At 40.5% G+C, this 72089-nt stretch overlaps 2 gene segments (V, D, J or C); both read left to right on the top strand.

Annotated features, from left to right (window-relative positions):
* Positions 1–2277: 2277 nt before the first annotated feature.
* On the top strand, positions 2278–14823 carry LOC125104245 (immunoglobulin heavy variable 3-23-like; the record flags this gene model as incomplete). The annotated part of the segment is given in 4 exon segments: positions 2278–2381; positions 2485–2781; positions 6168–6176; positions 14819–14823. Coding segments are annotated over 4 exon segments (357 nt in total), but the record flags the coding sequence as incomplete, so codon positions are not given.
* A 32664-nt stretch (positions 14824–47487) lies between these two features.
* LOC125104555 (immunoglobulin heavy variable 3-74-like) lies at positions 47488–67642 on the top strand. The segment is given in 4 exon segments: positions 47488–47622; positions 54286–54596; positions 64572–64578; positions 67635–67642. Coding segments are annotated over 4 exon segments (372 nt in total).
* The last annotated feature ends 4447 nt before the right edge of the window (positions 67643–72089 follow it).

The raw sequence follows: 72089 nt of genomic DNA, 5'->3' as shown, positions 1-72089 counted from the left end.
GGTAGGTGGGTATTATGGAGGCATGTATTCCACGGGACACTTGGTGTGGTACATAAAAAATGAATTTGGGTATACTTAAAAGAAATTTTAAGAATTAAAAAATTAAATAGAATTATTTAAAAAATGAACACTAGATGAGAACATAGGCAGTAACCTCCTCAATATTGGCCAGAGCAACTTCTTTCAAGATATGTCTCCAAAAGCAAAGGAAACTAGAGCAAAAATGAATTTTTGGAACTTCATCAAGATCAAAAGCTTCTGCACAGCAAAGGGAACAGTCAACAAAACAAAAAGGCAACACACAGAATGCGAGAAGATATTCACAAACGACAATACAGACAAAAGGCTGATATCCAAGATCTATAAAGAACTCCTCAACATACACAAGAGAGATAATCATGTCAAAAAATGGGCAGAAGACATGAACACAGACACCTCTCCAATGAAGACATACAAATGGCTAGTAGACACATGAAAAAATGTACATCATCACTAGCCAACAGGGATATTCAAATCAAAGCCACATTGAGAAACCACCTTACACAACTTAGAATGGCCAAAAATAACAGGACGGTAAACAATATGTGTTAGAGAAAATGTGCAGAAAGGGGAACCCTCTTACACTATTGGTGGGAATGCAAGTTGGTGCAGCCATTTTGGAGAACAGTGTGGAGATTCCTTAAGAAATTTAAAATAGCTTCACAGACCTGTACCCCTGGGGCTAATAACACATTTTATGATAATAAGAAACAAATTAAAAATAGAGCTTCCCTAGGACCCTGCAATTACACTACTGGGTATTTACCCCAAATATATATATCTAGTGAAGAGAAGGGCCATCTGTACCCGAATGTTCATAGCAGCAATGGCCACAGTCGCCAAACTGTGGAAAGAACCCAGATGCCCTTCAACAGAGGAACTGATAAGGTAGACGTGGTCCATATACACTATGGAGAATTATGGCTCCATCAGAAAGGATGAATACCCAACTTTTGTAGCAACATGGACGGGACTGTTGGAGATTATGCTGAGTGAAATAAGTCAAGCAGAGAGAGTCAGGTATCATATGATTTCACTTATTTGTGGTTCAAAGAAATAACACAGAGGGGGTGCCTGGTTGGCTCATTCATTAAGCATCTGCCTTCAGCTCAGGTCATGATCCCAGGGTCGTGGGATCGAGCCCCGCATTGGGGTCCCTGCTCAGCCAGAAGCCTCCTTCTCCCTCTCCCACTCCCTCTGCTTCTGTTCCCTCTCTCGTTGTGTCTCTCTCTGCCAAATAAATAAATTAAAATCTTTTAAAAAAAGGGGAAAAAAGGAGGAAATGGGGAGCTGGAGAGGAGAAAGGAGTTGGGAGAAATTGTAGGGGAGACAAACCATGAGAGACTGTGGACTCGGAGGAACTAACTGAGGGTTTTGGAGGGGAGACAGATGGAAGGTTGTTGAGCCTGGTGGTGGGTATTGTAGAGGGCACATATTGCATGGACCACTGGGTGTGGTGCAGAAAAAATGAATTCTGAACACTGAAAAGACATTTAAAAAATAAATAAAAATTTTAAGAAAAGAAAGAAAAAAAGCAAAAAGGCAACGAAGCCACCCGGAGTCACCACACTCCAATTTCAAGGTAGATTACAAAGCTGTTGTCATCAAAACAGTATGGTGCTGGCATCAAAACAGACACACAGGACAATGGAACACAACAGAAAGCTTGGAAACTGATAGTCCTAGTACTTTTGCAATGTGTATTCATTCATGTATTAAAGGTATATTTAAACTTGGCTCTGATAGAATTATTAACTCTGAATGGGAATTTATATTATTGATTCCCTGTTCCAACGTTTCCTACCAATAAATACATTTTTTAAAGATTTTATTTATTTATTTGACAGACAGAGATCACAAGGAGTCAGAGAGGCAGGCAGAGAGAGGGCGGTGGTGAAGCAGGCTCCAGGTCCAACAGAAAGTCCGATGGGGGGCTCGATCCCAGGAATCCGGGTTCATGACCTGAGCCAAAGGCAGAGGCTTTAACACACTGAGACTCCCAGGCACCCAATAAATGCATTTTTTAAATGAACAACAACAAAAAAAGAATACTGCATATTTTCAAAGTGCTGTCTAAACGAAGTGATCCACAAACAATATAATCTTTGTTTTTAACTTGTAAAGAATTAAAACTACATCTGGAGCTAACTATATACTCAGAGGACATGCAAATAGGGTCTGACCTCCACTGAATAAAACAGCCCAGCCAAGACCATGCAGCTGGGAGAGGAGCCCCAGCCCTGGGATTTCCAGGGGTAAACATTCACTGATCAGGACAGAACACGGAGAACTCACTATGGAGTTTGTGCTTGGCTGGATTTTCCTTGTTGCTCTTTTAAAAGGTAATTTCTGGATGACAAGACACATTGAGGATGGGAGTGAATATGAGTGAGAGAAACAATGAGTGTGTAACAGTTTCCTGACCATGATATCTTGTGTCTGCAGGTGTCCAGTGTGAGGTGCAGCTGGTCGAGTCTGGGGGAGATCTGGTGAAGCATGGGGGGTCCCTGAGACTCTCCTGTGCAGCCTCTGGATTCACCTTCAGTAGCTATGGCATGAGCTGGGTCCGCCAGGCTCCAGGGAAGGGGCTGCAGTGGGTCGCAGTTATTAGCAGTGATGGAAGTAGCACAAGCTACGCAGACTCTGTGAAGGGCCGATTCACCATCTCCAGAGACAACAGCAAGAACACGCTGTATCTGCAGATGAACAGCCTGAGAGCACAGGACACAGCCATGTATTACTGTACAACAGACACAGTGAGGGGACATCAGTGAGAGCCCCGACACAAACCTCAAACTACGATGGTATCAGACCAGCAGAGGGTGCACACTACTCACCAATTCTGTCCTTAAGCCCCAGGAGCCACTGCAGATGGAAGCTCTGGGAGGTTTCCTGTCAAGGTCTGGGGTTTCCTCTACATAGAGCAGTTTGCCCCAGGGATCCTCCTTCACATTATTCTGTGCTTACCTATTCACTCTCTGACTTAGAAACTTAGTTGTAATAGGAAGACAAATATACTAATATGCAAAAAAAAAAAAAAAAGAGTCAGTTACATTAGTTTCCTCTTGTGGTTAAATACCAATAAAATACAAATATCCTGATGCAGGTCAACAAAACCTTCATAAGAATCTCAGGGGCAGTCAACTCACTGTGGATAACAAGAAACTCCAGCAGGGCCAGAAGATCAAACACACACACACACACACACACACACACACACACACACACAGGAGTATAAAACCTCCACTGAAAAAAATAAAATTAAATTTAAGAAAAGAGTAGAAAACCATTATCACCATCCTGTAACTTCTCTGCAGCAAAGTGGTCCTAAGACAGAAATACACAGCATGCAGGAAGACCTCAAGAAAGAAGAAAAATCTCAAATAAACAACCTAACATTCCACCTAAAGGTGCTAGAAAAAGAGCAACTGATCCTAAATAAAGCAGAAGGAAGGAAATAGCAAGAGTAGAGCAGAAAGAGATTATATAGAAACTAAGAAACACAGAACAGATCAAAGAAACCAGGATCTGCATATTTTTTTTTCTAATTTAATTATTCAATTATCATTGACTTTTGATGTAATATTCAGCGCTCCTTCTGTTCAGTATAAAACTCTGTGCTCATCATGTCAGGTGATTTTTTGGGGAAAAAACCTCAATACACCTGAGAATCCTCTACCTAAATTTACCAAAATGAAAGAGAAAGGGCCAAATAAATAACAAAAAATCTATCTTGTCCAGTGTGTCATTCAAAGCCCTTATTTCCTTGGTGCATGAATAATGAGTTCTGTACTACTGAGAAGAAATTTAAAAAAAAAAAAAGTGAAAAAGTGTCTGTATTCTTTTTTGATGTTCACTTAGCCAGCATATAGTACATCATCAGTTTTTGATGTAGTGTTCAAAGACTCGTTACTTGTGTACAATACCAGTGCTCATCACATCACCTGCCCTCCTTAATACCCATCACCTGGCTACCCCATCCCCCACCACCCTCAGTTCTGTAATCCTTGATTGTTACCCAGAATCCAGAGTCTCTCATGGTTTGTCTCCCTCCCTGATTGTTTTTTTTTTTATTTTTCAGTGTTCCAAGATACACTGTTTATGCACCCCATCCAGTGCTCCATGCAGTACGTGTCCTCCTTAATACCCACCACCAGACTCACCCATCCCTCCACCCCCTCCGCTCCCAAACCCTCAGTTTGTTTCTCAGAGTCCACAGTTTCTCATGCTTCATATCCCCCTCCAATTTACCGCAATTCAGTTTTCCTTTAATCTCCTAATGTCCTCTGTGATACTCCTTATGTTCCACAAGTAAGTATAACTGTATGATAATTTACTTTCTCTGTGGTCCTCCTCACTATTCATTATGTTCCACATAGAGGTGAAGCCATAGGATAATTATCTTTCTCTGCTTGACTTATTCTACTTGACAAAACACCCTCCGGTTCCATCCAAGCCAATGAAATGGTAGGTATTTATCCTTTCTGATGGCTGAGTCATATTCCATTGTATGTTTGGACCACATCTTCATTATCCATTCATATGTGGAAGGACATCTCAGCTCCTTCCACAGTTTCACTATAGTTGATATTAATCCTATGAATATTGGGGTTCATGTATCCCTTTTTTAACTACATCTGTATGTTTGGGGTAAATACCCAGTCATGCAATTGCTGAGTCAGAGGGTAGTTCTATTTTTAACATTTTGAGGAATCTAGAAACTGTTTTCCCATGCGGCTGTATCAACTTGCATTCCCACCAACAGCGAAAGAGGGTTCTCCTTTCTCCACATCCTCTCCAACATTTGTTGTTCCCTGTCTTGTTAATTTTAGTCTTTCTAACTCATGAAAGGTAATAAATTATTGTGGTTTTCATTTATATTTCCATGGTGACAAGAGATGTGGAACATTTATTCATGTGTCTGTTGGCCACCTGTATGTCTCTCTGGAGAAGTGTCTATTCATTCCATCTGCCCATTTTTTTTAAAGATTTTATTTATTTATTTTGACAGAGAGAGATCACAAGTAGACAGAGAGGCAGGCAGAGAGAGAGAGAGAGGGAAGCAGGCTCCCTGCTGAGCAGAGAGCCCGATGTGGAACTCGATCCCAGGACCCTGAGATCATGACCTGAGCCGAAGGCAGTGGCTTAACCCACTGAGCCACCCAGGCGCCCCCCATCTGCCCATTTTTTTGTCTGAATTATTTGTTTTTAATGTGTTCAGTCTGGGAAGTTCTTTATAGATCTTGGATATCAAACCTTTGTCTGTAGGGTCATTTGCAAATATCCTCTCCCATTCCATAGGTTGCCTTTTAGTTTTGATGACTGTTTCCTTTGCATTGCAGAAGATTTTTATCTTGATGAAATCCCAAAATTCCTTTCTCTTCATGTTTTCCTTGCTTTTAGACACCCATCTTGCAAGAAGTTGCTGCAGTTGATGATCTCATAGTTACTGCCTGTGTTCTCCTCTCAGAGGTTGATGCAAAACTTTGCTTAATGGGTCTCTGAATTAACCAGGGAACACACCCTAGTATCCAGCCAAAGTTGTCATTGACAATGTCCACATCACAAACACCTGTTATCCCCACATGCCAGTTGTTTTGTTCCTGGGGATGAGAACACCATAGCAACCCACCTGCACTCCACATAAATATAAACACTTCTGTTTATTTCCTTCCCTCTGAGCAGTGATGTAAGTTGCTCTCTATCCAGGTCCACACACACCCTAGAGCCAAGGTGGACACTCACCTCTGTCTGTGCAGATAAAGGACCCAGAGAACAAATTGTGAGTTTGAGACACACCTGGACCCGGATGCTTTGGATGTCTCTTCCAGTCTACAGTCCCCGAGCTGGTCAGCCCACTCTTCCAGGCCCTAACATAGGGTCCAGATGTGTCCTCATAACTGGATCTGCCAACTTCTCATGGTCTTCAATCCCTCTATCAGGCAGGTAATGTATTTATTATTTAATTCACATTAACAACCTATGGGGAGCCAGGGGACAAGATCCTGCATCCATAGCTCTGTTCATTAAGATACCAAGAGAAGTGCCTTCACAGGGCACTGATCTAAATCATTGAGTGCAGTGATGAGGACACAATTTAAAGTGGGTGACCTGCCCCTGTCAAACAGGTGTGAAGAGTCATTGCAGGTCCAGAGAAGGCGTTACTTGTGTAAATGTGTCACTGAGAGGTGAGGGTTCACCCAGGAAGTTCCCAGGGAGGTGACACTGATTGGAGCGATGGAAAACCTGACAGCTCTGCCATCCTATTATGCCCTTTACACATGAACATTCCTGGTAGCGAAGGTGTTTCAGGGAAGTTAAATCCACTCATGATGAGTGGAGCAGCTCTGAATTGCCAAATACAATGGAGTGACGCAGGTTTGACAAATTTCCATGTGATTTGTACATGAAGCTGCTGTCGCCAAACTTGCACACCCAGGACTTGAACCACAAGATAATAGAGGGGCAGGTGGAACAGAGGGGTTCGCCAATAGTATGGAGTCCCTGGAATTACAGTGGGGATTCATGAATGTCTACCATGCACAGGGCACTTGGTATTATATTGTTATGTTTTATGCTTCCTGTAGATGATCACACCCTCTCTTTCTAAGGCCTATTCTGTGGAGTGTATGACTGTCTTCCTGGCTCCACTGGAAAGCTGGGATTTTCTGGGTAGCAGCAGTGAAATGTGTCTCTGCTGTAGCCACACAAGAGTTCAGATTCCTCCAGAGATCTCCTGTATCTGCTCCTGGATCAGCGCTGCAATCTCCTTGAGCTCCCCCATGTAGAATTTACTTCCACTCTCCAGTATACTCCACTGCTCTACTCAGATGACAGTCGTTAATGTGGTGTAAATTTTGAGACTACAAGGACTCTGACTTGAAGACATAGCCTTAGCCTTAGGTGCTACTAGGAACCTGGGTCGGGGGAGGCCTGCACGTGTCGCTGCCCCTCCACCAGCAGTGGTCCAAGACCATGTGTTTTTGCCTGTCTCTGGATACACAGTCATCCTGTTCTTCCTGGTTGTCCCATCCCACAGCTCCAGTGGTCCCTGGGTGTCCTCAGCTTCCTGTTTCCTTACCTTTCCCTGAAGTCTAAGGTTTTCATTACATGTGAAAAGTGTGCATGGTCTTCAACAGAATTGAGATGGTAACGTCTGTTCCTCTCCCAAATCCTATGGGACTCCACTGACACCAGGACACTTCTTCTGAGGGCTTCCCCTGCAGATAAGTTCTTTATTTCTGTGGTCGCCACAGGATGGATGCGTGGATCTTCAAGGATTCCTGCTCTGAGTCATCTTCCTAAAATCGTGCCAAGACCATTGGGGTGTGGGGAGGCTTTTCATGATTTGTCCCCATCCTACATGATAGGAATGCATGAGGACAGGATTGATTTAATGATATGGTCCTGAAGAACCTCACACTATAACAACTTTAGCTCTCATGATGACAAGAAATCCATTAAATATACATTATTTTATAATTAAAATGTAACTTTATATTTTTTAATTTTATTATCTCCTTTCAGTGTAGTCATGACCCTTTATCTTCTTTTATTTTTAATTTTTTTTACTTTTTCAGTGTAACAGTATTCATTATTTTTACACCACACCCAGTGCTCCATGCAATCTGTACCCTCTCCAATACCCACCATCTGGATCCCCAAACCTCCCACCCCTCGCCCTTTCAAATCCCTCAGATGGTTTTTCAGAGTCCATAGGATCTCATGGTTCACCTCCGCTACCAATTTCTGTCAACTCCCTTCTCTTCTCCATCTCCACTTGTCCTCCGTGCTATTTGTTATGCTCCACAAATAAGTGAAACCGTATGATAATTGACTCTCTCTGCTTGACTTATTTCACTCAGCATTATCCCTTCCAGTCCTGTCATGTTGCTACAAAAGTTGGGTATTCATCCTTTCTGATGGAGGCATAATACTCCATAGTGTATATGGACCACATCTCCCTTATCCGTTCGCCCGTTGAAGGGCATCTTGGTTCTTTCCACAGTTTGGCGACCGTGGCCATTGCTGCTATAAATATTGGAGTATGGATGGCCCTTCTTTTCACTACATTTGTATCTTTGGGGTAAATACCCAGTAGTGCAATGGCAGGATCATAGGGAAGCTCTATTTTTAATTTCTTGAGGAATCTCCACACTGTTCTCCAAAGTGGCTGCACCAAATTGCATTCCCACCAACAGCGTAAGAGGTTTCCCCTTTCTCCACATCCTCTCCAACACATGTTGTTTCCTGTCTTGCTAATTTTGGCCATTCTAAGTGGTGTAAGGTGGTATCTCAATGTGGTTTTAACTTGAATCTCTCTGATGGCTAGTGATGATGAACATTTTTTTCATGTGTCTGATAGCCATTTGTATGTCTTCATTGGAGAATTGTCTGTTCATATCTTCTGCCCATTTTTTGATATAATTGTCTGTTTTGTGTGTGTTGAGTTTGAGGAGTTCTTTATAGATCCTGGATATCAACCTTTTGTCTGCACTGTCATTTGCAAATATCTTCTCCCATTCCGTGGGTTGCCTCTTTGTTTTCTTGACTGTTTCCTTTGCTGTGCAGAAGCTTTTGATTTTGATGAAGTCCCAAAAGTTCATCTTCACTTTTGTTTCCTTTGCCTTTGGAGACATATCTTGAAAGAAGTTGCTGTGGCTGATATCAAAGAGGTTACAGCCTATGCTCTCCTCTAGGATTCGGATGGATTCCTGTCTCACGTTGAGGTCTTTTATCCATTTTGAGTTTATCTTTGTGTACAGTGTAAGAGAATGGTCATGTTTCATTTTCTACATATAGCTGTCCAGTTTTCCCAGCACCATTTATTGAAGAGACTGTCTGTTTTCCACTGGATATTTTTTTCCTGTTTTGTTGAGGATTATTTGACCATAGAGTTGAGGGTCCATATCTGGGCTCTCTACTCTATTCCACTGGTCTATGTGTCTGTTTTTATGCCAGTACCATGCTGTCTTGGTGATAACGGCTTTGTAGTAAAGCTTGAAATCAGGGAACGTGATGCCCCCAGTTTTATTTTTGTTTTTTAACATTTCCTTAGCGATTCGGGGTCTCTTCTGATTCCAAACAAATTTTAGGATTATTTGCTCCAGCTCTTTGAAAAATACCGGTGGCATTTTGATCGGAATGGCATTAAAAGTATAGATGCCTCTAGGCAGTATAGACATTTTAACAATGTTCATTCTTCCGATCCAAAAGCATGGAATGGTCTTACATCTTTTTGTGTCTTCTTTAATTTCTTTCATGAGTGTTCTGTAGTTCCTCGAGTACAGATCCTTTATCTCTTTGATTAGGTTTATTCCCAGGTATCTTATGGTTCTTGGTGATATAGTAAATGGAATTGATTCTCTAATTTCCCTTTCTGTATTTTCATTGTTAGTGTATAAGAAAGCCACTGATTTCTGTACGTTGATATTGTATCCTTCCACGTTACTGAATTGCTGTATGAGTTCTGGTAGTTTGGGGGTGGAGTCTTTTGGGCTTTCCATATAAAGAATCATGTCATCTGAGAAGAGAGAGAGTTTCACTTCTTCGTTGCCAATTTGGATGCCTTTTATTTCTCTTTGTTGTCTGATTGCTGTTGCTAGGACTTCTAATACTATGTTGAACAAGAGTGGTGAGAGTGGGCATCCTTGTCGTGTTCCTTATCTCAATGGGAAGGCTGCAAACTTTTTCCCATTGAGGATGATATTTGCTGTGGGTCTTTCATAGATAGATTTGATGAAGTTCAGGAATTTTCCCTCTATCCCTATACTTTGAAGCATTTTAATCAGGACCGGATGCTGGATTTTGTCAAATGCATTTTCTGCATCAATTGAGAGGACCATGTGGGTCTTCTCCCTTCTCTTATTGATTTGTTCTATCACATTGATTGATTTGCGAGTGTTGACCATCCTTGTAGCCCAGGAATGAATCCCTCCTGGTCATGGTGGATAGTCTTTTTAATGTGCTGTTGGATCCTGTTTGCTAGGATCTTGTTGAGAATCTTAGCATCCATATTCATCAGTGATAGTGGTCTGAAATTCTCCATTTTGGTAGTGGATCAGGGTAATGCTGGCTTCATAGAAAGAGTCTGGAAGTTTTCCTTCTGCTTCAATTGTTTTAAACATCTTCAGGAGATAGGTGTTATTTCTTCTTTGAAAGTTTGTCCGAATTCCCAAGGGAATCCATCAGGTCCTGGGCTCTTTTTTTTTTTTTTTTTTTTTTTTTTTTTTTTTTTGGAGGTTTTTGATCACTGCTTCAATCTCGTTTCTAGATATAGGTCTACTCAGATTGTCAATTTCGTCCTGGTTCAATTATGGGAGTTTATAGTTTTCCAGGAATGCATCCATTTCCAGGAATACAACCATAAGGTTGCTTGGCTTATTGGCATATAACTGTTGATAATAACTTCTGATTGTTTCTACTTCTTTGGTGTTAGTTGTGATCTCTCTCTTTTCATTCATAATTTTGTTAATATGGGCTTTCTACCTTTTCTTTTGGATTATCGATCTTATTGATTATTTCAAAAAACCAGCTTTTATTTTCATTGATACGTTCTACTGTATCTCTGGTTTCTACCTCATTGATCTCTGCTCTAACCTTGATGATTCCCCTTCTTATGTGTGGATTTGGTTTGATTTGTTGATGATTCTCCAGTTCGTTAAGGTGGAGAGACAGCTGGGGTATTCTGGATTTTTCAATTTTTTTTGAGGGAGGCTTGGATGGCTATGTATTTCCCCCTTAGGACCACCCTTGCTGTATCCCATAGGTTTTGGACCGATGTGTCTTCATTCTCATTGGTTTCCATGATTTGTTTAAGCTCTTCTTTGATCTCCTGGTTGATCCAAGCATTCTTCAGCAAGGTGGACTTTAGCTTCCAGGTGTTTGTGTTCCTTCAGAAGTTTTCCTTGTGATTGAGCTCCTGTTTCAAAGCATTGCGATCTGAGAATATGCAGGGAATAATCTGTCTTTTGGTATTGGTTGAGTCCTGATTTGTGACCCAGTACATGGTCTATTCTGGAGAAGGTTCCATGTGTGCTTGAGAAGAATGAGTATTCTGTTGTTTTAGGGTAGAATGTTCTGTATATATCTATGAGGTCCATCTGGTCCAGTGTGTCATTCAATGCTCTTGTTTCTTTATCGATTTTCTGTTTAGATGATCTATTTCTGAGAGAGGCATGTTAAGATCTCTTACTATTAATGTATTTATATCAATATGACTCTTTATCTTGATTAACAATTTTCTTATGTAATTGGCGGCTCCCATATTTGGGGGCATAGATATTTACAATTGTTAGGTCTTTTTGGTGGATAGTCCCTTAAAGAATGATGTAGTGTCCTTCTGTATCTCTGACAACAGTCTTTAGTTTAAAATCTAATTTGTCTGATATGAGTATTGCTACCCCATTGGCATGAAAGATGCTACTCCATCCCTTCACTTTCAGTCCAGGTGTATCTTTAGGTTCAAAATGGGTCTCTTGTAGACAACATATGGATGGGTCATGTCGTTTTATCCAATCTGCAGCCCCGTGTTGTTTTATGGGCATATTTAGGCTATTCACATTGAGAGTGATTATTGATAGATACGTTTTTATTGACATCGTGTTACCTTTGAAGTCTTTCTTTCTGTAGATTTTCTCTATATTTCTGTTCAATGCTATTCTTAAGATTTTTCCTCTTTTATAGGACCCCCTCTTAATATTTCCTACAGTGTCAGCTTGGTGGTTGCATAGTCTTTTAAGTCTTGCCGGTTTTGGACACTCATTATCTCTCCATCCATTCTGAAGGTCAGTCTTGCTGGATAAAGTATTCTTGGCTGCATGTTCTTCTCATTTAGTGCCCTGAATATATCTTGCCACCCCTTTCTGGCTTGCCAGTTCTCTGTGGACAGGTCTGACGTTATTCTGATGGGCTTTCCTCTGTAAGTAAGGAACCTCTTTGTCCTAATGGCTTTCAAGAGATTATATCTACAATTATGATTCCTCAATTTTACTATCAGGTGCCTTGATGTTTTTCTGGAATCTATAATCTTAAGTGGAGACCGTTCGGCCTCTAGTACATTTACGCTGGTTCCATCACCAGATTGGGAAAATTTTTCTTGAAGAATTTGTTCCACCATGTCTTCTAGACTTCTTTCTTTCTCCTTCCCTTCAGGGATTCCAAAAATTCTGACGTTGGAAGGTTTCATGGTGTCATTTATTTCCCTGATTCTGTTTTCGTGGCTTCTAAGGTCTTTGTTCCAGGCTCCCTCCTGATCCTTTTTTCTCTATTTGTTTGTCCCCCAGATCATTAATTCTATCTTCTGTCTCAGTTACCCTAGCTTTGAGAGAATTTAGATTAGATTGGAACTCATTGAGAGCTTTGTGAACCTCTTCCCTGGTAGCTTTCAGCTCAGCCCTAACATTCTGAACATCTTCCCTTCTTGCTTTCAGTCAGCTCTAATCAATTCCATTTGGTCATCCATGGCTTTCTCCAACCTACCTAATGCCTGGATAATTGTTAGCCTGAATTCTCTTTCTGACATATTGTCTATGTTGATAGCCGTTAGCTCTGTTGCAGAAGGCCCATCCTCTGTATTTTTCTTCTGTTGGGCATTCCTCCTCATAGTCATTTTGGTGAGCGATGACTGAACGGATGTAGCTGGATGTACTGACCGTGTTGCAGTCAAGTAGCACCCTGGAATGCTTCTTAGCAATCAGGATTCCCCACCAAAACGAGAGAAAAAAGAAAAGAAAAAGAAAAAAAAGAGAGAGAGAGAGGGAGAAACAGGAAAAAAGAGAAGATAAAAGAGAAGGTTCAGCCCAAATGGGCCCCAATGTAAGATTTAGGAAGTATATAAATAAAAACAGACAAACAAAAAGACTGATAAAAGTATATGACAGGAGAGAAAAAAAATATATGCAAATAAAGGAAGAGCCTCATCAAAAAGACCCCCAAGTATAACATTTATATACTATCAGGACAAACACAAAAACACAGAAACACTGGCAAAAGAAAAAAAGTTGGGAGAGTGGTAATAAATTCTCAGTGTGGGCGAGGTAAGTTGTTTTGATTCTTCCTGGATGTATCTTGATATCTTTGTTAAAGGCCTCAACTTTCCTAAGATAAAGGGGGACTAAAAATTGGTTTACCTATAGGGGTAGCATTGATTGGTGAAAGGGGATTACCTTGAAGTTTAACTCTATATGAATATTAGAAAATAAAAATAAAAAAGGAATAAACTAGACCAAACTAAACTAAAATTTAAAAAAATAATAGAAATGCAAAAGAAAAACACAGGTGTATGAATCAAAAAGTTCAGGTTAGAAGGTTATGGAATTTGATGTACTGGACATCTCTCTGTGATGGTAAATAGGTTAAAAATTATCTATCTATATATATATAAAAAATGAACCAGAGTAGTGGGAACGAGTTAAAAATAAAACTTGTCCTATGAAGTAGTGGTGATTGTTCTCTTGTCTTTTTTTTTTTTTTCTTTCCTGGTTGGTTTTCTGGGGGAGGGGACTGCCACATGGGTTTTCAGTCAATGATGTTCCCTGAGTTAAGTCCTCCAGTCCCCCTCAAGGGGGTGGGCTCTGAGGAAACCGATTTTTTCAGGCTTTTGTTCTCTGGAGGTTTTTATGTTTGTTCACTGTTTTTTTTTTTCTTGTCTTGACCACTTTTGATGGTTTTTGTAGGTTTAGAGGAAAACAAACTGCACCCTGACCTCCCTTGAGAGAGAAGCCTCAGTCTGGCTGCAGATCCCAAATAAATTCCCCCTTGGCTGCTGGCAGAGCAGGGTCTGAATCATGGTCCCTGGGGACGCAGGATCTTCTGTTTGTACCCAAAACCATGGCAGCAGCAGCTGTCTAGGCAGCTCCAGACTGCCAGAGAGTTTCCAAGCAGAGATCACATGCTGAGATTTTCCCGCTGGCCCTGGCTGGGAGTGCCTGGTCTTTCTGGGTCTAAGAGTGCCTGCTTGCACGCACCTCTCTCAGGGGAGTGTGTGGGGCATGCGAGCTTGTCTCAGGCTCTGGGGAATGGCGCCAGTCTAAGAGCGTGGCGGTGTGGCCTTCTCAAGCTCTGTAGCACCTGCCTTCTGGCTCTGGAGCCTCTGCCTTCTGGCGAGGCTCCCAGCCCCTCACAGGAGCCGGACACCCATGCAATCTGGGGCGAGCTGGCGGCTCAGGACCAAGACCTGGTCTCTCCGCTGCACTCTCTCTGGCTCAGCACCAGGGGAGGCTGTCCTGGCTCCCAGACTTAAGCCCCTGTCCCTAGCCACCCTGATTCCCACAATTTCCTCCCAGGATCCTTTGCTCTCTTTGAGTGCTATCAACCAGACTCCAAGTTAATGCTGGTCCCCAGACGCAGGGCACTCTCAGATTGTGGTATTACTTTCCAATCCGTTGCCTCTGGTGGCTCCCTCCCCCTTTTGTTTATCTTCTGATATCAGTCTGAAATTCCCACTCCACTTTACCTGCTCACTGGCGTCTTTTGCCCCTGTAGAGATCCAGACGTGTATAATTCTGATCTCAGTCTATTTTCATGGGTGATCTGAATTCTTTGGTAGGTAATCAGCTCACTTTAGGGTACAGGTTGAAAAGGCACCTCCTCCTACTTCCCCGCCATCTTGTCGCCCCCTCCAAAAATTTGTATGGAATCAGAAGAGACCCCGAATCACTAAGGAAATGTCAAAAAACAAAAAATAAAACTGGGAGCATCATGTTACCTGATTTCAAGCTTTACTACAAAGCTGTGATCACCAAGACAGCATGGTACTGGCATAAAAACAGACACGTAGACCAGTGGAACAGAGTAGAGAGCCCAGGTATGGACCCTCAACTCTATGGCCAAATAATCTTCGACAAAACAGGAAAAATATCCAGTGGAAAAAAGACAGTCTCTTCAATAAATGGTGCTGGGAAACCTGGACAGCTATATGTAGAAGAATGAAACTCGATGATTCATTTACACTATACACAAAGATAAACTCAAAATGGATAAAAGACCTCAACGTGAGACAGGAATCCATCAGAATCTTAGAGAAGAACATAGGGAGTAACCTTTTCAATATCAGCCACAGCAACTTCTTTCAAGATAGGTCTCCAAACACATAGGAAACAAAAGCGAAAATAAACTTTTGGGACTTCCTCAAAATCAAAGTCTTCTGCAGAGCAAAGTAAACAGTCAACAAAACAAAGAGGCAACTCACGGAATGGGAGAAGATATTTGCAAATGACAGTACAGACAAAAGGTTGATATCCAGGATCTATAAAGAACTCCTCCAACTCAACACGCAGAAAACAGACAATCATATCAAAAAATGGGAAGAAGATATGAACAGACACTTCTCCAATGAAGACATACAAATGGCTATCAGAGAAATGAAAAATTGTTCATCATCACTAGCCATCAGGGAGATTCGAATTAAAACCACATTGAGATACCACCTTACACCATTTAGAATGGCCAAAATTAGCAAGACAGGAAACAACATGTGTTGGAGGGGATGTGGAGAAAGGGGAATCCTCTTCCACTGTTGGTGGGAATGCAAGTTGGTGCAGCCACTTTGGAGAACAGTGTGGAGATTCCTCAAGAAATTAAAAATAGAGCTTCCCTATGACCCTGCCATTGCACTACTGGGTATTTACCCCAAAGATACAGATGGAGTGAAAAGAAGGGCCATCTGTACCCCAATGTTTATAGTGGCAATGTCCACGGTCACCAAACTGTGGAAAGAACCAAGATGCCCTTCAACGGATGAATGGATAAGGAAGATGTGGTCCATATACACTATGGATTATTATGCCTCCATCAGAAAGGATGAATGCCCAACTTTTGGAGCAACATGGACGGGACTAGAAGAGATTATGCTGAGTGAAATAAGTCACGCAGAGAGAGTCAATTATCATATGGTTTCACTTATTTGTGGAGCATAACAAATAGCATGGAGGACAAGGGGAGATTGAGAGGAGAAGGGAGTTGGGGGAAATTGGAAGGGGAGGTGAACCACGAGAGACTATGGACTCTGAAAATCAATCTGAGGGGTTTGAAGTGGCAGGAGTTGGGAGTTTTGGAGAACCTGGTGGTGGGTATTAGAGAGGGCTCGTACTGCATGGAGCACTGGGTGTGGTGAAAAAACAATGAATAGTGTTATGCTGAAAAAAAACGTTAAAAAAAAAGGAAAAAATCAATTTGATCCAGTGTGTCATTCAGAGACTTTTTTCCAGGAGGATAGGATCAAGAAGGCTGCTGAGTACGGACCTCATTTCAGCTGGTCCCTTGAATTAAGCTGGATGTCTATCAAGCCATTCTGAACACATACAAATTCAACCTCAGATGTAAGAACAATTATCCGGATTTCTACAAGCAACAAAATGACTACTTTTTGAGAGGTAGGAAGTGCAGAAACATAAAACTTTGGGGGACATATCTGAAGATAAATGGAGATTGGAGCGTGTCTCCTTAAGCCAGCCACAAGAAAGTGATATTCACATCAGAGAAAAAAAAAAAATCAGGACCTTCGAAATCTGCTCCAGCGAGAGACATCCATTACTAAAAAGGGCATAGGGGATGAACAGGACAGAATTATGGGTGGATCACTGGGATCTCAGATCACAGAAAATCAGAAGGAATGTGGAAGCCTGAACCGATAGATTGCCCAAGCAGTGGCACAGGGAGACAGGTTACGGTCAGCAATCTCAGAAGTGACTCTCAACTCCAGTCACCATAATCCATAATTCAGGCCAATTGGGAGACAGCCCTGTGCCTGACCACCCTGAAAAGGACTAGAAGGTGTGGGATGCTTAACATCTCAAGGGAGATATACAATGATTTGTGACCAAAACAGGGCAACAGCTCTCAGGGTGGTGTGGCCCATGAAAGGATACTGGACAGGCACCTGGCCTTTATCTGGGAGCCATGCAAGAGGGTGCATATGTGAGCCCATGGCTTGATGCATAAAGTGGCTACATCCACAACTGGGCAACAGCTCTCCAGAGTGATGTGACACCTGACAGGACACTGGTTCATCACCCAGCATGACCTGGGAGGTGCAGAAGAGGGTGCACTCATGAGCCCTCAGCCACTAACAATTGCAAAGTCAGAAAGTACGGCTACACTCATGAGTCCCTGCAACTTTCCCCAGAGAGTTGCAGTGGGCACCAATAACGCAAGTCTGTGGATTTGGGTACACATAGAAGTGGAGATGGATTGAGCTGGAGGATTTCCTGAAGTGGGTGTGGGGGTCTGGGTCTCCACATTGTGGCTCTGGGCTGGAGATTCCTGCAGGGCCATGTTTGCTCTGACCCTCTGAAGAGAAGCAGAAAGCCACCAGGGAAAAAGAAAAAGACACAGGATCGGCTCACATTCAGCCAATGACCCTGACAAGGGTGTGGAAACTCCACCAGGACAAAGATGCCTGAGAAGCCAAGCAGCAGGCCCCTCCCACAGAAGTCAGACTGGAAGAACAGGTGAAGGATAAGGTTATTTCCCACAGGAACGTGAAACTCCAGAACCAGGGGAAAATTACATAGGGAGCTCCAAGTGTTCCCTCATGACTTGCTTATACTCAGGATAAAATTTTACATTTCTTTTTTTCTTTGTTTTCTTTTCCTTGATTTTTCTTTTTTTTACCCTGTTCCCATTTCAAATAGAGTCTTATTTCCTAACTTCAGTTTCCAAATTTCAAATCTTCGTTATATAGATTTATGCCCCACATAATCCCATTTTTCCCTCTGTTCAATTTATATATAAAATAAGTTCTGATTTCCTTAACATTGTCAGATATAGTGTCTTATAACGTACGGACCAAAAGTCAATCAGTAACAGGCAGATTGAGACAAGATGGGGGAGGTGTAGGGGACCCAATTAAAGCAGGTCCCTTGAATTTAGCTGGGTATCTATAAAACTATTTTGAACACCCATGAAATCAACCTAAGATGTAAGAATATATATGTGGATTTCTACAAGCAGAAAATTGGCTGTGTTCGGCAGGATGTCTATTACACCAGCTTATTTTTTTCATAGGCCATTTTTAATTTGTATTTCTACAAACCTATATTTTTTAACAGGTATATGCTTTATGTTCACTCTACTATATGTATATGTATATGTATATGTATATGTATATGTATGTATATGTATATGTATGTATATGTATATGTATACTATATGTATATGTTCACTCTACTCAGTATTACCTTCTTATATACCCATTTTTTAGTTTCCTAGTGATTTTGAGATTTAGTGTCCTCTAACATACAGACCAAAATTCACCCAGGAACAACTGAAGAACTCTATTTTGTCCAAAATGAAAGTTACTGCCACTCTCTACTTGCCCCCTTTTTATTTTCTAATCTCTATATATTTTATATGTAATGTTTTAAAATTTTTCAGTGTTTTTAATTTTAATTTTTTCATTGTTCCAAGATTAATTTTTTATGCACCACACCCAGTGCTCCATGCTATATGTGACCTCCTTAATATCCACCACCAGGCTCACCCAACCTCCCACCCCCCTCCGTTGCAAAACCCTCAGTTTATTTCTCAGAGTCCTCAGTCTCTCATGGCTCATCTCCCCCTCCAATTTCCCCCAACTCCCTTCTCCTCTCCATCTCCCCGTGTTTTCCATGTTATTCCTTATGCTCCACAAGTAAGTGAAACCATATGATAATAGACTCTCTCTGCTTGACTTATTTCACTCAGCATAATCTCCTCCAGTCCCATCCATGTTAATACAAAAGTTGGGTATTCGTCCTTTCTGATGGAGGTGTAATACTCCATAGTGTATATGGACCACATCTTCCTTATCCATTCGTCCGTTGAAGGGCATCTTGGCTCTTTCCACAGTTTGGAGAGTGAGGCCATTGCTGCTATGAACCCTGGGGTACAGATGGCCCTTCTTTTCACTACATCTGTATCTTTGTGGTAAATACCCAGTAGTGCAATTGCAGGGTCATAGGAAAGCTCCATTTTTAATATCCTAAGGAATCTCACACTGTTCTCCAAAGTGGCTGCACCAACTTGCATTCCCACCAACAGTGTAAGAGGGTTCCCCTTTCTCCACATCCTCTCCAACACACGTTGTTTACTGTCTTGTTAAATTTGACCATTCTAACTGGTGTAAGGTGGTATCTCAATGTGGTTTTGATTTGGATCTCCCTGATGGGTAGTGATGATAAACACTTTTTTCATGTGTCTGTGAGCCATTGTATGTCTTCATTGGAGAAGTGTCTGTTCCTATCTTCTGCCCATTTTTTGACATGATTATCTGTTCTGTGTGGGTTGAGTTTGAGGAGTTCTCTATAGATCTTTGATATCAGTCCTTTGTCTGTATTGTCATTTGCGAATATCTTCTCCCATTCTGTGGGTTGCCTCTTTGTTTTTTTTTTTTTTAAGTTAATGATTGCATTATTTATTAACATTTAAAATTAACATTTAGTTAATTAAAAGTAATATTTATTTACTAAATATCCGTTAATATTAGTTCATCTTAAGGAAGTTAACATTAGTTAATACAGTTATTAACAAGCTTGATATTTGTTCTGTTGAATATTTCCTTTGCTGTGCAGAAGATTTTGATCTTGATGAGTTCCAAAAACTTCATTTTTGCTTTGGTTTCCTTTGCCTTCAGAGACATATCTTGAAAGCAGTTGCTGTGGCTAATATCGAAGTGGTTACTGCCTATGTTCTCCTATAGGATCCTCAATTTATAGGATCATAAATTCCTGCCTCACACTGAGGTCTATTATCAATTTTGAGTTTATCTTTGTGTATGGTGTAAGAGAATGGTCGAGTTTCATTCTTCTACATATAGTTGTCCAATTTTCCCAGCACTTTAATGAAGAGACTGTCTTATTTCCACTGTATATGTTTTCCTGCTTTGTCAAAGATTAGCTGACCATAAAGTTGAGAGTCCTTATGTGGGGTCTCTACTCTGTTCCACTGGTCCATGTGTCTGTGTGCCAGTACCATGCTGTATTTTTGATCACAGATTTGTAAAATGCTTGAAATCAGGCAACATGATGCCCCCAGTTTTCTTTTCCTTTTTCAACAGTTCCTTAGCAATTCAGGGTCACCTCTGGTTCCATACAGACTTTATGATTGTTTGCTCCAGCTCTTTGAAAAATATAGCTGGAACTTTTTTTTTTTTTTTTGCTATTTTGACTTTTTATTGAGTATATCATATTCATACACTTTGTCAAAATGTTTCCGTTTTTTGTCACTTTCCTCAACGCTGAAGTTCATATGACTTATGAAACTTGCTCAAGATCTCATAACTAGAATGTCTTAAGTTGTCCTTTAAACCAAGTTATCTGATTCTGAGCCCTTTGTGCAATCCCTCCACACATACATTTTGAAGAACATGCTAAAGAGCACTTACTGGGGAAAATGCTTATGGAAAAGGAAATAAAAGAATGAAGGATAATTTTATTGATTTACATGAATTTGGAAAATACTACATATTATATCCCTGTTGGGAGATAATTCTCTCTACATCTTTCAGATTTTCATACAGTGTTCTGAGCAAAAGATTTTAAGAATTCAAGAATGTCAATTTGAGAATGTTTATATAAGGAGACATTCCAAGAGAGTAAAGTAGAAAAGCTTCCTCTCCTCCCTGAAGAGATTTGTTTATATTTCTGGTTAATAAAGGTAATGTTACTTTTTATAAAATTTATATTCAACTAGATATAGATAGATTTGATGAAGTTGAGGAATGTTCCCTCTATCCCAATATTTTGACATGTTTTAACCAGGAACAGATGCTTGATCTTGTCAAATGCTTTTTCTGCTCAATTGAGAAGACCATGTTGTTTTTCTCTCTTCTCTTATTGATCTGTTCTATCACATTGATTGATTTGTAATGTTGAACCAACCCTGCATCCCATGGATAAATCACACCTGGTCATGGTGGATAATCTTTTTAATGCACTGTTGGAACCTATTAGCTAGAATCTTGTTGAGAATCTTACAATCCATGTTCATTGGGGATATTGGTCTGAAATTCTCCTTTTTGGTGGGGACTTGGCCTGCTTTGGGAATCGGGACAATGCTGGCTTCATAGAAAGAGTCTGGAAGTTTTTCTTCTGCTTCAATTTTTTGAAATCTCTTCAGGAGAATAGGCTTTATTTTTTCTATGAAAGTTTTGTGGAATTCCCCAGGGAATCCACAGTTCCTGGGCTCTTGTATTTTGGGAGGTTTTCGATCACTGCGTCTATCTTGTTACTAGATATTGGTCCATTAAGGTTGTCAATTTCTTCCTGATATAGTTTTGGAAGTTTGTAGGTTTTCAGGAATGCATCCATTTCATCTAGGTTGCTTATATAACTGTTATATATCTTATATAACTGTTAATAATAATTTCTGATGAGGGCGCCTGGGTGGCTCGGTGGGTTAAGCCGCTGCCTTCGGCTCAGGTCATGATCTCAGGGTCCTGGGATCGAGGCCCGCATCGGGCTCTCTGCTCAGCAGGGAGCCTGCTTCCCTCTCTCTCTCTCTCTGCCTGCCTCTCCATCTACTTGTGATCTCTCTCTGTCAAATAAATAAATAAAATCTTTAAAAAAAATAATTTCTGATGATTGTTTCTATTTCTTTGGTGTTCATTGTGATCTCTCCCTTTTCATTCATAATTTTATTAATTGGGGTCTTCTCTCTTATCTTTTGGATTAGATTGGTCAGTGGTTTATCGATCTTTTTGATTCTTTCAAAAAGAAAGCTTCTAGTATCATTGGTGCACTCTACTGTATCTCTAGTTTCTGTCTCATTGAACTCTGCTATAATCTTGATTATTTCCCTTCTTGTGTGTGGACTTGGTTTAATTTGTTGTTGATTCTCCAGTTTGTTAAGGTGTAAAGAGAGCTGGTGTATTCTGGATTTTTCTTTTTTTTTTTTTTTGAGGGAGGCTTGAATGGCTATGTACTTCCTCCTTAGGACTGCCTTTGCTGTATCCCATCGGTTTTGGACCTAAGTGTCTTCATTCTCATTGGTTTCCATGAATTGTTTAAGTTCTTCTTTGATTTCCTGGTTGATTCCAGCATTATTAGCAAGGTGGTCTTTAGCTTCCAGGTGTTTGAATTCCTTCTGAACTTTTTCTTGTGGTTGAGTTCCAGTTTCAAGGCACTGTGATCTGAGAATATACAGGGAATAATCTCAATCTTTTGGTATTGGTTGAGTCCAGATTTGTGACCCAGTATGTGGTCTATTTTGGAGAATGTTGCATGCACACTCGAGAAGACAGGGTATTTTGTTGTTTGAGGGTGGAATGTTCTGTATATATCGATGAGGTCCACCTGGTCCAATGTGTCATTCAATGCTCTTGTTTCTTTATTGATTTTCTGCTTGGATGATCTGTCTATTACTGAGAGTGGCATGTTATGATCTCTTACTATTAATGTATTCATATCAATATGACCATTTTTTTAATTTGACAGATAAAGATCACAAGTATTCAGAGAGACAGGCAGAGAGAGAGAGAGGAGGAAGCAGCCTCCCTGCTGAGCAGAAAGCCTGATGTGGGGCCTGATTCTAGGGTCCTGGGATCATGACCTGAGCCTAAGGAAGAGGCCTTAACCCACTGAGCCACCCAGGCACCCCTCAATATGACTCTTTATCTTGATTAACAGTTGTCTTATCTAGTTGGCTGCTCCCATATTGGGGGCATAAATATTTACAATTGTTAGATCTTCTTGGTGGATAGACCATTTAAGCATGATGTAGTGTCCTTCTTTATCTCTGACTACAGTCTTTAGTTTAAAATCTAATTTATGTGATATGAGAGTAGCTACCCTGTCACGGCCGGTGCGACCACATGAGCAGGGTCGAGAGGGTAAGAGCATGGAGAGAGAATAAGACTTGTAAAGAAATGAGGACAGGAGGGAAACAGTGGATGATGTCCAAGCAGTGCCAATTTTATTCAAGGCTGTGAGGCATTATATAGTTAATAGAAACAATTATAAGGAAGAATCTATTTTCTGTTGATTGCTCATACACACGTAACATTCACATGAAACCTCTCAAGCTTTTACAAAGCCCATTTCCCAAGCACTGGTAGCGGATCTTCTGACACCAGTAACTTTTGTCTACTTAGCTAATCTTTAACTAGCAATTCACGAGCTTACAATGGTGCAATTTATAATCCATGCAAGTACAGGGTAATCTTGTAACAGTTAAATGTGCAACCCATTTTTGCCTCTAATATGTGCAGGCAGTCACGTCAGCGAGTCTTAGGGTCCATAGCTCAGGCTCTTTCTCAAGTGCAACTCAACTGATATTCAGGAGGCACAAGTCAGGGCCTGGTTTGATCTCTCGCCTCTAGCTCTGTCCGTGGCTGCCTATACTACCCCAGCTTTCCTTTGAGGCCTATTGGCATGAAAGATGGTTCTCCATCCCTTCACTCAGTCTGGTTGTATCTTTAGCTTCAAAATGGGTCTCTTTAGACAGCATATGGATAGGTTCTGTCGTTTTACCCAATCTGAAACCCTGTGCTGTTTTATGGGCACATTTAGGCCTTTCATGTTGAGAGTGGTTACTGATACGTTTTTATTGACATTGTGTTACCTGTGAAGTCTTCGTTTCTATAGATTGTCTCCATGTATTTATGTACAATGGTATTCTTGGGTTTTTTCCTCTTTTATAGAACCCCCCTTAATATTTCTTGCAGTGTCAGCTTGGTGGTCACACACTCTTTTAAACCTTGCTTGTCTTTGAAGCTCTTTATCTCTCCATCCATTTTGAATGTCAGTCTTGCTGGATAAAGTATTCTTGGCTGCATGTCCTTCTCATTGAGTGCCTGAATACATCTTGTCATCCCTTTCTGGCTTGCCAGGTTATATGGACAGGTATGATGTTATTCTCATGGGCTTTCCTCTGTACATCAGGAATCTCTTCCCTCTAACTGCTTTCAAGATCTCCTGTCTAAAATTATAATTCATCATTTTCACAATCAGGTGTCTGGATGTCTTCCTAGATTCTATGATCTTTTGAGTGGGGGACGATCTATCTGCCTCTATGACACGAATGCTGATTCCATTTGCTAGATTGGGATAATTTTCCTGGAGAACTTATTCCACTATATCTTCTAGTCTTCTTTCTTTCTCCTCCTCCTCAGGGATTCCAATAATTCTGACACTGGAACATTTCATGGCATCATTTATTTCCCTAATTCTGTTTTCATGGCTTCTAAGCTGTTTGTTCCAGGCCTCTTCCTGATCCTTTTTCTCTCAGTTTGTCCCTAGATCACTAATTCTTTCTTCTGCCTCAGTTACCCAAGCTGTTAGAGAACTTAGATTAGATTGGAACTCATTGAGAGCATTGTTAGCATCATCCCTGTTGGCTTTCACTTCTACCTTAATCAATTCCACTTTGTCAGTAATGGTTTTCTCTAACCCAGCCCTTGCCTGGTTAATTGTTAGCCTGAATTCCCTTTCCGACCTACTGTTTATCCATATCCAATAGCTCTGATGGAGAGGGCACAGTCTCTGAATTTTTCCTCTGATGGGCATTCCTCCTCCTACTCATTTTGGTGAGAGATGGCTGAGGGGATGTGTAGCTGAATGTATCACCCATGATCCAGGCAAGGTGCATCCCTGAACGCTTCTGAGCTATTGAGAGTCCCCACCAAAGATAAAGAAAAAAGAAAAAAAAAGAGAGAGAAAGAGAGAGACACGAAAAAATGAAAGAAAAACAAAAGAGAATAACCAGCCCAAATGGCCCCCAAAGGTAAGATTTATAAAGTATACAAACAAAATCAGACAAAAAAAAAAAAAGACCAACAAAACTAAAGGACAAGAAAAAATAGAACCCAGCCAAAATGAACCCCAAGTATAAGATTTATACACTACCAGAACAAAAACAAATACACAGAAACACTGACAGAAGAAAAAGATTGGAGGGTGGTTATAAATTCTCAGTGTGGGTGAGGACGGTTATTTTGATTCTTCCTGAGTGTATCTTGATATCTTTGTTAAAGGACTCAACTTTCCCACGATAAAGGGGGATTAAAACTGATTTATATATAATGTTAGTATTGATTGGGTAAAGAAGATTACCTTGAAGGTTATATCTGTATGAATATTTAAAAAATAGAAAAGGAAAAGAAAAACACAGGTATATGTATCAAAAAAAAGTTCAAGTTAAAAGGTTAGTATGGAATTTGTTGTACTGAACATCTCATTGTGATGATAAATAGGTTAAAATTATTAAAAAATTAAAAGAATGAAAATAGTGGGAACGAATTAAAAATAAAAGTTTTATCTATCAAGTATACAAGTTTTAGGGCAATGCTGGGAGTTTAATATCTCCTTTTCCCCTCATATAGGGTTTTTACAGTTTTATGGGGACACTGTGTTTGTTGTCATCTAATTTTTTTTTTTTTTTTTTGGCTGGCTGGCTCTCTGGGGGAGATATCTGCTGGGTTGTTTTTCAGGCAGTATTGCTTGGGTTGACTCCTCCTGCCCCCTATAAAGGGGCTGGGCTCTGAGGAATCCAGTTTTTCAGGCTTTTGTACTCTGTTTGTTTTTTTTTTTTCCTTTGGTGGCTTTTGGTGGTTCTTCAGAGGTTTAGAGGAAAACAAACTGCACCCAGACCTCTGTCTCAGAGAGAAGTCTCAGTCTGTTCCCCTCTGGGATGTCCAGAGCACATAGACCCCCCCCTCTGCCACCTCGCACAAGCCAAGCTCATCCCCAGCCACCATCTCAGGTGTCACAGGAGCTCCCACTTGTTTCTGCACCCTAATGCTACTATAACCATGAGCAATACCAGCCCAGAGAGCTCATTTCCAGTGACTACCTTTGCCAGGCTGCTCTCTGGGCAGGTCCAGACAGCCAGAGATCCCAAGCAGAGACAGCATGATGATTTTCATGTTGGCCTGGGCTGGGAGTGCTCAGACTCTTGGTTGGTCATAAGACCACCAGCCAGAGCCTGCATGGACCTCTCTTAGGGGAGGGTGTGGAGATGGCTCAGGCCCCCACTGTGCAGTGTGGGTACAGAGTGCAACAAACTGTGGTTCTAGAGAGCACTGGCTGGCGTGCACCTGGACTCTCTCACGTGTGCCAGTGGTTCAGGGACCATGGCCTGGATGCTTCATCACACTCTCTCAGGCATTGTGCTGGCTGGTGGGAGCCATCATGCGTCAGTGGGCTTAAGCCCATTCCCATAGCCGTCCCATTCTACCTGTTGCCCCTTAAGATCTTTTGCTCTTTTTGAGTGCTTTTAACCAGACTCCAAGTTAATGCTGGTCCCCAATCACAGGACACTCTCGTATTGGGGTATTACTTTCCAAAGGGTCACTTTGGGATGATCTCTCCCCCATCTCTTTATCCTCCAAAATCAGTCCCATCATTCAAACTCCACTGCTTAAACTCATCACTGACATCCTCTGCCCCCAAAGGTATCCAGAAGGGTATAAGCCTGCATCTCAGGCTGATTTCATGCATGTTCAGAGTGGTCTGATAGATAATAAGCTCACTTTAGTGGACTGGTAACAACATCTCCTACTTCTCCGCCATCTTGCCCCCTCCTACAATTTACACTTTCAATAATATCTGTATCAAAATACCATTGACAGTTTTCACAGCACTGGAATAAACAATCCTACAATTTGTTGGAGCCCAAAAAGACATCAAATCACCAGGGAAATGATGAAAAAAAATGCTGGGGCCTTCACAATACCTGATTTCAAGCTATAGTACCAAGCCATAGTCATTAAGAGAGTATGGTCCTGGCATTAAAAAAAACACATAGATGAGTGGAACAAAATAGAGACCCTAGAAATGGACCCTCAATTCTATGGTCAACTACTCTTTGACAAACCACTAAAGAACATCCAACGGAAAAAAGACAGTCTTTTCCATAAATGGTTCTTGGGAAATGGGACAACCACATGCAGAAGAATGAAACTGGACCATTCTCTTACACTACACACTAACATAAACTCCAAATGGATGAAGGACCTCAATGTGATACAGAAATCCATCAAAATGCTAGAGAACACAGGTAGTAACCTCTTCAACACCGCCCACAGCAACTTCTTTCAAGACACCTCTCTAGGGGCGCCTGGGTGGCTCAGTGGGTTAAGCCGCTGCCTTCGGCTCAGGTCATGATCTCAGGGTCCTGGGATCGAGCCCCACATCGGGCTCTCTGCTCGGCAGGGAGCCTGCTTCCTCCTCTCTCTCTACCTGCCTCTCTGCCTGCTTGTGATCTCTCTCTGTCAAATAAATAAATAAAAAAAAAAATCTTTAAAAAAAAAAAAGACACCTCTCTAAGTCTGTCTCACGTTGAGGTCTTTTTCCATTTTGAGTTTATCTTTGTGGATGGTGTAAGAGAATGGTCGAGTTTCATTCTTCTACATATAGCTGCCCAGTTTTCCCAGCACCAATTATTGAAGAGACTGTCTTTTTTCCACTGGATATTTTTTCCTGTTTTGTCGAAGATTATTTGGCCATAGAGTTGAGGGTCCATATCTGGGCTCTCTACTCTGTTCCATTGGTCTGTGTGTCTGTTTTTATGCCACTATCATGCTGTCTTGGTGATCACGGCTTTGTAGTAAAGCTTGAAATCAGGTAATGTGATGCCCCAGTTTTATTTTTGTTTTTCAACATTTCCTTACCAATCCGGGGTCTCTTCTGATTCCATACAAATTTTTGGATTATTTGCTCCAGCTCTTTGAAAAATACCGGTGGAATTTTTAATGGAATGGCATTAAAAGTATAGATTGCACTAGGCAGTACAGACATTTTCACAATGTTTCTTCTTCCGATCTAAGAGCATGGAATGGTCTTCCATCTTCTTGCGTCTTCTTCAATTTCTTTCATGAGTGTTCTGTAGTTCCTTGAGTACAGATCCTTTACCTCTTTGGTTAGGTTTATTCCCAGGTATCTTATGGTTCTTGGTGCTATAGTAAATGGAATCGATTCTATAATTTCCCTTTCTGTATTTTAATTGTTAGTGTATAAGAAAGCCACTGATTTCTTTACATTGACTTTGTATCCTGCTACGTTGCTGAATTGTTGTATGAATTCTAGTAGTTTAGGGGTGGAGCATTTTGGGTTTTCCATATAAAGAATCATGTCATCTGTGAAGAGAGAGAGTTTGACTTCTTCATTGCCAATTTGGATACCTTTTATTTCTCTTTGTTGTCTTATTGCTGTTGCTAGGACTTCTAATACTATGTTGAACAAGAGTGGTGAGACTGGGCATCCTTGTCGTGTTCCTGATCTCGGCAGGAAGGCTGCCAGCTTTTTTCCATTGAGAATGATATTTGCTGTGGGTCTTTCATAGATAGATTTTATGAAGTTCAGGAATGCTCCCTTTATCCCTATACTTTAAAGCGTTTTAATCAGGAACGGATGCTGGATTTTGTCAAATGCTTTTTCTGCATCAATTGAGAGGACCATGTGGTTCTTCTCTCTTCTCTTATTAATTTGTTCTATCACATTGATTGATTTGTGAATGTTGAACCATCCTTGTAGCCCAGGAATGAATCCCACCTGGTCATGGTGGATAATCTTTTTGATGTGCTGTTGGATCCTGTTTGCTAGGATCTTGTTGAGAATCTTAACATCCATATTCATCAGTGATATTGGTCTGAAATTCTCCTTTTCGGTAGGGTCCTTGCCTGGTTTGGGGGTCAAGGCAATGCTGGCTTCATAGAAAGAGTCTGGAAATTTTCCTTCTGCTTCAATGTTTTGAAACAGCTTCAGGATAATAGGTGTTATTTTTTTGAAAGTTTGGTAGAATTCCCCAGGGAATCCATCAGGTCCTGCGCTATTGTTTTTTGGGAGGTTTTTGATCACTGCTTCAATCTCGTTACTAGATATCAGTCTATTCAGGTTGTCAATTTCTTCCTGTTTCAATTTTGGTAGTATATAGTTTTCCAGGAATGCATCCATTTCATCTAGGTTGCTTAGCTTATTGGTATATAACTGTTGATAATAACTTCTGATGATTGTTCATTTCTTATTACTATCATTGGATTAAACACTATTTGTCTGATATAAGGATGGCTACCCTAGCTTTCTTTTGATGTCCACTGGCATAATCAATAGTTCTCTATCCCTTTACTTTCAAACTGAAGACATCTTTGGTTCTAAAATTAGTCTCTCGTAAGCAAGAAATGATGGGGCTTGTCCCGTAAGATCTGGAACCTGACTGGGATGTCCACTCTCACCACTCTTCTTCAAGGCAGTAGTGGAAGACTAGCCTCAGCAATCAGAGAACAAAAAGAAATAAAAGGCATCCAAACTGGGAAAGTAGATGTCAAACTTTCTTGCTTCACAGATGACATGAAACTCAATATAGAAATCCCAAAAATTTCTGGCAAAAAATTTGCTAGAACTGATGCAACAATTCAGCAAAGTGACAGAATATACAATCAATGACCAGAAGTCAACTGCATTTCTATACACTAACAATGAGGCAGAAGAAGAATAATTAAGCAGTTGATCCCCATGACAATTGCACCCCCCAAAAAAGATACCTAGGAATAAACCTAAATAGAGAGGTAAAGGATCTGTACACTAGAAGCTACAGAACACATAAAAAAACAATTTGAGAAATACATAAGGAAATGGAAAAAACATTCCATGTTTTTCCATTCTCAATAAAGCAGGAAAAAATATCCAATGGAAAAAAGTCCCTTCAGCAGATGGTTTGGGAAAGTATGACAGCAACATGCAGAAGAATGAAACTGGACCGTTCTCTTACACCATACACAAAGATGAACTCAAAATGGATGAAAAGCCAAAATGGGAGTCAAGAATTCACCAAAATCCTAGAGAAGAATGCAGGCAGCAACCACTTTGATCTCAGCCACAGGAAATTCCTCACAGTCACGTTTCCAAAGGCAAGACAAACAAAGGGACAATGACCAATGGGACTTCATCAAGATGAAGAGCTGCCCAGCAACAGAAACAGTCTGCAATGCTAAAGGCAACCTCAGAGTTAGGGAAGATATTTGTAAATGCCTTATAGATAAAGGGTTCCTATCCAAGATCTACAAAGAACTTAACAAACTCAACACCTTAAAACACCCAAATAATCCAGGCAGGAAATGGGTAGAATACACAAATAGATATTTCTCCGCAGAAGACAGACAAATGGCTAACAGACGCAAGAAAAACTGTTCAATATCACTTGGCATCAGTAAAAAAAGAAATCAAAACTACAATGAGATACGACCTCACCCTAGTCAGAAGGGCTAAAATTATTGAGTTGGAAACATTGGTTGGCAGGGATGCGAAGAAAGAGTAATACTTTTGCACTGTTGCTGGGAATGCAAGCTGGTACAGCTACTCTGGAAAACAGTAAGGAGTTTCCTCAAGATGTTAAAAATAGACCTACCCTACAACCCAGCAATCCCACTACTAGGTATTTACCCCATAGTACAGATGTTGTGAAAAGAAGGGGCACATGCACCCCAATGTTCACAACAGCAATATCTACAATAGACTAACTGTGTCAGGAGCTCAGATGTCCTTCAACAGATGAATGGATAAAGAAGATGCAGTTCATATATACAACGGAATATTGCTCAGCCTCCAGAAAGGATGAAGACCTAACATTTACATCAACATGGATGGAACTGGAGGGTATTATTCTAAGTGAAATGAGTCAGGCAGAGAAAGATAGTTATCACATGGTTTCCCTCATATGTGGAATATAAGGAATAGTGCAAAGGACCATAGGGGAAGGGAGGGAAAACTGAATGGGAATAAATCAGAGAGCGAGACAATCCATAAGAGACTCTGGACACGGAGTCACATGTTGAGGGTTCAGAAGGGAGGGAGATAGGGGATGGGGTAAGAGGGTGATGGATATTAAGGAGGGCACAGGATCTAATGTGCACTGGGGGTTAATGCAACTAGTTAATTATTGAACACTACATCAAAAACCAACGATGTAAAAGAAAAACTAATGATGTACTATGCATTAGATAATTGAACTTAATAAAAAAAAAAGATTAATACCTAAAAGCTACAAAGAATTTACCAAACTCAACACCCAAAAATCAGTTAATCCAGTCAAGAAATGGGGAGAACACAAGAAAAAACATTTCTCCAAAGAAGACATACAAATGGCCAAGAGACACATGAAAAAATACTCCACATCATTCAGCATCAGGGAAATACAAATCAAAACCACAATATGATATGACAACACAGGTGAGAATGGCTACAATGACAAGACAGGAAACAACAAATGTTGGCAAGGATGCGGCGAAAGGGGAACCCTCTTGCATTATTGGTGGGAATTCGACCTGGTGCAGCCACTCTGGAAACAATATGTCGGTACACATCCCAGAGCTCAGGACACCCTGGGAAGTAAGATCATGGATGACAGGTAGTGTTTCTGGAGGAAAGCAGGAATATGGTTACTTGGGGCCCTCAGGGCCCTCTGACCATGAGTCCCAGCCACAGATGCACGTGCAAAAAGAAGCTGGGAAGTGACAGGTTCCTGTAGGGCTCTGCAGTGTCCATTATTGGGAACAAACCCATGCTTAGGGCTCCTCTGTATTCTTGCCTCTGAGTCACAATTTCCCTTATAACCCCACACTCTGGGGAATAGTTCAGGTACCCCTGAGCTTTCATCGATTCAGTCATTACAAGATGCTAAATAACAAAAATGATCTTATTTATGTCCTCTCCATTTAAAGATGTGATCCTGCCTATGTAATTACTTAGGTTTCAAAGACACATTCCATGGGCTGTTATAGGGGAAGATCTGCTCCAGAGCTTACACAAAATTATACAGCAACCAATATCTACAAGGAGGCATTACCACCCTAAGTGGAAACTGTGTTTATTCATAAAAAAAAAAAAAAAAAAAAAAAAAAAAAACTAACACATATCCTTACTTGGGTGTCAATCCAAAGTTGACACCAAAATATTCTTTCATCATCAAAATATGGTTTTAGAAACAATGACAATTATGGACATTCCATTTTATGTGTTCATAATGATATGATTCCTCTCTAGTGTCTTTTTAAATAATATAAACTAATCTAAGTATCCATCTGTAATCTATCTGTTCTATGCTCCTCTGATCTCTATTTGAAGTCTATTCATCTATCTCAGCATTTATCCTCTTGCTGCAGGTTTTTCAGGAATATGAACATAAGTCCCACAATCTCTTATTAGACCTCTAATGTTTAGATCCTAATAATCTCTGGGTCATTAACACCATTTCCTCCAGGGTAGTATTTGAATGTCATTAACTCCATGCCTGAATTAATGATCATCTCTGTGCTGCATAAGAGAAAATTTACCCACTTTTCTTTAAAGCAAGATCCTCCTCCCAGAGATAACAGGCCCCTGTGTGAGGTCAATTTCTCAGGACAAGGGAGGCACCCTCCAAAAATAGGAACAGAATAGGTGCCTTGTGTTGGTGTCCATGCACTTGAGGACAAAGATATCACTTACAGGTTTTGCAGACATCTTCACAGACAAAGCCAATCAGAAGAGACCATTAGGTTCAAAGGTCTCCAGAGACACCCATGCCGTGCAGGTAGATGTTCATTTGGAAAGCTGTAGCTACAAAGTGTGGATCCCATTAAATATCTTTTTGAAAAATAGTTTAGATTAAAATGAATTTTGAATCACTCATTTTTTCAACATTTATTCTTATGCTCAGAAAGTGAGGCCATCTATTGACCTGCTTCCAACACAGCTCATAGACCAAGGGCTCACCCATCCCAGACCAACATACCTTGTGAGTTCAAAAAAGAGATACTCACAGGTGGTCCTGGAAGGTTCAGAGGAGCCTGACTCTGTCCCTGTCGACTTCCAAGGACAGGCTCCTTCCCACACATGCAAACTTTTCCTCAACCTCTAGGGTAAAATCCACTCTCAGGCACTAGGAGCTCACAGCTCTCTCTTCAGACAGGGTGAGGTCTCTGGGTAGGGCAGAGCTGTGGTCTGGAGGAAAATGAGTTTCTAGGCCCTTCTCTGTGTCTGGTGACAGCTCCCCAAAGAGATGGTCCAGATGTCAGACATGGCACCATTGGGATGGTTGTGAGTGTCGTGAGTGATGGGTACTTGTGCCCAGGTGTCCTGTCCCAAGTGCTGCTTCAGGAGTCAGGCTCATGACTGGTGAGGTACTGACAGACCCTGCACCTCATGATCACCATCTCCGGATTCTCCAGGTCATGCAGTAATTTCTGGTGGCACTGAATCCACCAACCCCAAGTGACTGGTTGCAGTGAGTTGGTTTATAAATCATAGGTAAAGCACACACAACACTCCATCCAACAAGAGCTACATGTACATCTCCAGAGTCATATCCAAGAACGAGTTCTTGCAGCTGACTGATCTCAGTGCCACCAAGGTCCTGGCCATGTATTACTGGTAGAGACATAGTGAGGGAATGTCAGTGTGAGCCCAGACCCACCTCCCTGCAGGGACACAGGAGAGGCTGGGCTGCAGGAACAGTCAGGACACCAGTGGGCGCTCGGGTCACCAGGGGTCTCTTGGGTCACTAGGGGCACTCTGGGCACCAGGGGGCTCTAAGACCCACCAAATGCAGGGTAGGTCTACCTGTTGGTGAAGAAGGTGAATTGTTTTCCTTCTCAACTAGAACAAATATGTACTGGGCTTGAGGGGGAGTGGATTTGTACAGGTTCTGAAATTTTAGTATTTTAGTACTTATTTATTTAGTATTTTAGTATTGTATGTTATAATCATTGAGTTTCAAGGTGAAATAACTTTTACACTACAATATATTTTATGTGTTCTCTGGAAATAAAAGATGAAAAATATATATTCCAAAGAAATAATAATGTGCAACTATTTCTTCTTATCCTTCCAGATTTTATGATTATTTATTGATATTTCTAACTTCAAAGCAATTGGATATTAATATATAACTATTAATAAATGCATAGTTTAAAAATATCTAGAGTAATCTATATATTAAATATTTTAATGAATATTATTATTAAATATTTTAATACTATTTAATACTCTTAAATACCCTTATTAAATTTCTCAATTAAATACTTCTATAAATAGTTCCTAAATAATAAAATTGAATGATGGACAGAGTATCAGTATTTGGGATTATCCTTAACTGACTTCAATATATCCACATACTATACATGAATTAATTTTTCATTTTTCACTTCAAATGTAGTCATTCATTAGACTGTTCTTGAAAAAATCGTTATTGCTCTGTGTTTTGGAAAGATGACATCGTCTTGAGACTCTAATCTGCACTCTTTCTTCTTCAGTGCTTTAAGAATCGCCACCAGGATGAGCAGAACCTGTCTTTCCCCATTGGTGCCCAAGGACCAGGGGTCTCTCCGTTCTTAGATCTCATGATCTTTTCATCATCTCCTCACCTTCATTATCCTCACCCAGCTCTTGTCCCAAACACACATCATGACACTTCATTCATGAATTTTGACTGTTAGCCCTTCATATGTCTGACACATTTTGGCACTTACAAGCCACAAGAACATACCAGAAGCTCCATATATTAGTCATAGTTCTCCTGAGGAAAGGAACACATAGTACACTGCATATATCACTGAAGAGTATGAGAAGTCCCATGATCTACTATCACAAGGTGGAGACCCAGGACAGCCAGGGATGTAATTCTCATCAGATTCTCAGTGGGGTCTAGTCAGAGATCCTGGGGACCTGAAAGTGTAACTGCATCCAAGAGCAGGAGGTGACCAGTGTCCCTGCTCAAGCATGCACACAGGAAGTAAACATGAGGGAATTCCTCCTCCCTGAGCCTTTTATTCCACTAAGAACCTTAATGGATTGGATCACGCCCACATACAGGAGACCATGGATGCAAATGTCAGTCCATTCCAAAAACAACATCATAGACACCCAGAGAAACAATGTTCAATCCTCTTAACCATGTCCCTGTTACACTGACACATTGAGTTAACCAACAACCATCAACATCCCATAAACTGGGCCTCCATACTCATTGCCTTAATCACACTCATTCTGCAAACAAAGAATATAACACAGTCACAATTTCACCATATATGATACAAGTATCTTGCATACAAACAAAACTATCTAAAACCTTCCCCAGAAGAGGAGGTGAAACTCTTCAGTGGTGTTTTCTCTTCTCATTGATATCATTCAACTGAAATATTATGATGCATAATTAAGAATTCTTAAATGCAATTATATAAAGTCAATACATCTTGTGTTACATGGCAGAGAAAAAGACAGGAAACAAAACAAAAACATACACATATTAAAAAAAATAAGGAGGACGTAAGCATGATAGCTAAGGTCCTCATTTCTGTAACTGATAAAGACTGAAAACTGGGATATAGAGCTGCTTTCATACTCTACCAACGATGTATTCTCCCTGTTGTCAGCCAAATCTTCAAGCTGTGCCAGGCCATTACCTGACAGGATTACCAAATCTTCATTCCAGAAGGATCTTGAATTTGCCTCAAATTTGCAAGATGTTGCCACTGAATTAATGCTGTAATCCTGCCTTCATGAGGGAAATTCTGTCTTATAAATCAGGTGCTCCAGGGAGGTGGAGAATGTGACAAGACAAGTGAGTTCCCTCTGAGGAACTAACTGAAGATTTTGGAGGGGACTGTGGTAGGAGGTTGCTTGAGCCTGGTGGTGGATATTGTGGAAGGTACATATTGCAGGGAATACTGGGCGTGGTGCATAAACAATGAATTCTGGAACACTGAAAATAAATTTTAAAAATGAATACATTTTTAAAAATAAATAAATAATTTTTAAAAAGACTAGTGAGTTCCACCTTTAACTGGTGTCTGAATATAATACAGAAACAAATGTGAAACTGGTTCAACTTTTTCTTCCCCTCTGAAGTAATTGTAGGACTCTCCCCATGAGGCCATATATGTAGGTTTGGAGAGAGAAATCAGTACAGCAGGATGGGAGATCATGGGCATGTAGAAAATTCTTCATGTGATTTACTTTTGTCTTCAGGATCTCTTCAGACACCATCATTTCTTCCATCGGCTGATGGAGTATCAGTGTACATGCTCCACTTTATGGCTTGGACATTCAAATAACACCCACTTCAAGATGGACAGCTCAATTTCCATGGCAACTTAGTGACTCTTCCTAAGATCCAGGAACAGGCTTCCAGCTATTTATTAAAAGAAGAATCATGATCTGCAAAGAATGGCAGGGCTTTCTTCCAAAATTTTAAAGTCCAAGACTGTGATTTACCAATAGGCATCTGCCACAGCTCTTAACAACTTGTGCAGCACAAACTGGACGTGGGAACGGGCATGGGGTGAACTTCACCATCCCTACATCCTCTATATCCATGATGATAGCACTAATCATAGCAGATTTTCAAGGAGCATGTATCAGCATAATGTCCTATTCTAGAAAGAGGTAATTATATACATCAGTATGTTCATCCTCACAAGATACCACTACACCTGCACTAAAAATGGCTACAATACAAAAAGGCAGGCAATACCATATGCCAACAAGCATGTACAGAATGGAAGGTTATTACTCATTTCCAGCTGAAATTTCACCTGCAGAAAGAACATATGTAATTAGATCCCATGGTAAGACAGACTGAGAAGTCGCAGGCTCTGTCCTCTACAAGCTGGTGGGGATGGTGGAGTAAATAATTTTCAGTCTGTTGGATGGAGAACCAGGGGATCCCTTGGTGCATTGCTCAGTCCAAGAGTAGGAAAGTAAAGAGGAGATGAGCAGTTCAGGCGATGATATTGAAATAAAAGGGTGACTTCTTCCTTCTTATGCCTATGTTCTCCAGGTTCTCAGTGGGTTAGAGAATACTCACCTGCACTCGGAAAGGAAATCTGTTACACAGTAGGGATCCAATGCTAATATCACCTAGAAGCACAATGACTCCTATGGAAATCCAAGGTTTCTGTGCAAGACTTGTAGACTCAGCCAGGTCTGTGCCTCTCTGTACTGTGGGGGATGGACTTCTCTGTGACCTCAACTTTCTAAGGGGACCAAGAAATATATCTTCCTTTTTTAAATATCTTCAATATTTTCTTGCTTCAAAGATGGTGTGGTAAGTACCCAATGCTTTATATATTGAGGCTCAAAATGGCACTCTGCTGTTTTATTTCAGAATATCTTAACCTTATTTCCCCTCCTCCTTTGATCCAGTGGTCCTATGAACCCAACTGCTGTTTTAATGTGGAAAGCCCAGTGAATATTATTCAATAAGTATATCATTTTTCAGTAAGTGACTGTTGCCACCTGAGGTCCAGGCACATACTCTCACCCAACAAGTCACAAGGAGAAGAAAACATTTGTCAGCAATGAGACAGTCACTTTGAGCAGGAAGTCAGAGGTGCTCCAAAAGGACGAGAATGGCAGGGATATTGTCAGCAGCACTCAGTATCCCACTGCAGTGGACATTGCTACAATGTGAATGGTTTGGCTGGATAGCCCTGTTCTTGATGCACAGGATCCTTTCAGGAATGGAAAGTACTGGATCTGGAGACAGAACACAGGTCTTCTGCTCACCCTGTGGGGGTCAAAGGGACTGATCTAAGAAAACTTAAACTGAGGTTGATCAGAACTAAACCTGAAACTGAATTCCTCCATCTTGCCATTTTCCCTAGGATTCTACCTTCTTTGGTGTACTACAAAACGCAGTTATGTTGAGGGTTTGGTGATTCAGAGAGGTCTCTGGTGTGTACCGGTGTGTACTGTGTACTGTTTGTTCTCTGCTGTTCTGTTTTATCAGGAATTGCCTTCAGGCCAGTTGTCTGCAGAGCCCCTCCTAGCCTGCAGTGGTCTGTGTTCAGTCCTTGGCCAGAAACTGGGGACTTTTAAGTAGGTGTGCTCTGCTGGGCTCGTTAAATGAGACCTGCCTGATACCACTTCCTTAGAACTGAGGCCCTGCACAATTCCCTGGTCGGTTGTGGAGTGTGCAGTGTGCAGCCACTCTGGAAAACAGGATGTAGATTCCCCAAATACTTAGAAGTAGAACTACACTATGACCCAGCAAACACATGAATGGATATTTACCCAAAGAGCACAAAAAGACTAGTTCACAGAGAACCTCACACCTCTATATTAACAGCAGCATTATTTACAATAGCCAAACTATGCAAGCAGTCCACATTTCCACTCATTGATGAATGATAAAGAAAATGTGGTGTATGTAGAGAGAGTGGAACGTTACTCACTCATATAAAAGAATGAAATCTTGACATTTTCAATGACTTGGATGGAGCTGGAGAGTTTTATGCTAAGTGTATTAGTCAGTGAAAGACAATACCATATAATATCACTTATATGTTGAATTTAAGAAACAAAATAAATGAGGAAAGGGGGGAAAGAAGGAGACAAAACAAGAAACAAACTCGTAACTACAGATAACAGACTGATGGTTACCAGAGGGGTGGCACTTGGAGGTGGGTTATGTATGTTTGGGTCTTGTTAAATATCCCCTACGTTAAATAACTTTAATTGAAATAAAAACTTAAAAAATAATTGCAAACAGTGATTGTGTTCATTCTCCTGAACTTCACAACATACCGCAGAAGGATTTTTCCATTAAACAAAGCTGATATTATTCAGGGATTTACTAATTACCACTTCTGTGAAACTGAATGGTTAACAAACTACCAAGATCCAAATTCCTGAACTCCTATTACTATAAAGTGAGGTAGGGGGGTGGGAGGTTGGGGGAACCAGGGTGTGGGTATTAGGGCACAGATTGCATGGAGCACTGGGTGTGGTACAAAAACAATGAATACTGTTATGTTGAAAATAAATAAAAAATTATTTAAAACAGTGACTCATTCTGGGAAACATAACTAATCCTTAGATTTTTAAGGTTTTATAGCTTGTAGGGTTAGGGAGTCACTTGCCTATTTTTAAATTTTGCTTCTTGAGTATTCATTTGCTTTATTTTAAAGCAAACTTTTGCATAATTGTCCTTCTGTTTATGTCCTTTCTATGTGACAGAAGAAAAGAACAACACAATTGGTAAACATTAACACACTCTATGTATCTCAACTCTACTCAATTGAACCAGTAACACCATGAAGCTCCTGGAAAGGTGCAGATGACATCCTATGAGGGGCAAGACTAAGGTCCATTCCTGAGGCCCTGATCATGGCAGGCCTGGTCCACATGTCAGGTGTAGTGGAAGAAATGAGACTCTGTTGGAAATGCTTCAGTGTGAAATCATGGGGTGTATATGCTTGTCACCATTGCATTTTACATTTCATAAAAATTTAAGATTCTACATTTATGTGGTATTTTTTTCTAACATAAAACAATTAAAGGCAGGTATTTTTAACAGCTAGTAGAAAATCTATGCTCATGTATTTAGTGAATGGTTTTCAAGGTTCAGAATAATTTTAATATTTTCTCTGATTTAGGTAGAAAGGGAGAAATTGTGTCTCAAATGTCATAACCATTGGGATGTAGAGTAATGAGATTCAATTTTTTGCATTTATCCATTTTACCCCTGACTGGTTGTGGACATTACTTGTATAAAACTGTCATGACTCTCTGCGTGGTGCCATATGGGTTGGAATTTCCTAACTCGTCTGTGCCCACACCTCACTGGCAGCTGTCCAAACACTGTGCATCCCACATCCTGCCCACATGTGGTCATCCTGAGCTCCTGGGCCAGGCTGGTTCACAGTGGTGCATCTGAGAACTCATGAAGCATGGACAAGGGTCAGCTGGCCTTCCCTTGCACCTCCCATTCCTCTGCAGGGAGCAAGCCCGAGCTTGAGGATGCATGTTTACAATGTGTTCTTCCCCTGGTCCTCACTGCCTGACACCAAACATGTATTCCAGGACTTGCTGCTTTTTTCTTATTTATTTTTAATTTAAATTCTATTAATTACCACACAGTGTAATATTGGTTTCTAGAGTATAATTCATTCCTTACATACAACACCTAGTGTTCATCAAAGCCAGTGCCTTTTTTCATGCTCATCATCCATCTCCCTAATCCTCACTCATCTCCCTCTATCAACCTGCTGTTTGTTCTCTATTGCTAAGAGTCACTTATGGTTGTTTCCCTCCCACATTTTTTTTTCTTTTCCCACTTCTCTTACGTTCATCTGTTTTCCTTCATAATTTCCACATATGAGTCATAAATGGGAGGAGATATTTGCACAAGACATATCTGATAAAGTTTAATATCCATAATCTATAAAGAATTTACCATACACAACATGCAATAATGTAGTTAAGAAATAGGCAGAAGAGGAATGAACATTTACATAAAGAAGACATCCAGATGGCTATCACATACATGAAAAGACGCTCATCAGTCATCATCAGGAAAACACAAATCAAAACCATGGAAAGATGTCACCTCATACCTGTCAGAATGAATAAAACCCAATACCCAAGACAATTCTCAGGCCAATGGCAATTTCATTAGTGATTCACATCAAATATAATTGGAAACATATAGAGTCATGGTTTCTAGGACTACTCCTCCAAGGACAAGCAGCTGACCCTCACCTTACTGAGTGAGTGGACATTTCATACAATCGAACCTATGAAATTATACCCTCGGGAGGGAAAGACCTCAGCGGTTTGAGGGCACCTGATAGATCATTGGGACTTGATTCAAGATTCCTACTCTCTTAAAATACAATAAATATAAAAGGATATTGTAGCCAAGGAGCAGAGCGAGGAGTTCAAGTAAAGGAAGTAAGTATAAGGACATATCCTTTCAACATGACAATCTGTATTGGTTACTCTGAGTGGGTAACTCCTCACATGTTGGATAAATGGGGAAGGAAGAATAGGAGTCCCTGTATCTCTGCAAGGGTCTGAGACACCTACTGGTGCATTGGGAAGAATAGGAGTCCCTGTATCTCTGCAAGGGTCTGAGACACCTGCTGGTGCACCTGCTGGTGTACTCAATCCCTCTGACTCAAGAACCATTCCACCAGTTGCATCTTAAGATCTCTTGCTCTTTTTGAGTGCTTTCAACCAGACTCCAAGTTAATGCTGGTTCCCAGTCACAGGACACTCTCGTATTGGGGTATTACTTTCCAATGGCTCACTTCTGGTGGCTCCCTCCCCCTTTTATCTTACGATATCAGTCCGATGTTCCCACTCTGCTTTACCTGTCCACTGGTGTCTTCTTCCCCCATAGAGATCAAGAAATGTATCATTCTAATCTCAGGCTGATTTCATGGGTGATCAGAGTTCTCTGGTAGATAATCAGCTCACTTTAGGGGACAGGTTGAAACAGTACCTCCTACTTCTCTGCCATCTTGTCCATCATTGACTTTTGATATAATATTCAATGCTCCATGAAGCAAGTATATAATTCCCTGCTCATCACATCACGTGATACTTGGGGAAAAAAAAACAACACAATACATTTGAGAATCCTCTACCTAAATTTATCAAAAAGAAAAGAGAAAGGACACAAATAAATAATAAAAAAGTCTATCAGGTCCAGAGTGTCACTCAAAGCCCTTATTTCCTTTTTTTCAACGTCTCTGTTCTCTTATGTTCAATTAGCCAACATATATGACATCATTAGTTTTTTTTTTAATTGTCACTTAGCCAATATATAGTGCATCATTACTTTTTGATGCAGTGTTCAATGATTTGTTAGTCTTGTATAACACTCAGTGCTCATCACATCACCCACCCTCCTTGATACCAATCACCTTACTACTCCATTCTTTTCCTTCTGTAACCCTTGTTCGTTTCCTGGAGTCCAGAGTCTCTCATGGTTTGTCTCACTCTCTGATTTCTTCCCATTTAGTTTTCTTTCCCTTCCCCTATGCCTTTATTTCCTTGTTGATCTTATGCGTAGGTGATCCATCCATTGCTGTGAGTAGGGTGTTAAAATCCCTTACTATTATTCTACTATTATCAATGTATTTCTTTAATTTTGTTATAAAACGGTTTATATACTTTGTTGCTTCCAAGTTTGGGGCATAAATACTTACAAATATTAGATCTTCATGTTGGGTAGACCCTTTTATTAGGATATAGATTCGTTCATCTCTTATGACAGTATTCAGATAAAAATCTATTTATTTGATACAAGGCTACTTGTATCAAGGCTACTCCAGCTTTCTTTTGCTGTCCATTGGCAAGATAATTGTTCTCCATTCTCTCATATTCAATCTGGAAATGACTTTATGTCTAAAATGAGTCTCCTGTAAGAAGCAAATGAAGGGTCTAGTCCACTAAGGTTAGGAGCATGACAGGAATGTCCACTCTCATCACTGTTCTTCAACATAGTATTGGAAGTCCTAGCTTCAGCCATCATAAAATAAAAGAAATAAAAGGCATTGCAATGGGGAAAAGGAGTCAAAATTTCACTTTTTGCAGATGACATGATACTCAATGTAGAAAACCAAAAAGACTCCAGAAAAAAAAAAAAAAATCCTTGAATTCGGACAGCAATTCAGCAAATTGGCAGTATATAAACCCAATGCAGAAAATTCAGTTACATTTCTATACACTAAAAATAAAACAGAAGAAAGAGAAATAAAGGAATCAATCCCAAATACAATTCCACCCTCCCCCCATCAAAAAAAAAATAAATAAAAATAAAGCTAACCAAAGAGGTAAATGATCTATACTATAGAAACTACAGAACACTTAAGAAATTGAGGAAGACAAAAAGAAATGTAAAAACTTCCATGCTCATGGATTGGAGGAAGAAATATTCTTTAAATGTTTATGTTACCCAAAGCAATCTACATATTTAATGTAGTCCCTATCAAAATAACATTGACAAAAGAATGGATAAGTAAGATGTGGTCCATATATACAATGGAGTATTATGCCTCCATCAGAAAGGATGAATACCCAACATTTGTAGCATCATGGACAGGACTGGAGGAGATTATGCTGAGTGAAATAAGTCAAACAGAGAAAGTCAATTATCATACAGTTTCTCTGAATTGTGGAGCACAAAGAATAACATGCTGGACATTAGGAGAAGGAAAGGAAAAGTGAATTGGGGCAAATCAGAGGAGGATATGAACCATGAGACACAGTGGACTCTGAGAAACAATACGAGGGTTTTGGAGGGAAGAAGGATGTGGTGACAGGTGATCCTGGTGTTGGGTATTAAGGAGGGCATGTACTGCATGGAGCATTGGGTGTTGTACATAAACAATGCATCTTGAAACACTGCATCAAAAACTAATGATGTATTTTATGGTGAATAACATAACACTATTCAAAAAAGACTTTATGGGGGTGCCTGGGTGGCTCAGGGGGTTAAGTCGCTGCCTTTGGCTCAGGTCATGATCCCAGGGTCCTGGGATCGAGCTCCATATCAGGCTCTCTGTTTGGTGGGGAGCCTGCTTCCTCCTCTCTCTCTGCCTGCCTCTCTGCCTACTTGTGATCTCTGCCTGTCAAATAAGTAACTAAAATCTTAAAAAAAAAAAAAAAGAGAGAGAGAGAGAGATACCACCTTACACCAGTTAGAATGGCCAAAATAAACAAGACAGGAAACAACATGTGTTGGAAGGGATGTGGAGAAAGGGGAACCCTCTTACACTGTTGGTGGGAATGCAAGTTGGTGCAGCCACTTTGGAGAACAGTGTGGAGATTCCTCAAGAAATTAAAAATAGAGGGGCGCCTGGGTGGCTCAGTGGGTTAAGCCGCTGCCTTCGGCTCGGGTCATGATCTCAGGGTCCTGGGATCGAGCCCCGCATTGGGCTCTCTGCTCGGCGGGGAGCCTGCTTCCTCCTCTCTCTCTCTGCCTGCCTCTCTCTCTGCCTGCTTGTGATCTCTCTCTGTCAAATAAATAAATAAAATCTTTAAAAAAAAAAAGAAATTAAAAATAGAGCTTCCCTATGACCCTGCCATTGCACTACTGGGCATTTATCCCATAGATACAGATATAGTGAAAAGAAGAGCCATCTGTACCCCAGTGTTTATAGCAGCAATGGCCATGGTCGCCAAACTGTGGAAAGAACCAAGATGCCCTTCAACAGACGAATGGATAAGGAAGATGTGGTCCATATACACTATGGAGTATTATGCCTCCATCAGAAAGGATGAATCCCCAACTTTTGTAGCAACATGGACGGGACTGGAAGAGGTTATGCTGAGTGAAATAAGTCAAGCACAGAGAGTCAATTATCATATGGTTTCACTTATTTGTGGAACATAACAATTAGCATGGAGGACAAGGGAAGATGGAGAGGAGAAGAGAGTTGAGGGAAATTGGAAGGGGAAGTGAACCATGAGAGACTATGGACTCTGAAAAACAATCTGAGGGTTTTGAAGGGGCCAGAGGTGGGAGATTGGGGAAACCAGGTGGTGGGTATTAGAGAGGGCACGGATTGCATGGAGCACTGAGTGTGGTGCAAAAACAATGAATACTGTTATGCTGAAAAGAAATAAAAAACAAACAAACAAACAAAAACAAACAAACAGAAAAAAAAAAAAGACTTTATGGGTGAGAGGCAAGACGGTGGAAAGTAGGAGGAGACAATGTTTCAACTGGTGCCCTAAAGTGTGCTGAATATCTTTCTGAACACTCTGAATACCAATTAAATCAGCCTGAGACGTAAGAGTATACACTTCCGGATCTCTATGGGTACAGATAACATCAATGAAGAGGTCAAGCAGAGTGATAGGGCTCAGACTGATATTGGAGGATAAGCAAAAGGGGGAGGGAGCCACCAGGAGTGACTCATTGAAAAGTAATACCTCATTACTTTAGTCCCCTGTGGTTGTGTACAAGCATTAATTTGGAGTCTGGTTAAAAGCATTCAAAAAGAGCAAAAATCTTAAGGGGAAACTAGTGGAATCAGGCAGTCATGAGCATGGGACTAAGTCCTTCCACCCACAGGCATCTGGGACCTGCACCTCCTCTGGGTGTGAGCACAGTCAGTGTGGGCCAGGACTTCAGATGGCAGTCCAAGGAATGGCCGTCACCCAGGTTAGGGCTGGCTAGGACCAATATTGCTCACAGTTTTAGTGGCATTTGATGGAATGAGCACTCAGTGTTATGTTCAACTGATGAATCACTAAATTCTACCTCTGAAACGAATAATGCACTGTGTTAATTGAACTGAATTTAAATTAAAAAAAAATAAAACATAAAATAAGAAAACAGAGGTGGTTGGGTTATGGACATTGGGGAGGGTATGTGCTATGGTGAGTGCTGTGAAGTGTGCAAGTCTGACGATTCACAGACCATTAACCCTGGGGCTAATAATATATTATGTGTTAATAAAAATTTAAAAAAAGAAAACATTAGCAAGACAGGAAACAACATGTGTTGGAGGGGATGTGGAGAAAGGGGAACCCTCTTACACTGTTGGTGGGAATGCAAGTTGGTGCAGACACTTTGGAGAACAGTGTGGAGATTCCTCAAGAAATTAAAAATAGAGCTTCCCTATGACCCTGCCATTGAACTACTGGGTATTTATCCCATAGATACAGATGTAGTGAAAAGAAGGGCCATCTGTACCCCAATGTTTATAGCAGCAATGGCCACGGTCGCCAAACTGTGGAAAGAACCAAGATGCCCTTCAATGGACGAATGGATAAGAAAGATGTGGTCCATATACACTATGGAGTATTATGCCTCCATCAGAAAGGATGAATCCCCAACTTTTGTAGCAACATGGACGGGACTGGAAGAGGTTATGCTGAGTGAAATAAGTCAAGCACAGAGAGTCAATTATCATATGGTTTCACTTATTTGTGGAACATAACAAATAGCATGGAGGACATGGGGAGTTAGAGAGGAGAAGGGAGTTGGGGGAAATTGGAAGGGGAGGTGAACCATGAGATACTATGGACTCTGAAAAACAATCTGAAAGGTTTGAAGAGGTTGGGGGTGGGAAGTTGGGGGAACCAGGTGGTGGGTATTAGAGAGGGTACGGATTGCATGGAGCACTGTGTGTGGTACAAAAACAATGAATACTGTTATGTTGAAAATAAATTTAAAAAATGATTTAAAAAAGTAGTGAGAAGACAAAAAAAAAAAAAAAGAAATCAGTCTGATCTAGTGTGTCATTCAAAGTCCTTGTTTTGAAAAATGCTACTGGAATATTGATAGGGATTGCACTGAAAGTATAGATTGCTCTGGGCAGTATAGATATTTTAACAATGTTTATTCTTCCAATCCGTGATCATGAAATGCTTTTTCGTATTTTTGTTCTGGAACAAACAATCCTAAAATTTATATGGAGCCAGAAAACACCCTGAATTGCTAAGGAAATGTTGAAAAAGAAAAACAAAACTGGAGCATCACGTTACCTGATTTCAAGCTTTACTACAAAGCCGTGATCACCAAGACAGCATGGCACTGGCACAAGAACAGGCACAGAGACCCGTGGAGCAGAGTAGAGAGCCCAGACATGGACCCTCAACTCAATGGTCAAATAATCTGTGACAAAGCAGCAAAAAGTGTACAGTGCAAAAAAAAAAAAAAAAACAAACTAATGATGTATTGCATGGTGACTAACATAAAATAATTTTACAAATGCTGTAATATAAAAAGAGAAAAAAATTCTCTTCACACATTAGAATACTGCTGAATGAAGTAAGTCAAGCAGAGAAAGTCAATTATCATATGATTTTGCTTATTTGTGGAGCATAAGGAATAACAGAGGACATGGGGAGATGGATAGGAGAAGGGAGTTGGGGAAAATTGGAGGGGGAGACTAATCATGAGAGACTGTGGACTCGGAAGAAGTAATGAGGGTTTTTGAAGGAAGGAAGGTAGGAGGTTGGGTCAGCCTGGTGGTGGGCATTATGGAGGAAACGTATTGCATGGAGCACTGGGTGTGATGCATAAACAATGAATTCTGGTACACTTAAAAGAAATTTAAATAAATAAATATTTTTTTAAAGAAAGAAAGAAAGCAAACAGGCAACTAAGCCACCTGGAGTCACCACACTCCAATTTCAAGCTAGATTACAAAGCTGTTGTTATCAAAACAGTATGGTACTGGCTTAAAAACAGACACACAGGACAATGCAACACAACAGAGCTTGGAAACTGATAATCCTAGCACTTTTGCAAAGTTTATTCTTTCATATATTAAAGGTATATTTAAACTTGGCTCTGATAGAATTATTAACTCTGAATGGGAATTTATAGTATTGATGTCCTGCTCCAACGTTTCCTACCAATAAATTCATTTTTTAAAAGATTTTATTTATTTGACAGACTGGGATAACAAGTAATCAGAGAGGTAGGCAGGGTGGGGGGAAGCAGGCTTCTAGCTGAGCAGAAAGTCTGATGGGGGGATCGATCTCAGGACCCCAGGATCATGACCTGAGCCACACACAGAGTCTTTAACCCACTGAGACATTAAGGAATCCAATAAATGCATTTTTAAACAAACAAACAAACAAACAAAAAAAGAATACTACATATTGTCAAAGTGCCATCTAAAAAAGTGAACTACAAACAATGCAATCTTTGTTTTTAACTTGTAAAGAATTGAATCTATGTCTGGAGCCAACTATATACTCAGAGGACATGCAAATAGGGTCTTCCCTCCACTGAATAAAACAGCCCAGCCCAGACCATGCAGCTGGGAGAGGAGCCCCAGTCCTGGGATTTCCAGGTGTCCACATTCACTGAGCAGGACAGGACACAGTGAACTCACCATGGAGTTTGTGCTGGGCTGGGTTTTCCTTGTTGCTCTTTTAAAAGGTAATTTATTGAGAACAAGAGACATTGAGTATGTGAGTGGATATGAGTAAGAGAAACCATGGATATGTGACAGTTTTCTGACTAGGATGTCTTGTGTCTACAGGTGTCCAGTCTGAGGTGCAGCTGGTGGAGTCTGGGGGAGACCTGGTGAAGCCTGGGGGGTCTCTGAGACTCTCCTGTGCAGCCTCTGGATTCACCATCAGTAATAATGAAATGAACTGGGTCCACCAGGCTCCAGGGATGGGGCTGCAGTGGGTCGCATATCTTAACAGTGTTTGAAGCACATACTATGCAGACTCTGTGAGGGGCCGATTCACCATCTCCAGAGACAATGGCAAGAACACGCTGTATCTGCAGATGAGCAGCCTGAGAGCTCAGGACACGGCCGTGTATTACTGTGTGAGAGACACAGTGAGGGGCCCTCAGTGTGAGCCCAGACACAAACCTCAAACAACAAGGGTATCAGACCAGCAGAGGGTGCACACTCCTCACCAATTCTGTCTTTAATTCCAGGAGCAGGTGCAGATGGAGTCTACAACATATCCCTGTCAGGGTCTGGGGTTTCCTCTCCATAGGGCAGTTTCCCCAGGAGAGCCTCCTTGACAGTATTCTGTGCTTACCTATTCACTCTCTAACTTAGAAACTTAAGTGTAACAGGAGGAAATATATATTAACATGCAAAAAAAAAAAAAAAAGGAGTCAGTAACATTAGTTTCTTCTTATCCTTAAATACCAATAAATTACAAATATCCCAATGCAGTTCAACAAAACCTTTATAAGAATCTCAGTGGCACTCACTGTGGATCACAAGAACCTCCAGCGGAGCCAGAAGATCACATACACACACATGCGCATGCACGCGCGCGCACACACACACGGGTATAAAACCTCCACTGAAAAAATAAAATTAAACTTAAGAAAAGAGTAGAAAGCCTTTATCACCATCCTGTGATTTCTCTGCAGCAAAGGTGGCCCTAAGACAAAAATACACCCCATCCAGGAGCACCTCAAGAAGCAAGAAGCATCTCAAATAAACAAACTAACATTACACCTAAAGATGCTAGAGAATGAGCAACAACTGAATCCTAAATATAGAAGATGGAAGGAAATATCAAGATTACAGCAGAAAGAGATTGTATATAAACTAAGAAACACAGAATGTATCAAAGAAACCGGGTCTGATATTTTTTTTAAATTAAATTAGCCAAGGTATAGTACATCATTGATTTGTGATGTAATATTCACTGCTCCATCTGTTCAGTATAAAACCCTGTGCTCATCACTTCCTATAAACTTTGGGGGAAAAAAACACAATACACCTGATAATCCTCTACTTAAACTGATCAAAATAAAAGAGAAAGTGCCCCCCCAAAAATAATAAAGAAATCTATCTGGTCCAGTGTTTCATTCAAAGCCCTTATTTCCTTGGTGCATAAACAATGAATTCTGGAACACTAAAACGAAATTTTAAAAACCTGGAAAAAAAGTCTATGTTCTTTTTTAATGTTCAAATAGCCAACATACATTACACCATTAGTTTTTGATGTAGTGTTCAAAGATACATTAGTGCTTATCACATCACCTGCCCTCCTTAATACTCATCAACTGGCTACCCCATCCCCCACCACCCTCCCTTTTGTAATCCTTGTTTCCCAGAATCCAGAATCTCTCATGGTTTGTCTCCCTCTCTGATTTCCTTTTTTAAAATTTAATTTTAATTTTCAGTGTTCCAAGATTCACTGTTTATGCACCACACCCAGTGCTCCATGCAATATGTGTCCTCCTTGATACCCACTACCAGGCTCACCCATCCCTCCACCCCCCTCCACTCCCAAACTCTCAGTTTGTTTCTCATAGTCCACAGTCTTTCATGTTTCATATCCCCCTCCAATTTCCGATTCACTTTTCCTTTCCCTCTCCTAATGCTCTATGTTATTCCTTATGCTCCACAAGTAAGTAAAATGGTATGATAATTGACTTTCTCTGTGGTCCTCCTCACTACTCCTTATGTTCCACATAGAAGTGAAACCACAGAATAAATATCTTTCTCTGCTTGACTTATTCTACATGACATAACACCCTCCAGTTCCATCCAAGTCGATGAAATGGTAGGTATTCATCCTTTCTGATGGCTGAGTAATATTCCATTGTATATACGGACCACATCTTCTTTATCCATTCATATGTGGAAGGACACCTCAGCTCCTTCCACAGTTTCACTATAGTGAAATTAATCCTATGAATATTGGGGTTCATGTGCCCCATTTTTAACTACATCTGTATCTTTGGGGTAAATACCCAATAGTGCAATTGCTGAGTCATAGGGCAGTACTATTTTAAGCTTTTTGAGGAACCTAGAAACTGTTTTCCAAGGTGGTTGTATGACCTTGCATTCCCACCAACAGTGTAAGAGGGTTCCCCTTTCTCCAAATCTTCTCCAACATCTGTTGTTCCCTGTAATATTAATTTTAGCCTTTCTAACTCATATAAGTTAACATCTCATGTGGTTTTGATTTACATTTCCATGGTGACAAGAGATGTGGAGCATTTTTTTCATGTCTGTTGTCCATTTGTATGTCTCTCTCAAGAAGTGTCTACTCATGCCTTCTGCCCATTTCTTGATGGGATTATTTGCTTTTTTGGGTGTTGAGTCTGGTAAGTTCGTTATTGATCTTGGATATCAACCCCTTGTCTGTAGTATCATTTGCAAATATCTTCTCCAATTCCATATGTTATCTTTTGGTTTGGTTGACTGTTCGCTTTGCATTGCAGAAGATTTTTATCTTGGTGTAGTCCCAAAAGTTCCTTTTTCGTTGTTTCCCTTGCTTTTAGAGACCCACCTTGCAAGAGGTTGCTGCATTTGAGGATCTAAGAGGTTACTATCTGTGTTCTCCTCTCAGATTTTGATGCAAGCCTTTTCTAAATGGGTCTTTGAACACATCCTAGTATCCAGCCAGAGTTTTCATTGACAATGTTCACATCATAGACACCTGTGACCCCCACATGCCAGGTGTGCTGTTCCTGGGGATGAGAAAACCATAGGAACCACCTGCACCCACATAAATATAAACACTCCTGTTTCTTTACTTCCCTCTGAGAAGTGAAGTCAGCTGGTCTCCATCCAGGTCCACACACACCCTGGAGCCAGCGTGGACACTGACATTAGTCTATGGAGATTAAAGGTCCAGAGAACATCGGTGAGTTTAAGACTCCCATGGACCTTGATGCTGGGGGTGTCTCTTCCCCTCTGCAGTCCCAGAGCTGTTCAGTCCTCTCTTCCAGACCCTAACACAGCATCCAGATGTGTCCTTATAACTGGATCCGCCAACTTCTCATGGTCTTCAATGCCTCTATCAGGCAGGTAGTGTATTTATTATGTAATTCACAATAACAACCTACAGGGAAGCCAGGAGACAAGATCCTGAATCCACAGCACTGTTCATGAAGATATGAGAGAAGAGCCTTCACAGAGCTCTGATCTAAATCACTGAGTGCAGTGATGAGGAAACAGGTTAACAGGGGTGACCTGCCCCTGTCACACAGGTGTGAAGTGTCATTGCAGGACCAGAGAAGGCATTACTTGTGTAAATGTGTCATGGAGTGATGATGGTTCACCCAGGATGCTCCCAGGGAGGTGACACTGATTGAAGTGATGACAAAATCTGACAGCTCTGCCATCCTATTCTGTCCTTTACACGTGAACATATCTGGTAGTGAAGGTGTTTTGGGGGGAGTTAAATTCACTCATCATGTATGGAGCAGCTCTGAATTACCAAATACAATGGAGTGACCCAGCTTTGACAAATTTCCACATGACTGTACATGGAGCTGCTGTCGCCAAACTTGCACATCCAGGAATTGAACCACAAGAGAATAGAGGGGCGGGTGGAACAGAGAGGCTCCCTAACAGTACGGAGCTATGGAGCTCCTGGAATTATGGTGGGGTTTTATGAATGTGTGCCATAAAAGAGCACTTGGTATTATATTATTATATTTTATGCTTGCTGTAGATGATCACACCCTCTCTTTGTGAAGCCTATGCTGTGGAGTGTGTGATTCTTTCCTGGCTCCACTGGAAAACGGGCTGTTTTGGTAGCAGCAGTGAAATGTGTCTCTGCTGTAGCCACACAAGAGTTCAGATTCCTCCAGAGATCTCCTGTTTCTGTTCCCTTGTCAGCACCGTGATCGCCTTGAGCTCCCCCATGTAGAATCTACTTCCACTCTCCAGTACTCACCTGCTACTCAGGTGACAGTCGTTAATGTGGTGGAAGGCTTCAGTCTACAAGAACACTGATGTGATGATGTAGCCTTAGCCTCATGTGCTCCCAGGAACCTGGGTCGGGGGAGGCCTGCACGTGTCACTGCCCCTCCTCCACCAGTGGTCCAAGTCCATGTATTCTTGCCTCTCTCTAGGTACACAGTCATTCTGTTCCTCCCGGTTTTCCCCCCACAACAGCTCCAGTGGTCCCTGGGTGTCCCCAGCTTCTTGTTTCCCTACTTTCCCCTGAAGACTAAGGCTTTAATTCCATGTGAAAAGTTTGTGTAGTCCTCAACAGAATTGAGATTGTGACATCTGTTCCCATCCCAGATCCTATGGGGCTCCACCTGTGACCCCAGGATGCTTCTTCTGAGGGCTTCCTCTGCAGATAAATTCTTTGTTTCTGTGGTGGACACAGGATGCGTGGATCTCCATGCATTCCTGCTCTGCGTCATCTTCCTCCCATCCTGACAGGACCACCAGGGTGAGGGGAGGATTTTTATGATTTGTCCCCATCCTACAGGATAGAAATGCACAAGGACAGGATTGATTTAATGATATGGTCTTGGTGAACTTTACGCTATAACACCTTTAGTACACATGATAACAAGAAATCCATTAAATATTCTACCTAAATCTTGTGACAGTTTATTTGTCATCAGGGATCTGCATTCACAATATGCCAAGATGCTGGTTCTTAGCCCCTCTGAGAACTTTTCACTCCCAAGAGTTTGAGTTTATTGTTTGTCTCATGACCACAATTAGAAGATATATTGACACGAATTTGTTCATCTGATGCTTGTTCCATTTATTTCTTGAGCTTTTGCAACTCCAATCTGAGTAGTGATTTATTGATATACAGAAACACTATATCAAAAACTAATGATATACTGTATGGTAACTAAAATAAATAAATAAATAAATAAATAAATAAATAAATAAATAAATAAATACAAACATAAAATACAGATACAATCCCGATCCCAATCATCAGCTTTAAACTGGACATATTGTGCTCTATGTCATCTTTGGAAAGCTATCATAAAAAGACATAATAAATATGGTGGTATTGCCAAATATTTGGCTCAGCAATAGAAGTCCTAGAAATAAAGGAACATTTAATACAATTACAAAATTATATATTCTAGAAATTATATTATATAAATTATATATTCTGCACAGCAACGGAAACAGTCAACATAACAAAGAGGCAACCCACAGAATGGGAGAAGATACTTGCAAATGACAGTACAGATATCCAAGGGCTATCTTGGATATCCAAGGGTTATGCAAGGGCTGATATCCAAGATCAAGAAAGAACTCCTCAAACTCAACACTCAAAAAACAGAAAGCCAAGACAACAAATGGGCAGACGACAATAACAGATACTTATCCAAAGAAGACATTCAAATGGTTAACAGAAACATGGAAAAGTGTTCATCCTCATTAGCTATCAGGAAAATACAAATCAAAACCACAGTGAGATACCACTTCACACCAGTCAGAATGGCTGAAATTAACAAGTCAGGAAATGATAGATGCTGGCAAGGATGCAGAGAAAGATGGACCCTCCTACACTGTTGGTGGGAATGGAAGCTGGTGCAACCACTTTGGAAAACAGCAGGGAGGTTCCTCAAAAAGTTGAAAATAGAGCTACCCTATGACCCAGCAATTGCACTACTGGGTATTTACCCTAAAGATGCAAATGTAGTGATCTCAAGGGGCACGCGCACCCAAATGTTTATAGCAGCAATGTCCACAATAGCCAAACTATGGAAAGAACCTAGATGTCCATTAACTGATGAATGGAAAAGAAGGTGTGGTATATATATATATATATATATATATATATATATATATATATAATGGAATACTATGCAGCCATCAAAAGAAATGAAACCTTGCCATTTGCGATGACGTGGATGGAACTAGAGGGTATTATGCTTAGTGAAATAAGTCAACTGGAGAAAGACAAGTGTCGTTTGATTTCCCTGATATGAGGAAGTGGAGATGTAATGTGGGGGGTTCGGAGGGTAGGAAAAGAATAAATGAAACAAGATGGGATTGGGAGGGAGAAAAAGCATAAGAGACCCTTAATCTCACAAAACAAACTGAGGGTTGCTGGGGGGAGGGGCGTTGGGAGAGGGTGGTGGAGTTATGGACATTGGGGAGGGTATGTGCTATGGTGAGTGCTGTGAAGAGTGTATACCTCACGATTCACAGACCTGTACCCCTGGGGAGAAAAATAAATTATATGTTTATTTAAAAAAATAAAAAAAATTAATAATAAAAAAAGAAAGAGGTAATTCATGGTGAACAATAGACGTTGAGGATGTGAGTGGATATGAGTGAAAGAAACACTGGGTATGTGAGAGTTCCCTGAACAAGATGTCTTGTGTCTTCAGGTGTCCAGTGTGATGTGCAGCTGGTGGAGTCTGGGGGAGACCTGGTGAAGCCTGGGGGGTCCCTGAGACTCTTCTGTGCAGCCTATGGATTCACCTTCAGTAGCTATGGCATGAGCTGGATCTGCCAGGCTCCAGGGAAGGGGCTGCAGTGGGTCACAGTTATTAGCAGTGATGGAAGTAGCATAGACTATGCAGACTCTGTGAAGGGCCGATTCACCATCTCCAGAGACAATGGCAAGAACATGCTGTATCTGCAGATGAACATCCTGAGAGCCGAGGACACGGGCGTGTATTGCTGTGCGAGAGACACAGTGAGGGGACTGCTGTGTGAGCCCAGACACAAACCTCAAACTACAAGAATAACAGACCAGCAGAGGGTGTACATGTATCACCAATTCTGTCCTTAATCCCAGGAGCAGGTGCAGATGGCAGTTATGACATATTTCCTGTTAGGGTCTGGGGTTTCCTCTCCATAGTGCAGTTTCGCCAAGGGAGCCTCCTTGACATTGTTCTGTGCTTATATACTCACTCTCTGACTTAGAAACTTAGTTGTAACAAGAAGAAAAATATACTAACATGCAAAAAAAAGTCAGTTACATTAGTTTCCTCTTGTCCTTAAATACCAATAAATTACAAATATCCTGATGCAGGTCAACAAAACCTTTATAAGAATCTCAGTGGTACTCACTGTGGATAACATGACCCTCCAGCGAAGCCAGAGATCACACACACACACACACACACACACACACACACACACACACACACACACGAGTATAAAACCTCCACTGAAAAAAATAAAATAAAGTTTAAGGAAAGAGTAGAAAACCTCTATCGCCATCCTGTAATTTCTCTGCAACAAAGGTGGTCCTAAGACAGAAATACACAGCATACAGGAGCACCTCAAGAAGAATGAAAAATCTCAAATAGACAACCTAACATTACACCTAAAGCTCCTAGAGAAAGAAAAACTGAATACTAAATATAGCAGAAGGAAGGAAATAGCAAGATTAGAGCAGAAAGATATTATATAGAAACTGGGAAACACAGAACAAATCAAAGAAACCAGGGTCTGCATATTTTTTTTTTCTAAATCAATTAGACAAGGTATAGTACATCATTGATTTTTGATATAATACTCAATGCTCCATCTGTTCAGTATAAAACCCTGTGCTCATCACGTCACGTGATACTTTGGGGGAAAAAAACCACAATACACCTGAGAATCCTCCACTTAAACTTACCAAAATAAAAGAGAAAGGGCCCAAATAAATAATAAAAGACTCTATGTGGCCCAGTGTGTCAGTCAAAGCCCTATTTCCTTGGTGCATAAACAATGAATTCTGGAACACTGAAAAGAAAATTTAAAAATGTGAAAAATGCCTATATTCTCTGTTAATATTTACTTAGCCAGCATATAGTATATCATGCTTTTTGTGAAGTGTTCAAAGATTCATTAGTTGTGTATAACACCCAGTGCTCATCACATCACCTGCCCTCCTTAATACCCATCACCTGGCTACCCAACCCCCACCACCCTCACTTCTGTAATCCTCGTTTGTTTTCCAGAATCCAGGGTCTCTCATGGTTTTTCTCCCTCCCTGATTTTTTTTTCATTTTTCAGTGTTCCAAGATACACTGTTTATGCACCACACCTTGTATTCCATGCAATACGTGTCCTCCTTAAAACCCACCAACAGGCTCACCCATCCCTCCAAACCCTCCACTCCCAAACCCTCAGTTTGTTTCTCAGAGTCCACAGTCTCCCATGCTTCATATCCCCCTCCAATTTACCGCAATTCAGTTTTCCTTTAATCTCCTAATTTCCTTCATGTTATTCCTTATGCTCCACAAGTAAGTAAACCCGTATGATAATTGACTTTCTCTGTGGTCCTCCTCACTATTCCTTATGATCCACATAGAGGTGAAACCATAGGATAAATATCTTTCTCTGCTTGACTTATTCTACTTGACATAAAACCTTCTGGTTCCATCCAAATCGATGAAATGGTAGGTATTCATCCTTTCTGATGGCTGAGTCATATTCCATTGTATATATGGACCACATCTTCATTATCATACCATTTATATGTGGAAGAACATCTCAGCTCCTCCCACAGTTTCACTATAGTGAGCATTAATTCTATGAATATTGGAGTGCATGTGCCCCTTTTTTCATTACATCTGTATCTTTGGGGTAAATACCCAGTAGAACAATTGCTGACTCATAGGGTAGTTCTATTTTTAACTTTTTGAAGCATCCAGATACTGTTTTCCAAAGTGGCTGTATCAACATGCATTCCCACCAACAGCATAAGAGGGTTCACCTTTCTCCACATCCTCTCCAACATTTGTTGTTCCCTGTCTTGTTAATTTTAGTCTTTCTAACTTGTATAAGGTAATATATCATTGTGTTATTTTAATCACAACATTCCAAACTTTATTGCATTCTTATTCTAGAACTTGTCCAGTGATTTTAACTTTTTAATTTTTTAATTTTTTAAATTACTTTTCAGTTTACCAGAATTCATTGTTTATGCACCACACCCAGTGTTTCATGCAATACATGCCCTCCATGATATGCACAACCAGGCTCACCCAAACTCTCACCTCTTGCCCCTTCAAAACCCTCAGATTGTTTTTCAGAGTCCACAGTCTCTCATGGTTTGTCTCCCCCTAAAATTTCCCTCAACACCCTTCTCCTCTCTATCTCCCCTGTCCTCCATGTTATTTCTTATGCTCCACAAATAAGTGAAACCATATGATAATTGACTCTCTGTGCTTGACTTATTTCACTCAGCATAATCTCTTCCAGTCCCATCCATGTTGCTACAGAAGTTGGGTATTCATCCTTTCTGATGGAGGCATAACACTCCATTGTGTATATGGACCATATCTTCCTTATCCATTCGTCCGTTGAAGGGCATCTTGGCTCTTTCCACAGTTTGGCGACCATGGCCATTTCTGCTATGAACCTTGGGGTACAGATGGCCCTTCTTTTCACCACATCTGCATCTTTGGGGTAAATACCCAGTAGTGCAATTGCAGAGTCATAGTGAAGCTCTATTTTTAATTTCTTGAGGAATCTCCACACTGTTTTCCACAGTGGCTGCACCAATGTCCTTTCCCACCAAAGTGTAGGGTTCCCCTTTCTCCACATCCTCTCCAACATACGTTGTTTACTGTTTTGTTAATTTTGGCCATTCTAATTGGTGTAAGGTGGTATCTCCATGTGGTTTTGATGTGAATTCCCCCAAGCCTAATGATGATGAACAGATTTTCATGTGTCTGTTGGCTATTAGTATGTCTCCTTTGGAGAAGTGTCTGTTCATGTCTTCTGCCCATTTTTGACGTGATTATCTTTTTTTTTTTTAGAGTGTTGAGTTTGAGGAGTTTTTTTCTAGATCTTAGATATCAGCCCTTTATCTGTAGTGTTATTTGCATATATCTTCTCCCATTCTGTGGGTTGCCTCTTTGTTTTGTTGACTGTTTCCTTTGCTGTGCAGAAGCTTTGGATTCTGATGAAGTCCCCAAATTCATTTTTTTCTTTTGTTTCCTTTGCCTTTGAAGACTGTCTTGAAAGCAGTTGCTGTGGCTGATGTCAGAGAGGTTACTGCCTATGTTCTTCTCTAGGACTTTGATGGATTCCTGTCTCACATGGAGTTCTTTCATCCATTTCAAGTTTATCTTTGTGTATGGTGTAAGTGAATGGTCGAGTTTCATTCTTCTGCACATAGCTGTCCAATTTTCCCAGTACCATTTATTGAAGAGACTGTCTTTTTTCCACTGTCTACTTTTTCTTGCTTTGTCAAAGATTAGCTTACCATAAAGTTGACAGTCTTTATCTGGGGTATCTACTCTGTTAGACTTTTCCATGTGTCAAATAAATGGTAAAGTAAATGGTTCTTGCTACAGACAGCAGCATGGTTGAATTTTCAAGGATTTGTGCAGAGCTAAAAGAAAAAAAAGTCTTACAAATAAAATTACATACAATATAAATTCTTAAAGTTAAAACTAGTCTCAATAAAATGAGAAAAGCCCATAGATATGTGTCAACAGGGAGAAGAAGGGAAGAGGAAGGATGAATTCGAGAAAATACAGGGGATTTTATGGAGGGTTGATTTGTTCATTCTGGAGAATGTTGATTATGACACCAATGTTAATCCTATCACACACTCTGCCTATATGTCATTCATTCTGTGTCAAGCACACTCACCAAAATTCTTACAAATAATCCCAGAGATTACTTGGGAGGAACACATAGATATTGAAATACTAGAAAATGCACCTACACAAACCCAATGCTCTCTATATTTCAGGGCAATATAGAGAGGAAGTAAAATAATCCTGTCCCCATTATAGGAAGGGTTCCACATTCCTCACCAGCCTGCCAACTCTTCCCTCCAGGCTGCTCAGGGGACAGGCCACATACTGGGGCTCCCTCTCATCCTGTGTTTGCTCTTGGACACCTCAAAAAACCCTCTAAAATTTTTGGTGTTGGTTTATAATTCATTATGGCATTAAATGACATCAATCTCACATTTGTGTGAATATGTAAAAAGAAAGTAGCACATGTCCAAGTATATACTCTGGAAAGTTATATAATGAAAATCATTTTTTTTTTTCTAAAGTGGTCAAAACAACCAAAATGAAGACAGTCAGATATCTTCTGGCCATTGTCCTCTAAGGTCACATAGATCCCAAGCTGAATATATAGTCAGAGAACATACAAATAGGGTCCTCTATATGTTGATTAAAAACAGCCCAAACCTGACTCTGCAGCTGGGAGAGGAGCCCCAGCACCAGGATTCCCAGGTGTTCCAGTCAGTACTCAGGACAGGACACAGACAACTCACAATGGAGTTTGTGCTTGGCTGGGTTTTCCTTGTTGCTCTTTTAAAAGGTAATTCATGGTAAACAAGAGAAGTTCAGGACATGAGAGGATATGAATGAAAGTAACTGTGGATGTGTGAGTTTCCTGACCAGGATGTCTTCTCTGCAGGTGTTCAGGGTGAGGTGCAGCTGGTGGAGTCTGGGGGAGACCTGGTGAAGCCTGGGGGATCCCTGAGACTCTCCTGTGCAGCCTCTGGATTCACCTCCAGCAGCTACTACATGAGCTGGGTCCACCAGGCTCCAGGGAAGGGGCTGTAGTGGGTAGCATATATTAGCAATGATGGAAGTAGCACAAGCTACGCAGACTCTGTGAAGGGCCGATTCACCATCTCCAGAGACAACAGCAAGAACTCACTGTATCTGAGGATGAACAGCCAGAGATCTGAGGACTCGGCCGTGTATTACTGTGCAACAGACACACTGAGGGGACATCAGTGTGAGCCCAGACACAAACCTCCCTGTAGGATGGGATCTGGACCACCAGGGGGTGCACACCACTCACCAGTTCTGTCTTTAACCCCAGGAGCAGATGCAGATGAAAGTTATGGGCAAATTTGCTGTCAGGATCTAGTGATTCCTATCCAGAGAACACTTTCCCTCAGGAGCGTCCTCTGCACACATGATTCTGTGCTTACCTCTTCACTCTCTGACTTCGAAAATGTGTTCTAATGGGAAAACAATTATACTAAAATGCACAAAATACAGAGTCACTCAAGTTGTTTTTTGCTGTCTCTAAATACCAATGAATCACAAATAAACTGTTGCTCATCAAGTGAGCCTTTACAGGACTCCCAGCTGCCCTCACTGTGCATCACAGGTCCACGCTGTTCAACGTGCAAACTCGCTAGAAGCAGCATAAAGTGCATGCTGGGCATGAGACCTCCAGAGGCATCAACAATCCAAAGCAAAGGAAGAAAGGGTCTTGGTTGGGGAGTCACTGTTTTTTTAAACAGTGCTCACAGCCACAATGTTAGTGACAATGTGGGAAAGCAGTGGACCCCCCCTCCAGGTGTGATGTGTAGTCTGAACATTACACACACACACACGTTTAAACACACACACACACACACACAGGAGTATGAAACCTTTTTCACTTTCCCCTTATTTCTCTGAAGCAAAAGTAGTCTTAACAGAAAAATACGCAACATCGAGGACGACCTCAAGAAGCAAGAAAAATCTGAAAGAAACACTCTAACGTTACACCTGAAGGAGCTAGAGAAGGTATGATGACTAAAACCTAAATACAGGAGAAGGAAGGAAATAGTAAAGATTAGGGCAGTAATAAATGATATAAAACAAAACAAAACAAAAAAACAAACACAGAATAGAACAAAAAAGCAAGGTCTAGTTTTTTGGGAAATAATAAAATAAAATTGAGAAACCTATGCCTAGATTTATCAAAAGGAAAAGAGAAAACCCGAAATAAATGATATCAGAAATCAATATATTCCTCTGTGGAACAAATAAGGTTTTGGAGGGGTAGGAGTGGCCGGATGGGGAAACTCAGTGATGGGCAATAAGAACACATGATGGGTGAGCACTAGGTGTTACCTGCAAATAATGAATTGTTGAACACTACATAAAAAACTAGTGATGTACTATATGGTGGCTAACTGAACATAATTTTAAAAAGGAATTTAAGGAGATAATGTTGTGAGAAAATAAATAATTAATGCTAGAATTCTGGGAGGAACGTTTCCCAGTCCAAATCTGATCTTATACTCAAAATTTTGTGTTCAAACTAGAGGTGGCTGGGGAGGGTGGATGGGATAACTGTCTCATGGGCATTAAGGAGGGCACTTGATGGAATGAGCACTAGGTGTTATATGCACCTGATGAATCACTAAATTCTACCTCTGAAACCAATAATGCACTATGTGTTAACTGAATTGAATTTAAATAAAAAATTCTTAAAACATAAAAAAAGAAAAGAAATCAATGTGATCTAGTCTGTCATTCAGAGTCTGTTTCAGGAGAAGGGGAGCAAGATGGCAGCAGAGTAGGGACCTCATTTCAGCTGGTCCCTTGAATTTAGCTGGATGTCTATCAAGCCATTCTGAACACACACGAATTCAACCTCAGATGTAAGAACAATTATCCAGATTTCTACAAGCAACAAAATGACTACTTTTTGTGAAGTAGGAAGTGCAGAAACATAAACCTTTGGTGGACATATTGGAAGATAAGTGGAGATTGGAGGGATTCTCCATAAGATAGTGACCAGAAAGTGATATTAAAAATCATGACCCTTCAAAATCAGCTCCAGCGAGAGACATCCCTTACTGAAAAGAGCACAGGGGATGAATAGGACAAAATTCTGGGTGGATCACTGTGATCTCAGGTCACAGAAAACCAAAGGAACGGGGAAGCCTGAACCGATAGACTGCCCAAGCAGTGGCACAGGGAGACAGGTTATGGTCAATAAGCTCAGAAGTGACTCTCAGCTCCAGTTACCAGTTGGGAGACTCAGGCCAGTTGGGAGACTGCTCTGTGCCTGACCACCCTGAAAAGAACTAGAAGGTATGGGTTCCTTAACATCCCAGAGAAGATATAAAATGATTTGTGACCAAAACGGGGCAACAGTTCTCAGGGCGAGGGTGGTGTGACCCATGAAAGGACACTGGAGAGGCACCTGGCCTTGAACTGGGAGCCATGCAAGAGGGTGCATGTGTAAGCCCATGGCTTGGTGCACAAAGTGGCTACATCCACAACTGGGCAACAGCTCTCAGAATGATGTGACACCTGAGAGGACACTGCATCAGCATCCAGCATGACCTGGGAGGTGCAGAAGTGGGTGCACTCGTGAGCCCACACCCGCTAACAACTGAAAAGTCAAAAAGCACAGAGACATTCATGGGTCCCTGGATCTTTCCGCAGAGAGCTGCAGTGGGCATCAATAACTCAAGTCTGTGGATTTTGGTACACATAGTAGTGGAGATGGATTGACCTGGGGAATCCCTGAGGTGGTGGTGGGGGTCCAGACCCAAATACATTCAAATAGAGTCTTACTTTCTAATTTCAGTTTTTAAATTTCAAACCTTCATTTTATAGATTTATGCCCCACATAATCCCATTGTTTCCTCTATTTAATTTATATAGAAAATAAGTTCTGATTTCCTTAAAGTTTCCAGATTTAGTGTCTTCAAATATATAGACCAAAAATCAATCAGGAACAGGCAGATTGAGGCAAGAATGCAGTGGTGTAGGGGACCCAGTTTAAGCAGGTCCCTTGAGTTTAGCTGCATATCTATAAAACTATTTTGAACACCCATGAAATCAACCTGAGATGTAAGAATATATATGTGGATTCTATGAAAATTGGCTATGTTTGGCAAGATGTGTATTATATCATCTCATTTTTGCATAGGCTATTTTTAACTTTTATTTTTACAAACCATAGTTTTTAACAGGTATATGCTTTATTTTAGCAAGTTGTTCACTATACTCAATTATACTTTCTTATATATCCATCTTTTAGTTTCCTTGTGATTTTGAGATTTAGTGTCCTCTAACATACAGATCAAATTAACCCAGCAACAACTGAAGCATGTTATTTTGTCCAAAATGAAAGTTACGCCCACTCTTTACTTGCCCTCTTTCTTATTTTCTACTCTCTCTATAATTTATATATTTTTTAAATTTTTTTCAAAGTTTTAATTTTAATTTTTTTCAGTTTTCCAAGATTCATTGTTTATGCACCAAACCCAGTGCTCCATGCAATATGTGCCCTCCATAATACCCACCACCATGCTCACCTATCCTCCCACCATCCTTCCTTGCAAAACCCTCAGTATGTTTCTCAGAGTCCAAAGTCTCCAATGGTTCATCTCCCCCTTCAATTTCCCTCAACTTCCTTTTCCTCTCCATCCTCCCATGTCCTCTGTGCTATTCCTTTTACTCCACAAATAAGCGAAACCATATGATAATTGACTTTCTCTGCTTGACTTATTTCATGCAGCATAATCTCTTCCAGTCCCATCCATGTTGATACAGAAGTTGGGTATTCATCCTTTCCGATGGAGGCATAATACTCCATAGGACCACATCTTCCTTATACATCCGTTCATTGAAGTCCATCTTTGTTCCTTCCACAGTTTGGCGACTGTGGCCATTGCTGCTATGAAAAGCTGGGTACAGATGGCCCATCCTTCACTACATCAGTATCCTTGTGGTAAATATCCAGTAGTGAAATTGCAGGGTCATAGGGAAGGTCTAGTTTTAATTTCTTAAAAATCTCCACATTGTTTTCCAAATAGGCTGCACCAACCTGCATTCCAACAAACAGTGTAAGAGGGTTCCCCTTTCTCCACATCCTCTCCCACACACATTGTTTCCTGTCTTGCTAATTTTGGCCATTCTAACTGGTGGAAGGTGGTATCTCAATGTGGTTTTAATTTGAATCTCCCTGATGGCTAGTGATGATGAACATTTTTTCATGTGTCTGATAGCCATTTGTATGTCTTCATTGGAGAAGTGTCTGTTCATATCTTCTGCCCATTTTTTATATGATTGTCTGTTTTATGTGTGTTGAGTTTCAGGAGTTCTTTATAGATCTTGGATATCAACCCTTTGTCTGTACTGTCATTTGTGAATATCTTCTCCCATTCCGTGGGTTCCCTCTTTGTTTTGTTGACAGTTTCCTTTGCTGTGCAGAAGCTTTTGATCTTGATGAAATCCCAAAAGTTCATTTTCACTTTTGTTTCCCTTGCCTTTGGAAATATATCTTGAAAGAAGTTGCTGTGGCTGATGTCAAAGAGGTTACTGCCTATGTTCTCCTCTAGGATTTTGATGGATTCCTGTCTCATTATGAGGTATTTTATCCATTTTTAGTGTATCTTTGTGTAAAGTGTAACAGAATGGTCGAGTTTAATTCATCTACACATAGTTGTCCAATTCTCCCAACATCATTTATTGAAGAGACTGTAGTTTTTTCACTGTCATTTTTTTTTCTGCTTTGTCGAAGATTAGTTGACCATAAAGTTGGGAGTCTTTATCTGGGGTCTCTACTCTGTTCCACTGCTCCCTGTGTCTGTCTGTGTGCCAGTACCATGCTGTCCTGGTGATCACAGCTTTGTAGAGATGCTTGAAATCAGGCAACATGATGCCCCCAGTTTTCTTTTTCTTTTTCAACATGTCCTTAACAATTTAGGGTCTCCTCTGGTTCCATACAGACTGTGCAAATGTTTGCTCCAGCTCTTTGAAAAATGCTGCTGGAATTTTGATCAGAATGGCATTGAAAGTTTAGATTGCTTAGGCAATGTAGATATTTTAACAACATTTATTCTTTTGATCCATGAACATGGAATGGTCTTCCATCTTTTTGTGTCTTCTTCAATTTCTTTCATGAGTGTTCTGTAGTTCCTCGAGTACAGATCCTTTACCCCTTTGGTTAGGATTATTCCTAGGTATCTTATGGTTCTTGGTGCTATAGTAAATGGAATCGATTCCCTGATATCCCTTTCTATATTTCCATTGTTAGTGTATAGGAAAACAACTCATTTCTGTACATTGACATTGTATCTGGCCACATTATTGAATTGTTGTATGAGTTCTAGGAGTTTGGGAGTGGAGTCTGTAGGGTTTTCTATATAAAGAATCATGTCATCTGCGAACAGAGAGAGTTTGACTTCTTCATTGCCAATTCAAATACCTTTTATTTCTCTTTGTTGTCAGATTGCTGTACCAGGACTTCTAATACTATGCTGAACAAGAGTGGTGAGAGTGGGCATCCTTGTTGTGTTCCTGATCTCAAAGGGAAGGCTGCAAGCTTTTTCCCATTGAGGATGATATTTGCCGTGGGTTTTTCATAGATAGATTTGATGAAGTTGAGGAATGTTTCCTCTATCCCTATACTTTGAAGTGTTTTAATGAGGAACGGATTTTGTCAAATGCTTTTTCTGTTCAATTGAGAAGACCATGCTGTTTTTCTCTCTTTTCTTATGATTTGTTCTATCACATTGATTTATTTTGTGAATATTGAATCACCCCTGCATCCCATGGATAAATTGCACCTGGTCATGGTGGATAATCTTTTTAATGTACTGTTGAATCCTATTAGCTAGGATCTTGTTGAGAATCTTAGCATTCATATTAATCAGAATACTGGTCTGAAATTATCCTTTTTGGTGTGGTTTTTGTCTGTTTTGGGGATCAGGGTAATGCTGCTTCATAAAAAAAAAGTCTGGAAGTTTCCCTTCTGCTTCAATTTTTTTTGAAATCTTTTCAGGAGAATAGGTTTTATTTCTTCTTTGAAAGTTTGGAGGAATTACCCAGAGAATCCGCAGGTCCTGGGCTCTTGTTTTGGGGAGGTTTTTGATCAGTGTTTCTATCTTGTCACTAGATATTGGTCTATTCAGGTTGTCAATTTCTTCCTGATGTAGTTTGGACATTTATAGGTTTCCAGGAATGCATTCATTTCATCTAGGTTGCATAACTTATTGGCATATAACTGTTGACAATAATTTTGGATGATTATTTCTATTTCCTTGGTGTCAGTTGTGAGCACTCCCTTTTCATTCATTATTTTATTTATTTGAGTCTTCTTTCTATTCTTCTGGATTAGATTGGCCAGTGGTTTATTGATCTTATTGTTTCTTTCAAAAAACCAGTTTCTAGTATCATTGATACATTCTATCTCTAGTTTCTATTTCATTGATCTCTGCTCTAATCTTGATTATTTCCCTTCTTGTGTGTGGTGTTGGCTTAACTTGTTGATTCTCCAGTTCTTTAAGGTGTAAAGACAGCTGGTGTATTCTGGATTTTTCAGGGTTTTTTTGTTTTGTTTTGTTTTGTTTTTGTTTTTGTTTCTGTTTTTTTGTTTTTGTTTTTGTTTTTGTTTTTGTTTTTGTTTTTGTTTTTGAGTGAGGCTTGGATGGCTATGTACTTTCCCCCTTAGGACCTCCTTGGCTGTATCCCACAGGTTTGGACCAAAGTGTCTTCATTCTCATTGGTTTCCACCAATTGTTTAAGTTCTTCTTTGATCTCCTGGTAGATCCAAGCATTCTTAAGCAAGGTGGTCTTTAGCTTCCAGGTGTTTGATTTCCTTCCAAATTTTTCTTGTGGATGAGTTCCAGTTTCAAGGTACTGTGGTCTGAGAATATACAGGGAATAATCTCAATCTTTTGGTATTAGTTGAGTCCAGATTTTTGACCCCATATGTGGTTTATTCTGGAGAAAGTTCCATGTGCTCTTGAGAAGAATGAGTATTCTGTTGTTTTAATGTGGCATGTTCTGTATATATCAATGAGGTTGATCTGGTCCAATGTGTCCTTTAATGCTCTTGTTTATTTATTGATTTTCTCCTTGGATGATTTGTCTATTACTGAAAGTGGTGTGTTAAGATATCCTACAATTAATTTATTCATATCAATATGACTCTTCATCTTGTTTAACAGTTGTCTTATGTAGTTGGCTGCTCCCATATGGGGGACATAAATATTTAAAATTGTTAGATCTTCTTGGTAGATAGACTCTTTAAGAATGATGTATGAGTATCTTCTGTATCTCTGACTACAGTCTTTAGTTTAAAATTTAATTTATCTGATATGAGAATCGCTACCCCAGCCTTCTTTTGAGGCCCATTGGCACGAAACATGCTTCTCCATCCCTTCACTTTCAGTCTGGATGCATCCGTAGGTTCAAAATGGGTCTTTTGCAGAGGACATATGGACAGGTCCTGTCATTTTATCCAATCTACAACCCTGTGCCATCTTATTGGAACATTCAAGCCATACACATTGAATGTGATTATGGAGAGATCCGTTTTTATCAGCATCATGTTGCCTGTGGAGTCCTTGTTTCTATAGATTGTCTCCATAAATTTCTGTTCTATGACACTCTTGGGCTCATTCTTCATTTATAGAATCCCCCTTAATATTTCTTGTAGTGCTGGCTTGGTGGTCACATACTCTTTTAAACCTTGCCTGTCTTGGAAGCTCCTTGTCTCTCCATCCATTTTGAATGTCAGCCTTACTAGATAAAGTATTCTTGGCTGCATGTTCTATTCATTTAGTGCCCTTAATACGTCTTTCCAGCCCTTTCCAGCTTGCCAGGTTTCTGAGGACAGGTCTGAAATTATTCTGATGTACCTTCCTCTGTACATAAGGAATTTCTTCCCCCTAGCTGATTTCAAGAGCTTCTGTCTCAAATTATGAGTCCTCAGTTTCACAATGAGGTGCCTCAAGGTCCTTCTAGATTCTATTATCTTGGGGGCAGGCCTTTCTCCTCTGGGACGTGAACTCAGGTTCCATTCCCCAGAGTGGGAGAATTTTCATGGAGAATTTGCTCAACTATATCTTCTAGTCTTCTTTCTTTCTCCTCCCCCTCAGGGATTCCAATAATTCTGATGTTGGAACATTTCATGGAGTCATTTATTTGCCTAATTTTGTTTTTGTGCCTTCTAATCTATTTGTTCCAGGCTTACTCCTGATCTTTTTTCTCTATCTGTTGTCCTCTAGATCACTAATTCTACCATCTGCCTCAGTTATCCTAGCTGTTAGAAAATTTAGATTACATTGGAACTCATTGAGAGCATTGTTAACATCATCCCTGGTGGCTTTTATGTCTGCCCTAGTCTATTCCATTTTGTTATTAATGGTTTTCTCCAACCTAGCCATTGACTGGGTAATTGTTAGCCTGAATTCCCTTTCTGACATACTGTTTATCCATATCCAGTAGCTCTGATGGAGAGGGCACAGTCTCTGAATTTTTCCTCTGATGGGCATTCCTCCTCCTAGTCATTTTGGTGAGAGACGTCTGAGGGGATGTGTAGCTGAATGTATCAACCATGATCCAGGAAGCTGCATCCTGGAATGCTTCTGAGCAATCAGGAGTCCCCACCAAAAAGAAAGAAAAAAAGAAAAAGAGAGAGAGAGAGACAGGGAAAAAAATGAAAGAAAAAAAAAAAAGAGAGAAGATCCAGCCAGAATGGGACCTAAAGGTAAGATTTATAAGGTATACAAACAAAAACAGACAAAAAGACTGACAAATATAAAGGATAAGAAAAAAAGTACCCAGCCAAAATGAACGCCACGTATAAGATTTATATAATACCAGAACAGAAACAAATACACAGAAACACTAACAGAAGAAAGATATGCGAGGGTGGTTATAAAGCCTCTGTGTGTGTCAGGAAGTTTATTTTGATTCTTCCTGGGTGTATCTTGATATTTTTGTTAATGGACTCAACTTTCCCAAGGTGATAGGGGATTAAAACTGGTTTATATATATGGGTAGTATTTATTGGGGAAAGAGGATTACCTGAACCTTATCTCTATATGAATATATATATATATATATATTTTAAGATTTTATTATTTATTTGACACAGAGAGAGAGATCACAAGTAGGCAGAGAGGCAGGCAGAGAGAGAGAGGGGGAAGCAGACTCCCCACCAAGCAGAGAGCCGGATGCGGGGCTCGATCCCAGGACCCCGGGATCATGACCCGAGCTGAAGGCAGAGGATTTAACCCACTGAGCCACCCAGGCGCCCCACTATATGAATATTTTTTAAAAAACAGAAAAGCAAATGTAAAACACACATATATATATCAAAAAAAGTTCAACTTAAAAAGTTACTATGGAATTTGTTGTATTCAACATCTCGTTGTGGTGGTAAATAGATAAAATTTTTTTTAAAAATTTAAAAAGAATGAGAATAGTGGGAACAAATTAAAATAAAGGTTGTATCTATGAAGTATACAGGTTTTGGGCCAATGGCAGCAGCTTAATATCTTCTTTTCCCCTCATATTGTGTTTTTACAGTGTTGTGTCCTCTCCTTTTGGTGGGGAGGGGGGCTGGATTTCTGGAGGAGGGGCCTTCTGTGTTGTTTTTCAGGCCGTCTTGCTTGGGTTGAGTCCTCCTGCTCCCTATCATGGGACTGCGCTCTGAGGATACCTGTTTTTCAGGCTTTTGTTCTCTGGAGGTTTTTTTCCCCCCTCTGGCAGCTTTTGGCCATTCTTCAGAGGTTTAGGGGAAAGCAAAGTGCACCCAAACCTCTGTTTCAGAGAGAAGCCTCAGTCTGTTCCCCTCTGGGTGGCCCAGAGAACACAGACTCCCCCTCTGCCAACTCCCACCAGCAGAGCTCGTTCTCAGCCACCTTCTCAGGGGTCGCAGGAGCTCTAGCGTGCCTCTACACCCTGGTGCTAATAAAACTATATTGATCCAAGAAGCTTGTTGCCAGTGGCTGCCTTTGCTGGGCTGCTGTCTGGGCAGGTCCAGACCACCCTACAGATCCCAACCAGAGACAGCAAGCTGAAATTTTCATGTAGGCCCAGGTTGTGAGTGTTCAGACTCTATGCCAGTCCTAGCACCCTCCAGCTAACACCTGCATGGATCTTTCTCTGGGGAGGGTGCAGAGCACGTCTCAGGCCCCTGTTGCACAGCACCTGTGTAGAGTGCAAAAGGCTGTGGTTCTAAAGAGTGAAGGATGGCATCCACCCATACTCTTTCACGTGGGCACCAGTGGCTCAGGAACCATGGCCTGGATAATTCACTGCACACTCTCTGGCATGGCACAAGCAGTGTTCGTCTTGGGTTCCTGAGCTTAAGCCCATGCCCCTGACTGCCCAATTCTACCAGTTGCCCCTTAAGATCTTTTGCTCTTTTTGAGTACTTTTAACCAGTCTCCAAGTTAATGCTGGTCCCCAGATGCAGGGCATTCTCGTATTAGGGGTATTACTTTCCAATCTGTCACCTCTGGTGGCTCCCTCCCCCTTTTGTTTATCTTCTGATATCAGTCCGATGTACCCACTCTGCTTTATCTACCCACTGGTGTCTTCTGCCCCCATAGAAATCTAAAAGTGTATAACCCTATATCTCAGACTGATTCATGGGTGTTCAGAGTGTTCTGGAAGATAATCAGCTCACTTTAGGGGACGAGTAGAAACAGTGTCTCCTACTTCTCCACCATTTTCTTCCTCTCTTTTAATTGAATTGAAATTAAAGAAATAATATAAAACTTTCACTCTCAAAAAAAAAAACAAGAAAAACAAAGAAAAAAAATTCCAACATCAGATGGTTTTCTCTGTGGAATCTAAGTATTTAAGTAAAAATTAAGGCTAATACATCACAATCTCTTCCAAAAAACTGATGAGAAATTCATTGTATGACACCAATTCATTGTATGACACCAGCATTACTCAACACCAAAGCCAGGCAAGGACCACACAAGAAGGAAAAGTTCAGATTACCATCTCCCATGAACAAACCTGCAAAATTGCTGGCATACTGAACATGAATGCACACTGAAATGATCGTACGTGATGATCTAGTGTGAATCATCCCTCAGATGCAAGGTTCCTTCAACATACACAGATCAATAAACAGGACAAACTGCATCAACAGAGTGAAGGATTGAATCTACATTATCCTCTCCATCGATGCCTAAAACTGTTTAAAAAAATCAACATAAGTTTATCAGTTAAAAATCTAAATGACTGAAGAATAGAATGAAATTACTTCTACATAATCATGGTCATATATGAAAAGCCTATCACACCTGACACCATATTCAACAGTAAAAACATGAAGCCTTTCCTGTCACTGAGAAGCCAGACAAGGATGCTCATTCTTACCATAAGGATTCAACATGGTATCATGAAGGACAAAATGTGCAATCCAGTATGTCATCTGGTCCTTTGGTTATTGTGAATGAAAGTCACTTGAGAATATGCCAGTGGACAGACAGACTCAGCCTCCTTTGCCCACTAACACCAAGAAATAAATCTGTGGAAGACTCCCTTCTCTGTACCAGGAGAATCATCCTCAGCCACAGAATAGGAAACTTAGGACCCATAACAATGTGCAAACAAATTTTGTTAGGTCTTCACTAATTTACTAACCCAAACCCAAATCTTTGCATCAAATCTTCAAAAATCCAATGCTTGGTTGTCTAAGAGGCACAAATGCTGCCTACCTTGGTCATTCTCTAGGTGGCATATTTTCAGGAGCTCATGCACATGCAAACTGAAATTCATTTTCCCCTTAGACCTGGCCTATGTCCATTGAGTTATTAGAGCAAAAACCCAGAAGAAAAGAAGGGAAAACTTTCTGGCCCTCACCTGGAAAACCTTCGGAAAAAGATTGGCAATAATAAAATAAAAGATACTAAATTCAATAGACAAGAAGAAAAAAATATCTGTTTCCATATGACATGGTCTTATACATAGTCAAACCCCACAAACTCCATTTAAAAAGATCTTAGAACTACTTAATGATTTCAAAGAAACTTCAGGGTACAAAATCAACATAAAAAAATAAAGCAATGCTTCCATACACTAACAAGCAATTATCTAAAAAAGAAATTAACAAAATAATTTCATTTTCACTGGTACCATAAATAAAATAATTAGGACTAAACTTCATTAAAGGGGTAAAATAATGTATGTTAAAAATGACCTACATTAATGAAAATCTGTTGAAAATGCACACAGAGGGGCACCTGGGTGGCTCAGTGGGTTAAAGCCTCTGCCTTCGGCTCAGGTCATGATCCCAGGGTCCTGGGATCGAGCCCCGTATCGGGCTCTCTGCTTGGCGGGGAGCCTGCTTCCTCCTCTCTCTCTGCTTGCCTCTCTGCCTACTTGTGATTTCTCTCTGTCAAATAAATAAATAAAATCTTAAAAAAAAAAGAAAATGCACACAGAAATAATAAGACAACTCTGTGGCAAAAATTGACAAGGCAAGAAACAGTAAATGTTGGAGAAGTTATGGAGAAAGGGGGGCCCTCTTACACTGTAGGTGGGAATGTACATTGGTAAATCCACTTTGGGAATCAGTGTGGATTTTCCTCAAAAAATTAAAAATAGTGCTAACCTTCATGGTGAATAAATAAAACAAACATAACAATAAAAATATTAAAAATAGAAATAAAATCATAAATATAAAAAATAGAGGTACCCTATCCTGTGACCTA

This window comes from Lutra lutra, chromosome 7 (genome assembly GCF_902655055.1).
Source record: "Lutra lutra chromosome 7, mLutLut1.2, whole genome shotgun sequence".
Lineage (NCBI taxonomy): Eukaryota > Metazoa > Chordata > Mammalia > Carnivora > Mustelidae > Lutra > Lutra lutra.
This window is presented reverse-complemented; position numbering and strand designations above follow the sequence as displayed.